General features: G+C 36.1%; 3 protein-coding genes across 3 annotated transcripts; 2 read left to right on the top strand and 1 right to left on the bottom strand.

The window, feature by feature from the left end:
• Positions 1-1,312: 1,312 nt before the first annotated feature.
• Positions 1,313-17,985, bottom strand: LOC132554208 (choline/ethanolaminephosphotransferase 1-like). The gene is made up of 8 exons (XM_060218515.1): positions 17,734-17,985; positions 15,333-15,480; positions 9,716-9,857; positions 8,964-9,048; positions 7,427-7,558; positions 5,048-5,206; positions 2,888-3,013; positions 1,313-1,565 (listed from the first exon to the last, which is right to left on the bottom strand). Exons 1-8 carry the CDS (start codon positions 17,956-17,958, stop codon positions 1,419-1,421), a joined length of 1,164 nt encoding a protein of 387 aa, XP_060074498.1. The 5' UTR covers positions 17,959-17,985; the 3' UTR covers positions 1,313-1,418.
• Positions 17,986-20,452: 2,467 nt separating this feature from the next.
• Positions 20,453-39,109, top strand: LOC132554154 (uncharacterized). Its single transcript, XM_060218456.1, has 5 exons — positions 20,453-20,524; positions 25,957-26,095; positions 36,927-37,190; positions 38,306-38,476; positions 38,847-39,109. Exons 1-5 carry the CDS (start codon positions 20,453-20,455, stop codon positions 39,107-39,109), a joined length of 909 nt encoding a protein of 302 aa, XP_060074439.1.
• A 10,168-nt stretch (positions 39,110-49,277) lies between these two features.
• On the top strand, positions 49,278-53,931 carry LOC132554195 (DC-STAMP domain-containing protein 2-like). Its single transcript, XM_060218498.1, has 3 exons — positions 49,278-49,928; positions 50,752-51,017; positions 51,724-53,931. The coding sequence occupies exons 1-3, from the start codon at positions 49,287-49,289 to the stop codon at positions 53,030-53,032; spliced, it is 2,217 nt and encodes a 738-aa protein (XP_060074481.1). The 5' UTR covers positions 49,278-49,286; the 3' UTR covers positions 53,033-53,931.
• The last annotated feature ends 3,049 nt before the right edge of the window (positions 53,932-56,980 follow it).

Genomic DNA, 56,980 nt, shown 5'->3' with positions numbered 1-56,980 from the left:
TGGTTCAATGTATATTACAGTGACCAAAGTAATGGTATGGTGTATACTCTTGAATACATTTAAAAAGATTACAAAGCAAATATCTTTCTCATGCCGGTAACTGAGATACTTTCTTTCCGAGGTATGGTGGATATACTGGATTTCAAACAAAACTGAATTACTTGAGAAATAGTACCGGTCCTTTGATGGAAGAAACTGACCATTGGTCAAGAATTTCTTCTCAAAAAAATGTGTTGCGAATTCATGAAGGTATGGCAAGATGATGCTTATCAAATGTAAATATATATTTTTTTTCATCTTAACAAATGAAAGCTATCATTGTTTACAGAATCAAATATTTTTTTTCAATTTTATTTATATGTCATTTTTATGTCAAAGTTTGAGCTTTTGACCATTAAAACAATCTCAATGCTTCAGTCGAAACACAGGTTTTCACAAATCCTGTTGTTGTTTATGTGTTAACACATATTTCTTGACATATTGGGTATGTAAGTGGTAATCTTAGCATCTCACCTTGCCCAATGTACTGTTATATATAGGAATCTTCAAGAGTCATGAGATGTTCAGCTTGCAGGAATATATACTCTATAATTATCGATTTTCCTTTAAATGATTTTCCAGATATTATTTCCGTAATGTTAGACTATTATGTACCTGATTTTAGATATTTTATATTAGTTCCGTACCGATCACCAAGTTTTTAATCGCATCAACACAGCAAGACATGTGCTCTTTGATTTGTAATCAAGTAACGAAATTTCTTGTATTTTTCTCACATTGATTGAAAGATTTGTTTCATTAGTTGACTCTGTGAGTCAATCTCCACATCTGCCTGTTACTCATGGATGAGAAAGTTTTCAGTCCTCCATAACCATTGACCATTTTAAGTATCAAATGTGACATTTAGCCTCCATTTTTGTTTGTTTTTTATATTTCATCATAACATATACCATAAGAATCCATTTCAATGTGTTTAAAATACAGAAGTGTATCTATAGCAATGATACGGAAATTTCCAGTAGGCAATAAATTTCTATTTACTATCATCTCATCAATAATTAAAAAGGAAAAAAGAATTTTAAGTCTGTCATGACCCACTACAAATACAAAACATGCAGCATAAACATTTATTTCAAATACAACACGACAGATAGTATCATTTAAATCACATATTTCGACCATAATAAAAACTTTTAAACACCACATATATATTAGATAATTTTGCTGACAATGTGAACACAGCACTTCTTTGATAGCAAACATTTAATAAGTACAAATATATATGAAAATAAATATTACTTTAAATGGCGCAAAATCATGGTTTGCTGATTTTTATAATAAAATTTTTTCTTTAAATGTCTTTGGAATATTAAGCTCCTGAAACACAGCCTTTGGAGTGAGACATATAAAGAGAATGATTATTTCTTGGCCTTGGCACTTGCCCTATCTGTTTGTCGAACTTTCTGCGGTTTACTAGTGATGTTGAAGCAGTAGATCCCCAGGAAATCACAAATTTCTTGACAAACTCCTCTGGAGTACCACAATATATCTGCCGTACAGTAAAGCTGCCAAATACAAACAAGGTATACATGTAGTTTTTCTTTTGAGTCATGCCTCTTTTTATAAGATGTCTAGAATTGTTCTGGTTATGGCCTACACTGTCAGTCCACTGTGAATCAGTCTAGTGTGTATCTGATAGTGTGAATCAGTCCAGAGTGTATGTTTGCCAATAGTATCAATACAATGCCTAAGGATAAGCTACGGAAGAACATTATTTTTATACTGTGGTGTGCTATACTAATCTATATAGAGATCACCCTATATGCCATAATACAGTGTTGTCAACTTCTAGTCACTGATATCAGGTCATGACCTTCATTTTTGACCCCGCCCATCAGCCCCTGGTCAATATGTGCATCTCATCAAACTGTTAGATTATACTTATGATAACAAAAAATCAAAGTTTGATCTATTTCTAAAAGAAAATAAAACATTAAAACAAATTATGCTCAAAAATATCATCTTTCCTAAAAAATTAGAGTAAATTTTACCCCCCTCTCAAAGAGGAAATGAGAGACCCTGGAGTCATGAAATTTACAATTTTGGTAAAACATCCGAAGGCATTTCCATCCATGAAAAGTACTTGATTCCACTATAAAGTACCGTAAAACACTTCAATCCATGAAGGGAATTAGGTTCTATGTTATCTGGGTATTGAGGTGATTTTTGAAATTTCAGTCTATTTGACTCATTTTTTACCCTGCTCATCAGCACCTGGGGGTCAGCTGAGGTCAATACAAGCATCTCATTAAATTGTCATCATAAACTAATAATTCTAATCATGTTGGAATTACTTTCATTAGAAAATAAACAAATAATGATCACAAATTTAATTTTCCTTTATAAACTATCGTAAATTTTACACCCTCCCCAGGTAAAAAATGAGACCCTTGGGTCCTGAAATTAACAATTTTGGTAAAGCATCTGAAGGTCTTTCCATCCATGAAGAGTACTTAATTCTATCATACCTGGGATTTGAGAAGAAAATTTTTGAAGTTTTAATCAATTTGACCCTTTTTTGCACTGCCCCTCAGACCCCTTGGGGTTGGGGACTATACAATTAACATTTTGGTGCACTTTTTAGCAATGTAAAGTTTTTCATTGAAATCAGTTCAGGAGCTTTCCAGTGGAAGTTGAAAATGTTAAAAAGTTACAATGCAAGACAGTGGACAAAAGGGGATCGCAATAGGGTAACCCTCAAACTTTGTCTATGGTGGCATTAAAAACAAAGTGATAACTATTTCCAGTATTGGTATTGGCGATTTTAGTGAACTTTATCAAACATGTCTGTGAAAAAAACACTTTCTAGTTTATAAATCAAACTTACACAGCATAACCAAAGAAGCAAGTATTCCGGCACAAGCACGTTGAAATACTGGTTAAAAAACAACATGGCTGGCCCAAATAGACTGGAATCCAACATCGCCATCTCACTCTTTGTCATATGTGCTATCTGTAAACAAAGACGCCAATACTAAATGTCTTTACAGATAACTTATTCTATGTCATCTTTGTCCGTCTCCGACCTTTTGGGCATAAAAGGAACCCCAATTATAATGAAATAACATACATTCGAGCCAATATTGAATGATTTTCGGAGAACAGATTTCATTATATTTTTTCTTCATTAAGATTACTGAGGATTGACAGAATTTTTCGTGTCTGTGCAATGGCGACAGAGTTATCTTATCCAAAGGAAGTAAAAGTAAGCACAAGGCTTTACCGAGTGAGAAACCTTAACAACAAGAACAGAGATAACTGTGTTCCCATGACACAGAGGTAATCAGGGTTTTTCTCTAATGCTTCCTTGTCATTTAAAACAACTGTTGTTATTAAAGACATAATGCAAGATCAAATGAGTGCCAAAATAGTAGGCTTCTTCCTGTTGTGACATTTTACAAATACAATGTGATGACTTGACCATGTGGTGAGTGGTGAGCATGTGTTAGCTCTCTTCTCACTGAGAAATGACAGATTTATCTTTCCATAGCACATGTGGGAATGTGCCGGGTGCTTGCTGATTGTGGGAGAAATCATTCCCTTACAAATCTGTGGCAGAATCATCAAGGTAATTCTGAACAAGATTTGCTGCTCCTTAAATTAACATTCTTTAAAACTAGACTGGCATGCTGTCAGAGGCATCAAAAAGACATTAGATTTTGCAAAAACTCAATTCAAATTTAGACTTAAAGAATTGTATCAAAAGAATTACAAAACTATAAATTCCATCTTCTTAAGTACTTAATTTTTTTGTGGACTTTTGATTTTGAGGATAAATAGAGCTCCAAAAATATCTAACACTAAACATATCCCTTCACGGCCAAATGATTCTTTGGATTAAAAGAGTCAATCAACTCCAGGAAAATATATTTCCCACAAAAACTAATTATTTGTGCAATCTCACGACTGTAATGAGATAAAGACATGGATAAAATTATCCAACTGACTTACTACAAGTCTGGTGGTGACCTTTGCTGTCACCATACCAAAGCTAATGAGATATAGACATGGATGGTCTTGTATAATATCACACTGACTTACTACAAGTCTGGTGGTGACCTTTGCTGTCACCATACCAAAGCTAATGAGATATAGACACAGATGGTCTTGTATAATATCATACTGACTTACTACAAGTCTGTTGGTGACCTTTGCTGTCACCATACCAAAGCTAATGAGATATAGACATGGATGGTCTTGTATAATATCACACTGACTTACTACAAGTCTGGTGGTGACCTTTGCTGTCACCATACCAAAGCTAATGAGATATAGACACAGATGGTCTTGTATAATATCATACTGACTTACTACAAGTCTGTTGGTGACCTTTGCTGTCACCATACCAAAGCTAATGAGATATAGACATGGATGGTCTTGTATAATATCACACTGACTTACCACAAGTCTGTTGGTGACCTTTGCTGTCACCATACCAAAGCTAATGAGATATAGACATGGATGGTCTTGTATAATATCACACTGATTTACTACAAGTCTGGTGGTGACCTTTGCTGTCACCATACAAAGCTACACAGACTTACACACTGTTTGTTGGTGACCTTTGCTGTCACCATACAAAGTCTGTTGGTGACCTTTGCTGTCACCATACCAAAGCTAATGAGATATAGACACAGATGGTCTTGTATAATATCACACTGACTTACCACAAGTCTGTTGGTGACCTTTGCTGTCACCATACCAAAGCTAATGAGATATAGACACAGATTTACTACAAGTCTGGTGGTGACCTTGCTGTCACCATACCAAAGCTAATGATATACACACAGATGACATACTGACTTACTACAAGTCTGTTGGTTACCTTTGCTGTCACCATACCAAAGCTAATGAGATATAGACATGGATGGTCTTGTATAATATCACACTGACTTACCACAAGTCTGTTGGTGACCTTTGCTGTCACCATACCAAAGCTAATGAGATATAGACATGGATGGTCTTGTATAATATCACACGGACTTACCACAAGTCTGTTGGTGACCTTTGCTGTCACCATACCAAAGCTAATGAGATATAGACATGGATGGTCTTGGAATAAGTTTGATGTAGACTTGACCGCAATCATAACGGCTAATCCTAGTACGATGCCTATGGGCACCACCGGGAAAATGGTACTGGTATCCTGTTAACACATCCAATCAAAAATGTTCTAAATCAATCGGGGGAAAAAGTCACAAACATAAAACAATGCTTTAACCAAATACAAACTGATACAGGAACTTCTCCTTACAAAGACTATGACAAACATTACACATATATATGTACAGTAGAATCCACTTTTTATGATATTCTATTTTCCTGACTAAAATATCATAATAAGCAGTATATTATAGCAGCCAAGCAAGCTATTTTGGTATATTGCTATTAAAGGGATATTCCATCCAACTTGCAAAATTTCTGGCTGTTCTGTACCTTTAAGAACTCATTCTATTGACTTTTAAAAACTAGTGTTAGAATCAGAATATCTCTCCTGTGGTCAGTTTGGTGGGAATACTTCCAACCAAGCCATATAAATACAGCACATACGGAAATCTGGAACTGAAAGGTCACTGGATCCTAGCTTTTATGTAGAGTATATAGAGTAAATACACTAGTGTGTATCCTGTTCAGTAAAATTTCTGCTGGGGTTATAATTTCATTACTTCATTACTCATAAGCCTTATTTTCTATTGATTTCATGATTTTCACAAATATTTCATTTGGTTTGGCTTATAACAATGCAAACCTGTTATGATGAAATCAGGTTTGCACAAACGTTTGTACACCAATCTAGCTAGATCTATTCAAGAGCCAGACCCACTCCTTGACTGATATTATTTCATATAAAAAAAAGTATGATTTTCTATTTTTCTCGGGTAGCAAAAGTTCTGACTAACCCTGTAATACCGCAATTTTAAAGTAAATCGCTACCAATCTAACGTAATAAATAGTTTTGAAAAAGAATTCGAAATGACTCAGCACAAATTCATAATTATGCTGGAAGTCCTTCCCTCTGACGCTTATGCAAAGAACTGTAAATAAATCTGCCGTCTTCCAACATGGCAGAAAGCATGCGAGGGGAGCGGGGAAGAAAACATGTTTTGACGGACTCCGAGGCGAAAAGAAGGAAGATGGCTGGTTCATACTCTGTATCGCTCTCTGTTTGGCTCTCTCCTGGAGTATCACTCTAAAATCATATTCATAAATACTCTTATCATCAAATATTCGCTTTAGATAGATCCATTCCGCGAAGTTCTATATGTTCGTTACTGTATCGTAGCAGCCATTTGAGGGTCTCTTTGCAATTAATCAGTTTTTCTCGTAATCTGCACATTTTTGAGTCTAAGCATTGAAAGATGTGATCAATACATACGTTAGATGATTTCCAAGCAGGATATATAGAGTATTGATTGCATTTATCGGTAAAATCTCTTTACAAGCGATGTCACATGGACATACTACTCACCTCTTCCTCCATTTTTGTTTTGGTTCTAACCGCGTCTGAATGTATCACGTGACTTTTCCTCATCAATATTCATATCCTGGTGTTGATTAATGAGACTAATTCCGGCACCGATATCTCCGGTACCCTTTCAATTTCAAGTTCGAAACTTTATACAAGTCTTTATTTATATATTATCTATTAGTATACAACAACATTCCCAGTCAATAAAATATGAAAAAATATCTATAATGGAGTGGGTCTGGCTCTGTAAGAATTTCTGCAAATCAAATATCATGCTTATTTGAATGTTGAATTTAGGTGTAAAATTTCCATAAGAACATAAATAAATGTTTTTGTATAGTTTTCTTTAAAACCATCTTATGGAATCCCAACTTGTGTGGAATATCTCTTTAAGAATGCTTCTTCTGTTTATAAAATCTAAACTACCATGTTGTTTCAATGTTACCCAGCATGTCAAAATTGATAACAACAAAATCCTTTGATCATTGTCAACAATCAATTTTCTGAGAATAACTAATACCTTAGTCTAGTACGATGCAGATCTTTAAAATAAAATATTGACAGTAAATGCAAAATCTATCAAATCTTGTCGAATGCATCATCTATGTAATGTTAATGATACAAATGAATTTAAGTAAATTGCATTACACTTCAAGATTAAATCCATTACAATGTACATTGCTGACAAATTCTCATGTTTTCAATCCAAAATTAAAGAGTTTTTTAAAATAATTGTTATATCAAAACTGATTTTCATGTTAGGTGATGTGCATAACACTTCTGTGGTGAGTATTTAGATGATTTCAAAATTTTCAACATACATGCATGTAAGTGTCATGGATCAGTTCATAAAAAGTTATTGAAACAATACCTTATTCCTTAGAAAATTATACTCACAGCAATTGTTGATTTATTTTTCCCAATGCCTCCAGAGAGGATGATTTTCAGGTTATCTCTACAGTGAAAAATTGCTGGAACAAGCGAGGCAATCACTGCCAGTGCTCGTAAAGTCATACCAACCCCTGGTACCTGTAAATATAAAATACATACATTATACAGTACATCTGTTCATAAATAACACTTGTTGATAGGTTACCTGGGGTTTTTTGTCTTTGAACAGGCAGAGTCATGATGACGGTGGGGTCTCCTTGTAGTAGCTGACTAGCTGGTGGTTACCTCACTGAACAAGATACAGGAGGCCCATCCTGAGCTATTTGGGTAGTGTCTTGCCCAAGGAAACAACCATGACAAAAGGTCCATTTAAAACAAAAAATTTCTGACAAGTTCCATTAATTTCATATCAAATGAAAAAGAATTTAAGGTCCTATTTAAAATGTGATTGCTTATTCAGGAAATCATTGAAGAAAACAAGACTTTTCCATGAAAAACTTTAAGTCTAACAGATAAAGCATGACTATTAAATGCGACAGGCATAGAATAAGTTGAATCTTTTTTATTGGTAAATGGAATGGATTTGTCCCAACAGTAGACTTCATCAAGACAAAATTATCATATTTCTACTCATAAAGTACTATAAATGTAGGCACATAGGATTTTTTTGTCCTGAAGAAACCCATTATTTGGGCAAAAAACAATTGATATACCAAAAACTAAGAACCAACTTATTCCAATTATGTTGCGACTGACTGCTATTTTTTGTATGGATCATTACTCCAATCGCCCTACATACCGTGAGGTAACAAAGCAACAGATTTAAGGAACCAACCAAACCTTTTTTAAAGGTTAATGGCATTGACTCTTGTATTTAACAGATAAGCATTATCTGATGAATAAGATGTGTGTGAAGATGCACCATCACAACTTCACAGGAAATAATGGTACATACACGGGCCAAACGTAACTTATTTATTTACTTGCAAACCTTTGTGAGTGGCAAAAATTGCCAACTAGGAAAATGGAATTGTGGACCAGTAAAAATTTTTGCAGCGTTTTCATTAATCTTATCATAATGCAAACACAGGTTTTTATACGTGTCATACTTACATGCTTCAGAATGTTCAATTTCACTGTACATTATTGTCAACCTCAAGGATTTCCGCATATCCGAATGATCATTGTCAATAAAACTCTTATGACACGCTTACAACTGGTAAACATTTCTGACAACAGATATGCACCAATTGGCATATTACACTAGTAATTTTCAATCAAATGTTGAAAAACTCACAAAAACTTTCTAGTTCACATAATTTTAACTCGCAATTTCTTTACTTTTTTACTCATATTTTGTGGGTAACAAAGAGTAAATTTTGAGGTCGGATGTAATGTTATTTAAACTCTAGGTAGAGATATATATTTTTCATTTCATTAATTGTTGCTTTACATCCTATTGTGTAGATAGTAGATATATAGGATACAGAATACATACATAATAAGATTTGTTAGTGTTCTGTGTAGTGTTTAAATAACTTACAACTGTGTCCCATATTCCAGGTCCTATTATTGCACTCATGAAATAAACACCTATAATTCCAAACTGGCTCTCAGTCACATCAAATCTGAAAATATTTAAAAAGATACAAGTTTAAAACTTAATTACTTAAAATAGACTCTTTTTATAAGTTCTTAATAGACCAATATCTTAACGTTATGATATGTATTTACCGGGTACTTTCTATTATATATTAGAAAAATTCCAAAATTGACTTGATAGAAAAAAAAATGCAAAGTCCACATATATGTTTCAACTGATGGGGGAAAAGTAGGGTTCGCAATTGTAACTACCATAAATACATGTACATTCAATATTTTTAGGGTCTTAAATGCATATTTATTTCATATGAGAATTTATGAAACACAAAGACTTACAAAATAAAAATTTCTACGACTTGTTACATCAAAAAACTTACACAAAACAAAAACAAATGTAAGATACATAAAGTGAAGAACAAAATCAAGCCATTTTGGTGCACCATTTTCGATTCATGATATACCAGGTAACCTCATTGTCCATATTATTACATCATAAAGGATTCCTGACTGGGCAAGCCAATGAAAAATGTTCCTATGTATATCAAACTAGTGATATATATACAAAAATATAATCTCACAAATTCACTGAACCACATGCCAATTATCGGTATGTGATATATTTCCTGACTTTTGTTTGCAAGTGTCTGTAACATCATTAGTCTCAGGATTTCATTTTGTGGTATTTGCACTTACTTATTAAAGATTAGAGTTCCAGTGACATAAGTCTGCCAATGAGCTTGGTAAAATAAATACAACCCTGCCAATACCTCAAACATCATATAGGATGGCTCTTCACCCATTTTCATCGCTGTAGTTAACCCCACTGCCACAAAAACTGAAACAAAAACAAAAGTGATGAAGTGATAAAACTGAAATTTATATCAAATTTATTTCATGTCCTTATTTATAAGTTTTTTCATCCATTATTATGACCTTTCAGTCCTTCAGCAGAGGGTAGGTAAATAAAATTAAAGTATATATGACATTTATTCAATTTATTTATTTGGTTATTTATTGAACATGTTTTACACCAACTATTTGACAATCTTAAAGCCTTTCAGAAGAGGATCTGCCAGCTACACACAGGTGTCAATCAATTTATGGGTGTATGCTATCTTGTTGTTTTAAGCATCTTCTTTTCAAAAGAGTTCAAAACTTTGAATCTATGCGTTACAGTTGCTTTTGGTTTGGTTTTTATATAGTTAAACAATCTATCAACTGCTGCAATTATTTAAGGACGCCTCCTCAAACATGTGAGGTGAGTGCCTGTTTTTTAGAAGCTGTAATATTGTAAACCTTCCTTATGATAGTGCCAAATTGATTCCCTCTGTTATGATACAAACTCAAATACACTTAGATTCAGGGCACCCCATTCAATCACATTACAATGATAACAGGTAAACTAGGTGTATTACAACCACCAGACTCTGGTAAATGAATGTTCTGCCAGGGAACAGAATCCCAAAGTTTAGATCTTTCTCAAAGAGTTAAGTGCTCAATTAAAAGCCAAAAGCGAGGCTGTGACAAGGGAGACATTAACTAGGGAGAAGTAGCCTTTTAGAAAGAAACTTTAGAAACAAAATGTGTTTATGAAACAGTATACCCCCGGTTGCAACAAAATTCTGAAGTAGGACATGAAAACTGTATAAGGCATGCGTTATTTGCATACATACTTGTGAAACACTTATGTCTACATTGTGTGATAGTTTAGACCAATGTTTAAGTTTTTTTCAAAATGTAGGTTAAAGGTCACAGTCAAGCTCACATGGACAAAAATTTTGGTATCACCAGAAAGATCTTGTCACACATGCCAAATATGAAAGCCCTGTCTCTTACAATGCAACAGTTATATATGGGCAAGTCAACTAGAGACATCAGAAAAACAATACATACAGCCCGATCTTTTGATCCATGGGCACAAAAAATATCACATCCCAAATCTTTTTTGCTTTTTACCAACAGTAAAACATGAGATATATTTCACCAGCAACACGTAATTGTAAGAATGTTATCATAAAGCTAAGTTCTGAGTTTAAAGGAGATAATTTAAACTAAGAATTAAATGAACAAATTTTTAAGCACAGAGTTTAAGAAGAAAACAATAAAGTTTAGAATTTTGCAAAAAACATTCAAACATGTTTTAAAGGGGCTATTTAGTCAAGTTTGATTTTTTTTTTTTCTAGTTACAAATTCATCCATAAAAAAGTAGTTCTATAATCCTTATGAATTATCCTCGCTGTCATATTGATACAAGCGCGTGTTTTCCATCGATTTACTAATTAATTATATGGGAAATCCTAATCGTCTGTACAGCACGATAAAATGCAAATGAGCATGCCGCCTATGCACACTTTGACCTGTGAGCATGCCCAATCGCGTCTGAAAAAAATGAACAAAAATGGCTTTCCAGCCAATGCGTGCCCATGGCAAACGGGCCACGTCATCACACACAAAACGTAGAAAAGGAAAGTGACAGAAAGCTCGCCCTTGAATAACAATAGGAGAGCAGTACGAGAGGTGGGACAAGTTCAAGAAAGAAAACTTTTTCCAAAGTAATGACGAAGTTATGAAGAAATCATCATCGCTGGTAATATTTTTTGTATGTCAGACCGTGTTTGGCAGATTTAAACCATCAAATAACAATTCACCATGAATTTTAGTAACTTTTATATGTTTTACAAAGGTTTACCACGCAATTTCATTCGTGATTTCCTTACGAAAGGAGTTAACGTGAAATCAGACTCATCGTTTCCTCACTTGATGCCTTCATATCGCTCGCATTTGTTAAATTGCTAATTTTGGTGGGGGCTTACCCAGATTTTAAACTGACCACACTGGACATTCGCTACATAGGAGAAAACTATTATGTACAGATTTGTTAGTCTGGACACATATATTTTCGTTTCCAGCTGAATAGAAAAAACGTTGCTTGACTAAATAGCCCCTTTAAAAATTTGGCCTAATATCTACCTGGAAATATAATCATATTAATTTATCTCAAATAGATGAGATCAATTCAACCAATCAATGAAAATTAATCAATAAAATACATTGGTAATTGAAATATGAATTCCCCTGACCTGGGAAAAGTATGATACTTGTAGATCCCTATACTTTACTTAAGGATTGAGGTCACAATTTTCTTGTAAGTGGTTATATACCATGACTAACTACGGCTGATACATCTCTATATACTTCACAACTTCAGTAAACTCTGTACCCAGTATCATTCACACAGCTTCAATTGAACAGGAAATTCATACTACACATCACTGTAAACAAAACTGTAAACAATTTTATATACTGTAACATGACACAATAACAGATGTTGTAAATATACGCTACAGTAGTAATATTCTAAAAGAACACATAATTGATTTTTTCTGGCAACAGCTGGTGTCTTAAAATAAACCTACAAATCGTGTATGATAGTTACTCAAACAGGGCAATTCAGGTTTCTATAAAGTATCATAAATGATATATGACTAGGTCAAGGGTTAACATATACAAGAGGTCCATGGTCCTTAATGGTCATCTGACTATCAACAAATGGTTGGACAAACCACAGAATTCGCTGATGGTGGTCTGACAAATCTGATGAATTCAAATTTTGAACATTCCTTGAAAGTATCAGAAACTCATAAATGGTAGGTTCTGTGCATGAAAAAAAACCATTTTCACAATCATGTTGTTACCATGTTGAAGTTTTGATCAGACTGAAAAATAACAACAAATCAGCTCTTTCTTTTCTTTGACAAAACAAACTCCAAATATTTTTCTCACTGGTGTAAAGGAAACTTGTGTAGAAGTTCAGACTATTTGAGATGAGTTGTGTTGGATTTTGGAACAAAGCAGAAAAATAAGTTTTGGTCAGGACAATCTCAGGATAATTTCATTCATGTTTGATATCATTGCCACTCCCTGATAATGTTTAGGCCAAATCTGGTAGAAATCTACTCAGGAATTAAGAAGGAGTAGCATTTTGAAGCAAAATATTGTTTTATTTCCCCTTTTCAGACCTCATCCCAAAGTCCCTGTCCCTAGGCCAAATTAGGGGTCAAATCTATTTTCTGAATTTGAGAATTATTTGCCAATCCCTTCTGATGTTACAGACAAAATTTGAATGAAATTCATTCAAGCATTACGGAAAAGTAGCACTTTGAAGCAAAGAATTGTCTAGCTACTCTTTTGGGGCCCCATCCCCAGGTCTCTAATTGTCAAATCTACTTTCTGAGTTTTAGAAATAATCACCCATCACTACATCCTCCAATGATGTAACTGACCAAATTTGGTTGAAATCTGCTAAGGAGTTAAGCAAGAGGCAGTATTTCAAAGGAAAAAGTTACAGACGACAGACGGCACATAACACTGACAATGCACAATAGCAATAGGTAATCTTGACCTTTCAGGTCAGATGACCCAACCCAAAATAAATATCAACAGATTAAAATCTTGGTTTCAATATTATGGGACTTGATGTTCTCTAACACCAATTTGGTCTGTTTTGAGAGATGGAGAAACTTTGGACAGTCCCTTTGTTCAGACCTCGAAAGTGGGATATACGTTAAAAATATGAGACATACATAATGAAAATGAATGAAATATGACAATGTTGAGGTTAACATCTTTTTGAGGATGGCATGACTTCCAAAAATATCAAGTAAAATATACAGTACTAATAAGCTATCTTTTGTGGAAAACTTTCCCATTTTGGGAGAAATTTCTCTGTGTTTTCAGGATATTTTCTTAATAGGGAATTTGCTTAGATTCAGAGGGGAAAGCGTAACACTTGGAAAATACTATCCTTTTCCGATAGTAAACTTTTAGATTAATCTCTGCCTTGCTACCATTTTATAGTCTGATCTCACTATTAACTATCTTTACTGGATTAATTGGTTATTGAAACATTCTCACAAGCTCAAATAAATCTGTGATGCTAATACATGCAGATTGGCACATGTACAACTTCATATTGTTATAAGTGTTTTTCAAAAGTTTGTAGATTTTTTCAAGGCAACTCCTGAATATGATTTTCAAAATATCAATGATTTCCATTTATAAAAGATTTGTGTTCTTAAATTTTTTAAGGAAAAACATTTTGGTTATAACTAAAAATATGACATTTTTATACACCTCTGTCACTTTAGGAATCAGAGGGTCATACCATCCCTATTTTTGGTATTTTCAGCAGGAAGCATATCCCAGTATGCCATGAGAAAGATGAGAGTGTCACTATCTTACATATATATGCATAATGAACCCACAAAATCTACAGGTATTGAATTCACTAATTTTACACCTATATTTCTTTCTTGAAGGCAGTATCCTCTGGACCCAAACCAATCTTGCACTAGACATCAGTCAGTAAACATGGTTGCCACCCTATTGAACACCATTTGGGAGACTCATTACATGATATCAAGAGAAATGATGGTAAAGTGTCTTGTGCAAGGACACAACCACATCGGTACAGATTGATCTGTTTCTCAGCTTCCAAAGAACACAGATTTCCACCTGAGTTGCATCAGCCATTACTCTGACACTCCAGATTTTAAGGGAAAGGTGTCAATTGTCAAATAAAAACCCTTCATTGTATTGTTTTTATGAATCTAAGCATAAAGTATGGTAAATAGAGAATATATGGTCAGTGACTTAAAATATAAGCTGCATTTCGGCTTGGGACAGAAAGACAAAAGTGGCAAGCCTCTTATATTTTAAGACACTGACCATGTATTCTATTCATCCTGCAACATTGATCAAAAGTCAGACTATTGAAACTTAAACAGTTTTGTTGTTCAATCTGTGTTTACCTGATGTTGATGTTACGCTGAATTATGCCTGATGACGACAACAAAATAATTGCTCAGCATGGAAGCATAGATGCAAACTTCAAGAAAATTCATTAAATCGCTGTTATATCTAATGAAGTGGAACTCATGAAGTGTTTTGATACACAAGGGTGTAAATCTCTCCACAACACTGATGGATATAGTATATGTTGTATGAGGCCAAAGGAAGATAATTTTTGGTTGTTAATGACATCATGTATGTCATGGCTTAGGGCAGAGCCTATATATAGCTTTCCTTACTTCAGCATATGCTCCAATCAAATTCTTTCTTTTTTTTTATGTGGCAGAGTCAAATGAGACTTATATAAGGAAGATTAAAAAAAGACCTTTCACAAAAAACAGAAAAAGAAGATCACAAGTTTAGTCACCCCTTATGATCATGCAATGAGGGAAGCTGGCATTTGTATAATCCTTATGCTTTACGTCAAAGTTTTGAAGTATGACTCCAGTAAGAGGCTTACCTGTGGAAACTGAGTCACAACCATGATCAAACAGCTCTCCAAGTGGTGTATTTGTTCCTGTCCTTCTGGCCTGTTTCCCATCTATTGCATCCAGAGACTGGTACAGAAACAGCCCAACTCCACACAGGAAATAACATAATCTTGGTGCCTGTAAAAATAAACATTAAAAGTGAGAATACTGAAATATGTACCAGCATGAACTTTGCAATGTAATTCACTTGGTTTACGAAAATAAAATGATGTTTGCATTTGTTTGAAAGAACATACACTTTTCTTGAATTACATTTATTGAATACTGTACTAAATGAATATCTTCTTTTTACAAATTTGATTGCAGAATCAGACCAAAGTCTTTGATGTGCTATATCAGGTGACGGCACTCAAAATACTATAAGGAGCAAGCCACTTTGTTGAATATAATCTCAGTCATTCATCAAAGAGTGCATGTTTCTTTGACCAGTGATGAGTCTTATGGATCATCATAGAGAAGATATGGGTTCGATTTCTGTTTGAACAGGAACATGCTCTCCCACCTTCTTTCACATTTTGCCGATTGTAGCCTCACAGGTTCCTGTTATCATTACAAAGTCTCAGATTAAGAAACCTCAAGAACGTAGAGAGTCTATCAGAGTTTATCAGTGTGGCAGCCACATGTACATAGTGTTAGATATGGTCGCTGTCTCCTATAAGAAACCTGAACTATGAGGGAAATAACAATATGTGACTTATAATTCTTCTATTGTTTGATAATTTATCCCTAGTTTCCTCTTTTTAAGTGCCTGCTACATCAGACACAACGTAAGTGTTGACAGACATTTAATAGGACGAGTTTGTGTTGCGAGCAAATCACACAGATCCTGAATTTAGTGTGTCCCGCATCGCCTGGTGTTGTCAACCCAGCAGGCATTGGGTCATTGTCATTATGTGATTGTAATTGATAGTAATTGTTTACAAATTCTTAAGAAATTAACCCAAATCATTAATTTAAAATCAATTTCATTTTGAAGTAATTGTGCTTATGTCTGCAACCCTGGTTCGGTAGGTTGCAACAAATGAAAACTGTCACCTACAGATACGATAATTGACTAAATATAAACCATTACACATGATTTATTGGTGAGGTGATAACATGTATACAAATAGGAGAACGCTTTCCCTCACACTCACATACCAGTCACCCTCAAACCTGTCCCTGGGTCTATATCCTACACAAGCTTAATGTTAGTTTATGTCATGGCTCCCTCCCCATGATATGTTCCGTACCTTAGCCTACTTGGCAAAGAGAAAAATATGACACACCTCCAGAAATAAATCTGTTCGACTGCCCAATGTTTCATATGGAACATACATATTTATACTCTGGACTAGGCTATCCATTACACATCAGATACACTTTAATTGCAAGTGCTCATGCAAAGCTAAATTCATCTTGACCTCGCAAGGACTGCCCAGTCAATACACTGCATGATAGGGTCATCCTCAGTCATCGATAAATGACTAGACAACATCACAGTTAAATCCACTTTCTAAAGAAGAATTGCAGGTATGTAAATTGTGTTTGCTCCAGATACTGGACACTAACGCCAAAGTTTAACACAAGTCACTGAGCTAACAGGCCACATATTGCTTGGAGATAAACCTGTAAGTAATATCCTGAAAGATTTCACTAAATGTTTATTGTACTATATCCACCCCTACAACAGACAGATGTCCGAAACAAATGAGATATTTGCATACATATGTCTGGACGTCCTCAGGTATTGGGATCATAGAAGTACAATGTAATATCAATATTAATACTCAGCCTCCTTCCACTTATTTTCGGGACACATAAATTTGTATACACACATATATATATATATATATACAAGTACTGGACTCCTGCTTTTCCTGTGGATTCAACTCAAAATTTCCACACTCCACTCATCTCGTTAGTATTGGAACTCATTAAAATTTCAGAATTAGTGATACCAGAACTCTGTGTAATGGACACAACTTAAAAAATTCTACAAAAATACTGCTTTTCAAAGTGATAAGGTTATCAGAGCTACAAGCATTCTGCTAGGACAAGAGGAAATTTGGGAAAGTATGAACCAATATATTTTGCAATATATTATTGAGTTCATAAAAGCATGGCTTGAATCGGAGCTTTAATGTACGACATAGTTGGTGAGTATTCAATGAATACTGGTACTGGCATTTGTAAATATCCAGAAGATATAATCAGGTCATGTTACGCGAAGGTCTCTGGTTGTATCTGCCTATTAGACATGTTAGGCGAAACTTTAAGCTTTGATCCCATCTTGTGGACCATCACCGGTAAGCGAGGGCCGAGATAGCGAACGTCTCGGTTCCTATTGACTTTTAGTCTAGATGCATATATAGCTCTAATGTATCGTACCTCTGTCTTTGCGTCGGACGAGAACAACAATAAAAATAGTGTTGTGGTGATATTGATGATGAGCCCCACACTAGTAATTGTGTTTGGGGCCCATGTTTCTGGAATCTGTTCGACCAACCATCGCCAGAACTTCTGCATCTGCGGTTCCAGAATCGACTGCCCCTGTGCACTGTACTTGTGTTCTTTCAGCTTCTTCAGCTGGGTTAAAGATAAAAAATCCGTCATTCTGCTGCTCCTTTCGACGATCTCAAGATTTTGAAGTTTGATAAATACAATGACGTTAAATGTGTATCTTTAGACATGTACACATGTCTTTCACTTGTACTCTGACCTCACTTCCCAAAACAAACCTACAACTTGGCAAGCGGACGAAACGCATGCGTGTCACTTTTGACATACTTCCGGGTCGTGGGGTCATTTGGTGCATTGCATGTACACATGTGACCATAGATTTACGCAAGTCCTAGATAAATTACATACGTGACAAACATCATATCAATTAAGTAATTTAAACAATCAAGAGTTAACAAAAAATTTAGTAAAAATATCTTAATAAATATTAATATCGTTTACTTTCATGTGACCGGATAACAAATAACAATTATATAATAAGTCAAAATTAGCATCGCAAATGTATTATGATTACATTCCGAAACTAAATGACATTTTAGTATACAAGAATGAGTGAAAATGTATATCTACATGTGGATATTTAAATTTGACAAAAAAAATTATCATAGGAGGCAGCTGTAAGGAAAATATATAACTAGTTTAATAGGAAATTTAATAGGAAAAATAATGGATGCAGGCTGTAAGCCTCTATATCCATATCAATGAATTGTACATATACAAAAATAATTTGTTTAATTAATTTTTAACATTTAACCAGTAATCAATCTTATTAATTAAATAAATAAATCAATTAGCAGAGAGTTTCAAATAATTGTCCAGTAATATTTCAAATTGTATAACATTATTTGCATCTATTATCATAATATTGTGGTAAACTATTCCATTTATCTACAACTCGAAAACTGAAAAAGTTTTTTCTGATATCCAAAAGGCATAGTGTTAGTTGATCAGTATAAAAAGCAGACACTTGAAACTTGTCAGAGACACTTGCATAAAAAGCGAAAGAAGAAAAAAATCAAATTAATTTTGAGAATTATAAAAATGTAACATTAGATGCATCAATAATTAGCGGAGAATTCTCTTATATAGCATATAAGATATCTGATATATAGCAACTGGTATAATTTTTCAATAAGAAATCTTATATATTATGCAGCATATCTTATATAAACATCTTCTTTATCTATCTAATATATGATCGATGAAGTAATAGCGACGGTATGGACGAGCGAAATTTCAAATTTTCGAGGCAACCTGCCCCTTTATCAAGACACAAATATTACAGAAATTACATCACATACATAGAACATAAAACAAATACAAAGTTATAAATCTTTTGTATATCTAATTAAGATACATTGTATAATGGAAATGAAATATGGAAGCTACTTGAATAATGATAAGCTTGCCCTATCATACTCTAACATTATACTTAGACATAGTTACACTTAAACAATATCAATATGAGGACATTTTAACTACCACTTCTAAAAGTAGTAGTTAGGCTTGTGTTAATGTCTCAGTCATTGAAAAACACCAAACGCTTTTCTCACAGGGGTGAAATGTCTAAAGACCAAAAAAGTTAAAAAGTGAAGCAGTGTCTAGTGAGACAGGAAAATAGTCTATAGACTTGTGTTAATGTCTCAGTCTTTGGAAAACACCACACGCTTTTCTCACAGGGTCGAAAGGTCTAAAGACCAGAAAGTGAAGCAGTGCCTAGGGAGACAGGAAAATAGTCTATAGGTTTGTGTTAATGTCTCAGTCATTGAAAAACACCAAACGCTTTTCTCACAGGGTGAAATGTCTAAAGACCAAAAAAGTTAAAAAGTGAAGCAGTGTCTAGTGAGACAGGAAAATAGTCTATAGACTTGTGTTAATGTCTCAGTCTTTGGAAAACACCACACGCTTTTCTCACAGGGTCGAAAGGTCTAAAGACCAGAAAGTGAAGCAGTGCCTAGGGAGACAGGAAAATAGTCTATAGGTTTGTGTTAATGTCTCAGTCATTGGAAAACACCAAACGCTTTTCTCACAGGGATGAAAAGTCTAAAGACCAGAAAGTGAGGCGGTGTCTGGAGAGACAGGAATAATAGCTGTTTAGAAAGAAGATCAGATCCCAAATTCAGTCGCCTCCTACAGTTATGTGATGGGACAACGGGTACAAATCTTATGCTTTACCCGCAAGGCAGAAATGTAACCTAAAGTCATCAACGCTATGTTTTCTCAGGATAAACTCCAAAAAATCTTGTGTCTTTCGAAAGGCCCTCAATGGAATGTCCTTTTCCTGTTTGGGATTCGAATTCAGTCCTAAATATTGTTTGAAAGTCATTTACGTATTGTCTACAAGTGTGTGAATCTTTCCTAAGACCTCTCTGGAATGCACTTTTTCTGTTTGATAACGGGATCCGCACCTAAACTCAGATGTAAAGAAAACTGGAACATGTATCTAACTGATACCATGCTAAAAATAGATTGTCGAATAAGTGTTCACCAGTCACAATACCTTTAACGATTTTCCTAAACTCGATTCTAACAAAATTCTGTCTATCTTAGAACCATTTTCAATCCCAAAAGAAATTTCAAGGACGATATGACGATGATAGCACAGGTCATCACAGACAAGTCTGTTACTCGGCTTCCTTTGAAGCACAAACCGCCACAGGTAAAGAACTTCATAACACAAACCTTGAATCTGAACTCGGGGTTACATTGGCACAACGCTCAAGCTTGCGGGGCTTCACTGCTGAGGTACTTTCTGTATGACTTTACTTAAATACTATTCTGTCAATTGACATTATCTATCCGGTCGTAATAATGAAGTTTGTTGTGAAAGAAAGGAATAAGATTGTACGAAAGGCACACAAGAGAATAGCGCAAGTGATCAAAGAGGTGAACGAGTGAGAAAGCGACAGGATATCTGCTGGTAAAGGAATGTCAGCATTTTCGGAGAATATGGTACTGAAAATGAGCACGTGGGAGATTCCTTGTATGATCCATGGAGAGAGCGAGAGCGTTACAATTACCATTCATAGAAGGAACAGAAAGAATGAAACTGGCAAGGACAGATGTAACATCAAAGTGGTTACAGAAGAAGGACGAAACACCAGACACAGTGATAGATACAGTGTAACAGACACCACTGAATTTCGATAAAAGCTTCTGAAGCTAACTGAAATAAAAACAAGCAGATACAACATTCCATAATTCCTTGATTGAACCTGATCAAATTCAACCAGCAAACATCTGCAGGACACTGTGGGAAAGTGATCCCCCTTACACTGAAACGTGTGATGTTAGATAAATCGTCTGAGGGCACTGAAAATCACTAAAGAAAGAGATTGGCATCCAATAAGTAAAAAGTGTATGTTGTCATAATCACTAAAACACGTAACGGAGGAGGTTGTTAGGACTTACCTGCAGTGGATTGCTCCAGTGTGTACAAGGTTGTTAGGACTTACCTGTAGTGGATTGCTCCAGTGTGTTATAGGTTGTTAGGACTTACCTGTAGTGGATTGCTCCAGTGTGTACAAGGTTGTTAGGACTTACCTGCAGTGGATTGCTCCAGTGTGTACAAGGTTGTTAGGACTTACCTGCAGTGGATTGCTCCAGTGTGTTATAGGTTGTTAGGACTTACCTGTAGTGGATTGCTCCAGTGTGTACAAGGTTGTTAGGACTTACCTGTAGTGGATTGCTCCAGTGTGTTATAGGTTGTTAGGACTTACCTGCAGTGGATTGCCCCAGTGTGTACAAGGTTGTTAGGACTTACCTGTAGTGGATTGCCCCAGTGTGTACAAGGTTGTTAGGACTTACCTGCAGTGGATTGCTCCAGTGTGTACAAGGTTGTTAGGACTTACCTGTAGTGGATTGCTCCAGTGTGTACAAGGTTGTTAGGACTTACCTGCAGTGGATTGTTCCAGTGTGTACAAGGTTGTTAGGACTTACCTGTAGTGGATTGCTCCAGTGTGTACAAGGTTGTTAGGACTTACCTGTAGTGGATTGCTCCAGTGTGTACAAGGTTGTTAGGACTTACCTTCATTGGATTGCTCCAGTGTGTACAAGGTTGTTAGGACTTACCTGCAGTGGATTGCTCCAGTGTGTACAAGGTTGTTAGGACTTACCTGCAGTGGATTGCTCCAGTGTGTACAAGGTTGTTAGGACTTACCTTCATTGGATTGCTCCAGTGTGTACAAGGTTGTTAGGACTTACCTTCAGTGGATTGCCCCAGTGTGTTCAAGGTTCTTAGGACTTACCTGCAGTGGATTGCTCCAGTGTCTTCAGGGTTGTTAGAACTTACTTGCAGTGGATTGCCCCAGTGTGTTAAAGGTTGTTAGGACTTACCTGCAGTGGATTGCTCCAGTGTGTACAAGGTTGTTAGGACTTACCTGCAGTGGATTGCTCCAGTGTGTACAAGGTTGTTAGGACTTACCTGCATTGGATTGCTCCAGTGTGTACAAGGTTGTTAGGACTTACATGCAGTGGATTGCTCCAGTGTGTACAAGGTTGTTAGGACTTACCTGTAGTGGATTGCTCCAGTGTGTACAAGGTTGTTAGGACTTACCTGCAGTGGATTGCTCCAGTGTGTACAAGGTTGTTAGGACTTACCTGCAGTGGATTGCTCCAGTGTGTACAAGGTTGTTAGGACTTACCTGCATTGGATTGCTCCAGTGTGTACAAGGTTGTTAGGACTTACCTGCATTGGATTGCTCCAGTGTGTTATAGGTTGTTAGGACTTACCTGCAGTGGATTGCTCCAGTGTGTACAAGGTTGTTAGGACTTACCTGCAGTGGATTGCTCCAGTGTGTTATAGGTTGTTAGGACTTACCTGCATTGGATTGCTCCAGTGTGTACAAGGTTGTTAGGACTTACCTGCAGTGGATTGCTCCAGTGTGTACAAGGTTGTTAGGACTTACCTGTAGTGGATTGCTCCAGTGTGTTATAGGTTGTTAGGACTTACCTGTAGTGGATTGCTCCAGTGTGTACAAGGTTGTTAGGACTTACATGCAGTGGATTGCTCCAGTGTGTACAAGGTTGTTAGGACTTACCTGTAGTGGATTGCTCCAGTGTGTACAAGGTTGTTAGGACTTACCTGTAGTGGATTGCTCCAGTGGGTACAAGGTTGTTAGGACTTACCTGTAGTGGATTGCTCCAGTGTGTACAAGGTTGTTAGGACTTACCTGCAGTGGATTGCTCCAGTGTGTACAAGGTTGTTAGGACTTACCTGCAGTGGATTGCTCCAGTGTGTACAAGGTTGTTAGGACTTACCTGTAGTGGATTGCTCCAGTGGGTACAAGGTTGTTAGGACTTACCTGTAGTGGATTGCTCCAGTGTGTACAAGGTTGTTAGGACTTACCTGCAGTGGATTGCTCCAGTGTGTACAAGGTTGTTAGGACTTACCTGTAGTGGATTGCTCCAGTGTGTTATAGGTTGTTAGTTACCTGCAGTGGATTGCTCCAGTGTGTACAAGGTTGTTAGGACTTACCTGTAGTGGATTGCTCCAGTGTGTACAAGGTTGTTAGGACTTACCTGTAGTGGATTGCTCCAGTGTGTACAAGGTTGTTAGGACTTACCTGTAGTGGATTGCTCCAGTGTGTACAAGGTTGTTAGGACTTACCTTCAACAAGGTTGTTAGGACTTACCTGCAGTGGATTGCTCCAGTGTGTACAAGGTTGTTAGGACTTACCTGCAGTGGATTGCTCCAGTGTGTACAAGGTTGTTAGGACTTACCTGCATTGGATTGCTCCAGTGTGTACAAGGTTGTTAGGACTTACCTGTAGTGGATTGCTCCAGTGTGTTATAGGTTGTTAGGACTTACCTGCAGTGGATTGCTCCAGTGTGTACAAGGTTGTTAGGACTTACCTGCATTGGATTGCTCCAGTGTGTACAAGGTTGTTAGGACTTACCTGTAGTGGATTGCTCCAGTGTGTTATAGGTTGTTAGGACTTACCTGTAGTGGATTGCTCCAGTGGGTACAAGGTTGTTAGGACTTACCTGTAGTGGATTGCTCCAGTGTGTACAAGGTTGTTAGGACTTACCTTCATTGGATTGCTCCAGTGTGTACAAGGTTGTTAGGACTTACCTGCAGTGGATTGCTCCAGTGTGTACAAGGTTGTTAGGACTTACCTGCAGTGGATTGCTCCAGTGTGTACAAGGTTGTTAGGACTTACCTGTAGTGGATTGCTCCAGTGTGTTATAGGTTGTTAGGACTTACCTGTAGTGGATTGCTCCAGTGGGTACAAGGTTGTTAGGACTTACCTGTAGTGGATTGCTCCAGTGTGTACAAGGTTGTTAGGACTTACCTGTAGTGGATTGCTCCAGTGTGTTAAAGGTTGTTAGGACTTACCTGCAGTGGATTGCTCCAGTGTGTACAAGGTTGTTAGGACTTACCTGCAGTGGATTGCTCCAGTGTGTACAAGGTTGTTAGGACTTACCTGTAGTGGATTGCTCCAGTGGGTACAAGGTTGTTAGGACTTACCTGTAGTGGATTGCTCCAGTGTGTACAAGGTTGTTAGGACTTACCTGCAGTGGATTGCTCCAGTGTGTACAAGGTTGTTAGGACTTACCTGTAGTGGATTGCTCCAGTGTGTTATAGGTTGTTAGGACTTACCTGTAGTGGATTGCTCCAGTGTGTACAAGGTTGTTAGGACTTACCTGTAGTGGATTGCTCCAGTGTGTACAAGGTTGTTAGGACTTACCTTCATTGGATTGCTCCAGTGTGTACAAGGTTGTTAGGACTTACCTGCAGTGGATTGCTCCAGTGTGTACAAGGTTGTTAGGACTTACCTGCAGTGGATTGCTCCAGTGTGTACAAGGTTGTTAGGACTTACCTGTAGTGGATTGCTCCAGTGTGTTATAGGTTGTTAGGACTTACCTGTAGTGGATTGCTCCAGTGGGTACAAGGTTGTTAGGACTTACCTGTAGTGGATTGCTCCAGTGTGTACAAGGTTGTTAGGACTTACCTGTAGTGGATTGCTCCAGTGTGTTAAAGGTTGTTAGGACTTACCTGCAGTGGATTGCTCCAGTGTGTACAAGGTTGTTAGGACTTACCTGCAGTGGATTGCTCCAGTGTGTACAAGGTTGTTAGGACTTACCTGTAGTGGATTGCTCCAGTGTGTACAAGGTTGTTAGGACTTACCTGTAGTGGATTGCTCCAGTGTGTACAAGGTTGTTAGGACTTACCTGCAGTGGATTGCTCCAGTGTGTACAAGGTTGTTAGGACTTACCTGTAGTGGATTGCTCCAGTGTGTTATAGGTTGTTAGGACTTACCTGCAGTGGATTGCTCCAGTGTGTACAAGGTTGTTAGGACTTACCTGTAGTGGATTGCTCCAGTGTGTTATAGGTTGTTAGGACTTACCTGTAGTGGATTGCTCCAGTGTGTACTAGGTTGTTAGGACTTACCTGCAGTGGATTGCTCCAGTGTGTACAAGGTTGTTAGGACTTACCTGTAGTGGATTGCTCCAGTGTGTACAAGGTTGTTAGGACTTACCTGTAGTGGATTGCTCCAGTGTGTACAAGGTTGTTAGGACTTACCTTCAGTGGATTGCCCCAGTGTGTTGAAGGTTGTTAGGACTTACCTGCAGTGGATTGCCCCAGTGTGTTGAAGGTTGTTAGGACTTACCTTCAGTGGATTGCTCCAGTGTGTTCAAGGTTGTTAGGACTTACCACAGTGGTTGCTGTGTGTACAAGGTTGTTAGGACTTACCTGCATTGGATTGCTCCAGTGTGTACAAGGTTGTTAAACACATGCAGTGGATTGCTCCAGTGTGTACAAGGTTGTTTTTACCTGTAGTGGATTGCTCCAGTGTGTACAAGGTTGAAAGACTTACCTGCAGTGGATTGTGTGTACAAGATTTTAGGACATTACCTGCATTATGATTGCTGATTGTGTAAAGGTTATAGGATTGCCACATTTCCTCAAGTGTGTTTTTGTTAGGACTTACTCTGCAGTGTGTGTACAAGGTTGTTAGGACTTACCTGCAGTGGATGCTCCAGTGGTCATCAATAATCCATTTTGATTAAATGGATTGCCAGTGTGTTACAAGTTGTGCCTGCAGTGAATTAGTGTGTTAAAGTTTTATGTTTTCTTTTGTTGTCCAGGTAAAGCAATTGTCAACTTTACCTGCAGTGGATTGCTCCAGTGTGGTCAAGGTTGTTAGGACTTACCTGCAGTGGATTGCTCAAGTGTGCTCAAGTTTGTTTGGACTTACCTGCAGTGGATTGCCCCAGTGTGTTGAAGGTATTTTTACGTTGGTATTCTGTTCATTAGTGGTAATGAGGTTCCACGCATTAGATGGAAATGAGAAAGTGAATATCTATTTAGCAATGCTGTATTAGGTTTAAGGGAATAAAAATGAATACACATAAATTACACGCACAATGAAAAATACCAACTGAATATATCATCGTTAAGCTTTATAGTGTAAGGTACAAGCATTAAGTTTTACAGTGTAACGTGCAATCTTTAAGCTTTACAGTGTAACGTATACGCTTTAAGCTTTACATTGTAACGTACAAGCTTTAAGCTTTACATTGTAACGTACAAGCATTAAGCTTTACATTGTAATGTACAACTTTAAGCTTTACAGTGTAACGTATACGCTTGAAGCTTTACAGTGTAACGTATACGCTTTAAGCTTTACAGTGTAACGTATACGCTTTAAGTTTTACATTGTAACGTACAAGCTTTAAGCTTTACATTGTAACGTACAAGCTTTAAGCTTTACATTGTAATGTACAAGCTTTAAGCTTTACATTGTAACGTACAAGCTTTAAGCTTTACATTGTAACGTACAAGCCTTTATCATAACTTTTGATTGTTGAGTCAAGGGGCGATATGGATCTGATATGTATATACGATAGACATGGCTCTTGATGTTTAAAGACAAGACGTCATCAATATATCTGAAAATGAAATTGTCGGACTTTGCAATGTTTGTTTTGATACATTCAGTCTCGTATTAAAACCAAGTAGTGGGTATAATTTGGTCCCATAGGTATGCCAACAGCCTGTTGGAGGAAGACCTTACCACCAAACTCGACGAAGATATTGTCAGCCAGAATATTGTACATTTTTATGATTTTGTCCTCCGTATATTTATTGATAACTGGGCTTGGTTTTTGTATTGAATCTTTATAATGATGCGGTTATCTACACCTATGGTAGACATTAATGGTAATCGGGACCTTTCACGAATTTTATACAGTTACTCAGAGTCTGCAAATCGTGTAAAAGCGAAGTGCAAATGTGTGGTCAATTTCAGTTGCATTCTTTTCACAAAACTTGTATTAGATGATTTACTTATGGTTATAGCCAAGTTAACCACATTTTGATTCCTATGAATAGTTGCAGAGTTATGAATATAACCATGTATTTTAATTATGTCCGAAATGATTACTTATGTATAATTTCCTCTGTTCTTTAAATATAAAACAATACAAAATTTACTAGTACACTAGAACTCTTCACACTGGTCTTTTGACGAATGAATGTGATAGTGTAGTCGTCATAGAAACGTCACGCTTAAATCAATTACAGATTGTGTTATAAAAACCCTTATTCAACTGATATTATCAACCTTTAAAATGTTCCTGAAAAAAGGGTTTTCGCTGTATCGACAGATAAATTTCAAAACCTCTTTTTTTACACACCTGCAAAACCAATACAGGTGTCAATGATACCCGTAGATAGGGTAACTCCTGTATCTTAACTAGTGTTGATATGTCTCTAATCAATTCATCAAAGTCTATAAACATTGATAATTATTTTACAATAATTTCAGTAAATGTTGTACATTTTAAATTGTATGTCCATGTTGATTATCAACATGTCACTTTTTTAAAGATGAACCTGTCATTTTTATCCTTTTTCAAACCTAAAATTTTCTGAAGAAATAAACCCTCGTCGTTGACGAGTATGGTTGTCAGTTGAACTTCTAAAATAGAAATTATTTAAACAATTGGCTTGAATTATCTCCTGTGACCGTGTTAACATGTTGATACTTGCTTGTGTGTTCGTAATTAATGTATGTTTTAATTATTCGTATAATATTCTGAGTACAACATCTATAGCTTCATTTTTTACCAGAAATTTGGTCTTCTAGACCTGTTGATCCGTATGGTTCAAGTAAGGCCATTTCGATTTTTTCCGCATATCTTCTACAACTTCATGAAGAAATATATAAGGACAGTGTACTATATAATCAATTGGCATTAGATATATATATTCAATGTTTACTTTTTAGAACTTTGGCACTCTACCTGAAATGTAGACCCAAATGGTCGTATATAAGAACAAAATATTACAAATTATGACGAACTTCGTGTCTAAATGCCGAACCAAAGACAATACAAAGACTAATTTTCTCGTGTTTAAACAAGAATACATATATAGTAGCTAGATTGATTTTTTTTATGAAACCAAAGTTCATCCCCTTTTCCCGGCATTAACCTGAACTTGAGGTGGTATCATGACGAACGACGTCAGGAACAGATAGAAATTGACTTTGGTGGCACAAGAGTGTTTCGGATTGTGCACAGATATGTGACGTTGTCTTTAAATTATCAAATATATGAAAATAATGAAATTTAGGCTTTTGATATCACTGATGAAACCTAGAAAGACAAGCAGCTGTATAATCCAGCTTAATTCATTGTTTGGCTCTACTGTGTCCAACTCTCAAGTTGCATCAAAATGTGCTATTCACTTGTGTGTCTTTTGTACAATCGTCATTTTAATTGCATATTATCTCATGTGCTGGTTTTACACCTTTGATACGTTTGTGCAATTGATAAATGTTTTGAAAATTAAATTTTCTTTGTATCTTATTTATTTCTATATCATCTATAGCTATTTTTTCATCAGAAATTAGGTTTTCGAGACAGATTGGTCAGCATGGGTTTCCAGAATTTTTCATGAGATCGGCTTATCTTACAAAAAAGACCATTTTGATCGGCGTTTTTCAAAGAAAAAATATTCGTATTTTGAGATTAACTTTTTTTCAAGTAAGGCATATTTTGAGGTCAGCTTATTTTGAAGTAAGGCGTATTTTGAGGTCAGTTTATTTTCAAGTAAGGCGTATTTTGAGATTAGCTTATTTTGAAGTGGTGCGTTTTTGAGATCGGTTAATTTTCAAGTGAGGTGTATTTTGAAATCAACTTCTTTTCAAGCAAGGCGTGTATTGAGATCAACTTATTTTCAAGTAAGGTGTATTTTGAGCTCGTCTTCTTTTGAAGTAAGGCTTTTTTGAGATCGGCTTGTTTTCAAGAAATGTTTTTTTTAATCGGATTTTGAAAGACATATTTTAAATTACAACAATCATTACTTGAAGCATATTTAACTCATTGCACTATCAAAGACTGTCTTTTTCTTTTTCTCATGTTCAAAGTGTTGATTGTTGAAACAAATATTATTGTTATTTGCAATTCTGATGCCTCGGTATGAAGTATTTCATTTTATTTTCTCAATTATCATAACAAATTAACGACATTGAATCTGATCACTGAGTGTCAAGTCTTAGTTTCAGTATATATCGATGCTGTATGAATTATGAAATATACTTATATCGTCTTTTTGCAGGATATTTTCGCGATTTAGAGGAACACCAACGTGATCGCGAAAACATGATTTGTGAAATACTAGTACAAATCTACATATTGTCCGAAATACCATAAAATACAGACTGCTGTCATATCGGTAATGTCACTTGCTGACTGTCCAGTATTGTTATCATTATTAATGACTGTTTGAACGGGTTTATACGATACAGAAGACGTTCAAAGTATGAGTTGATATCACTGTTATGAATTAACGTGGTAACCGATTGATCTATTACTAATGAGAAATTTGAAATTTGACACCAGGAACAATATTAGTTAAAATTAGATACCCTCTTAAACTTACGTCACGACCGCCGCAAAATTTTAATAGTTTGAAATCTTATTCTCTAGGTTTAAATGGAAAAAAATACTATACAACATTGCCGATCATAAATGCAAAACCCAGTAATTTTTTACTTAACGTAGTGCTAGCTAGTAAAAAGTCTATCACATAGGTGAGAGATCAATAAGGCTGTGTAACGTTCTAAAAGTGTTGATTTACACGAAATACATGCATTATGCATTGTTTTTGATAACGCTTGGTTAATAAAGTATTAAGTTAAGCTTTCATATCTTATCACAAGATCTTCCATTTTGTGCCTAGTCATTAGATGTTTTCTAACCCATCATCGTTACTTACAATGGTAGTGTTTTAACGACAAGGTCGTATTTTTCTTCAAACACGAGGATGGATACGTTACAATGCTGTCGATTAGTTTCAGCCGTTGTGTACAGTGGTAAGTATGCACATTCTCCTTATATATGTAATTTTCATAATATTTTTTTTTCAAAATGTTGCTGCAAACAAGATACATCATACATAATACGCTTAACATCGTATTTTAGGGTGCTGATCGCAACCATGAATTGACTCTCAGACTATGTTTAAAACTTAAACTTGAAATAAAAAAGTTACATGTTGACAAAATGAAAAAGCAATATAAGATATACAACATTTAATGAAGTTATTTGATGATAATCATCAATATTTTTAGACTTGGGGAATAGTTAAACTGTTTACCTGCTGATAATTGGAGTAAAAACAGTTTTCGACCTATTACACAATTATATGAAGTCGAGACAAAAGTCGGGATGTTATCGATTTTAACAAATTACTTTTATTATGAATGAATTGATTAGAGACATATCAACATAAGTTAAGAGACAGGAGTTACCCAACATGCAGGCATCATTGACACATGTAAAAAAGAGGAGGTTTTGATTTTTATCTGTGAAAACCCTTTTTTCAGGAACATCTTTAAGGTTGATAATATCAGTTGAATAAGGTTTTTATAACACAACGCGTTGTAGTGTGATGTTTCGATGACAACTAAACTATCACCTTCATTCGTCAAAAGCCCAGCGTGAAGAGTACCAGCGCTGACGCATGTAGTGATGTTGAGAAAACGACCAACTTTTTCTACTGTACTTTAATCCTATGTACACTAAGGTCGAAAATAGTGTGACGAGATGGTAAGGAATCGACCAACTTTTTTTTGCTGCACGTTAATCCTATGTACACCAAAGTAGAGGATAGTGTGACGAGATGGTAAGGAATCGGCCAACTTTTTTTTGCTGCACGTTAATCCTATGTACACCAAAGTAGAGGATAGTGTGACGAGATGGTAAGGAATCGACCAACTTTTTTTACTGTACGTTAATCCTATGTACACCAAAGTAGAGGATAGTGTTACGAGATGGTAAGGAATCGACCAACTTTTTTCGGCTGTACAATAATCCTATGTACACCAAGGTAGAGGATAGTGTGACGAGATGGTAAGGAATCGACCAACTTTTTCGGCTGTACAATAATCCTATGAACACCAAGGTAGAGGATAGTGTGACGAGATGGTAAATAGATTATAGACCAAAATATACACAAGAAGGTATCAGTGTACTGTAGACGTTTCGGCTTCTTCTATTCTGCAGCACCCGGTACCATATACGAAGCAAATACAACATAGATCTGTTAAAAGTCGGGTACAATTTTGGAGGTAAATTGAGTAGAAAAGTGGGGAAATTCCCAAACGAAAACAGTAGAATACACTATTAAAACAAGTGCTACTGCCTGAATAGATGTTCCACTAGTGTTGGTATTTCAAGAAATTATTCTGAAGGATTAAGGTTACTTTCTCTGTTTCAAGATGGCTACCATGGTAGTCATTTTAAACGAGTCTGGGACATCAATTTGTGTTACAGTAATTAAACTTCACAGTAACACCATATCTCAATACCGCTTTATTTCCAGGAGAAACGATAACAGTTCGATTGAGTAAGCCATTGTAGTCATCGTAAAAGTGGCCTGATGGCCAGGTACGACCGGTTTTCATTCCGCGAGCAGCAGTATTTTTTTTTTCAATGTGATTTTGAATTTAAATTGATTAAATAACCTCTTCTGAACCATACCCTACTAATTTACGGAAATCCTGTTTCTGCATATCGACCAATACATGATGTGTAATGGTGATAAGATAATGCATTATTGTAATAATTATAATATTTCAAGATGACCGGAAAAAAATACCGTATTGGATTACTCATGTTTCTGAATTCTGTTAAAGCCCAATTATTTGAACCAACTATATTCTATACTATGTTACAGGATTTGCCTCTGTGTACAACTGGGACGAGAGAGAACCAAAAATACGATTTTAATAAATATTAATTTTTATTGAGAATTTCTTGGATATCATATTTTGTAATTACGTAGCAACAACGATAAAAAGAGGTATATATATATATATATATATATATATAGAGAGAGAGAGAGAGAGAGAGAGAGAGAGAGAGAGAGAGAGAGAGAGAGAGAGAGAGAGAGAGAGAGAGAGAGAGAGATTTATCGAGTGAGATGGAAACTGCTTACTCGTAGAAAATACAACGAAGAATATTAATAATGTTTATTTTTATCTTTCATTAATTGTATATTTCAATTAACTACTCCATCTATTAACGTGTTCCACCATCATCAATTCAATATTATTAACTTAATTCTGCAAAGAATTTAATTTGTAATCCATGTTATACTATAACACTTGTTAGTTAGTAGCAATAAAATACTCTAAAATCTTCCCTATATTTATTTTTTTCATTTTTTTTTTTGCAATGACACGGGAAGTAAGTAAAATACCTTATAAGGATTTGAAGAACAGTCTATGCTATAAATAACACAGCTAAGTTTCCTTAAGCACGTATGACTGTATTAAAGAATACACTTAATTAGTCAGACATTGTGTGATTTAGCAAAGGATTCTTCTGTCCAAGAATTTTTTTAAAAAATCCATCAAAATGTTGATTGGCCATAAAATATTTTAAATAATCTGTTTCACGGTAGGCCTACATTAAATTTTGCCCACATCCCAATTTAGTAAAAGATTCTTGTGTCTAATTTTTTTCAATCTATCAAAATGGTGATTGGCCATAAAATACTTTCAAGGATCTTTTACACGGTACATTAGATTTTGCCCACATTCCAATTTGATATTTATTAAAGGTTATTTGTAGTGTCCCAATAAACACCTAACGACAAAATGTATAATTTATTAATAAAGAATCGATCGCGGTAGCGCTTTACTCGGCTGGTTAGGTTATCGATGTTTTCCACTAATACAAGCTTCTGAAACATATACATTTTACTGCCTCATTGATCTATTTTTAGGATTACACGATTCCATCGTGTTTCCTCCGTCGTCGTCCACCGTGCAAAGAAAGCGTTTAACATTTTAAAATATCAAAAGAGGAATTCAGCTCATATAGTTCTGGAATAACCGTTTGATGGTCAGATTGATCATAATTTCAATATGACCGCCATCTTAAAAATACACATTTTGAACTTCTCCAGTATATTGGTGCCACAGAGCTGAAACTTTTGGTGATGTTAGTGAAAAGAAAGCAAAAAATTAGTTGTAATTTGTCATTTTCTGTAATTTTTCGGCTTCATCAAAACTTCAACATGACAATTACGGCGGCCATTTTTAATACCATTAAACAATTATTGTCTTCCCTGGTATGAGGCCAATCTTATCATCATCTTTAACTGGAAACTGTTTTAAACACAGCATATTCCGAAGGGTGTTTAAGAGACTTCGATCGTTTAAGGATGTTTTTTTATTTTGCATTGAATTTATTAAATGAACTGACATCAACCGCAATGAGGACCAAAGCTACGTATAATCTCTATTGCCTCTTGTTTCATCTCTTTATCTGTATTCTTTATTTTTTTTCCCTCTCACTGACTACAAATCACATGCCGTTAACTGTATCATGAATTGTCATTAACATTTTGATTCTAAGCGTCACTGATTATACCTTTGTCTTGTCAGTAGTTTTATCTCTTAGTGCTAGTCTGATCAGAGACTGTACCAGAGACACACAAGTGAATGGCACCTTTTCATAACTTAGAGTGAGATACAGAAGAACCAAATAATGAGTTAAACTGCATCATACAGCTGCTTCTTCCTACTAGGACTCGTCAGTGATGTTACATCATACAGCTGCTTCTTCCTTCTAGGACTCGTCAGTGATGCTACATCATACAGCTTTTTCGTCCTTCTAGGACTTTTAGGTGATGCTACATCATAAAGCTGTTTCGTCCTTATAGGACTCGTCAGTGATGCTACATTATACAGCTGTTTCGTCCTTCTAGGACTGATCAGTGATGCTACATCATACAGCTGCTTCGTCCTTCTAGAACTCGTCAGTGATGTTACAGCATACAGCTGCTTCTTACTTCTAGGACTCGTTAGTGATGCTACATCATACAGCTGCTTCGTCCGTCTAGGACTTGTCAGTGATGCTACATCATACAGCTGCTTCGTCCGTCTAGGACTCGTCAGTGATGCTACATTATACAGCTGTTTCGTCCTTCTAGGACTCGTCAGTGATGCTACATCATACAGCTTTTTCGTACTTCTAGGACTTTTCAGTGATGCTACATCATAAAGCTGTTTCGTCCTTCTAGGACTCGTCAGTGATGTTACATCATACAGCTGCTTCGTCCTTCTAGAACTCGTCAGTGATGCTACATCATACAGCTGCTTCGTCCTTCTAGGACTCGTCAGTGATGCTACATCATACAGCTGTTTCGTCCTTCTAGGACTCGTCAGTGATGTTACATCATACAGCTGCTTCTTACTTCTAGGACTCGTCAGTGATGCTACATCATACAGCTGTTTCGTCCTTCTAGGACTCGTCAGTGATGTTACATCATACAGCTGCTTCTTACTTCTAGGACTCGTCAGTGATGCTACATCATACAGCTGCTTCGTCCGTCTAGGACTTGTCAGTGATGCTACATCATACAGCTGCTTCGTCCGTCTAGGACTTGTCAGTGATGCTACATCATACAGCTTTTTCGTCCGTCTAGGACTTGTCAGTGATGCTACATCATACAGCTGCTTCGTCCGTCTAGGACTCGTCAGTGATGTTACATCATACAGCTGCTTCTTACTTCTAGGACTCGTCAGTGATGCTACATCATAAAGCTGCTTCTTCCTTCTAGGACTCGTCAGTGATGCTACATCATAAAGCTGCTTCTTCCTTCTAGGACTCGTCAGTGATGCTACATCATAATGCTGCTTCTTCCTTCTAGGACTCGTCAGTGATGTTACATCATACAGCTGCTTCTTCCTTCTAGGACTCGTCAGTGATGCTACATCATAAAGCTGCTTCTTCCTTCTAGGACTTGTCAGTGATGCTACATAATACAGCTGTTTCGTCCTTCTAGGACTCGTCAGTGATGCTACATCATAAAGCTGCTTCTTCCTTCTAGGACTCGTCAGTGATGCTACATCATACGACTGTTTAGTCCTTCTAGGACTCGTCAGTGATGCTACATCATAAAGCTGCTTCTTCCTTCTAGCTGTCAGTTGCTACATCATACAGCTGTTTCCTTCTAGGACTCGTCAGTGATGCTACATCATAAAGCTGCTTCTTCCTTCTAGGACTCGTCAGTGATGCTACATCATACAGCTGTTTCTAGGACTCGTCAGTGATGCTACATCATACAGCTGTTTCGTCCTTCTAGGACTCGTCAGTGATGCTACATCATACAGCTGTTTCGTCCTTCTAGGACTCGTCAGTGATGCTACATCATACAGCTGTTTCGTCCTTCTAGGACTCGTCAGTGATGCTACATCATAAAGCTGCTTCTTCCTTCTAGGACTCGTCAGTGATGCTACATCATACAGCTGTTTCGTCCTTCTAGGACTCGTCAGTGATGCTACATCATACAGCTGTTTCGTCCTTCTAGGACTCGCAGTGATGCTACATCATAAAGCTGCTTCTTCCTTCTAGGACTCGTGAGTGCTGCTATAACTTACAGCTGTTTCGTCCTTCTAGGACTCGTCAGTGATGCTACATCATACAGCTGTTCTTCCTTCTAGGACTCGTCAGTGATGCTACATCATACAGCTGTTTCGTCCTTCTAGGACTCGTCAGTGATGCTACATCATACAGCTGTTTCGTCCTTCTAGGACTCGTCAGTGATGCTACATCATACAGCTGTTTCGTCCTTCTAGGACTCGTCAGTGATGCTACATCATAAAGCAGGACTCGTCAGTGATGCTACATCATACGACTGTTTAGTCCTTCTAGGACTCGTCAGTGATGCTACATCATAAAGCTGCTTCTTCCTTCTAGGACTCGTCAGTGATGCTACATCATACAGCTGTTTCGTCCTTCTAGGACTCGTCAGTGATGCTACATCATAAAGCTGCTTCTTCCTTCTAGGACTCGTCAGTGATGCTACATCATACAGCTGTTTCGTCCTTCTAGGACTCGTCAGTGATGCTACATCATACAGCTGTTTCGTCCTTCTAGGACTCGTCAGTGATGCTACATCATACAGCTGTTTCGTCCTTCTAGGACTCGTCAGTAATGCTACATCATACAGCTGTTTCGTCCTTCTAGGACTCGTCAGTGATGTTACATCATACAGCTGTTTCGTCCTTCTAGGACTCGTCAGTGATGTTACATCATACTGCTGTTTCGTCCTTCTAGGACTCGTCAGTGATGCTAAGGACCTAAATTTTGAAGCCTAAGAGGCGACTAAGGAAAGTCCAAATCTAGACAGGGAGGTGCAGCAACCCCATATTATAAAGTTCGCAATTTTTGTACATCAGATAAATTTAGAATAACGTCAAGTACATCTGTTTTTTATCTGAACACAAAGTGTACTTATCACAGAATGTACTCACCGAATCACAACAAATATATCTGTATGAAAGTTATTGAAAATTTGGGTTTACTACTTCCTAAATATGTTTTGAAATTTTTTTAAGACCAAGTTTTATTTTTCTCTGTTGCTTGTTAGATTCCAACAGTTGAGACTCTTAGAACGATTCCTCCAAGACAAAACAGCTGTGTGATGCAGTCTTATTCAGTCTGTTGTTCTGTGTCTATTTCTTCATTTGTATCTCTATTGCAATGTGTATCTTTATAATCTTAACCTAACACGTTTCTCATTTTTGTTCCAGCTCTGCTCTTTGCCGAAATAGAATCAAAGCTATGGACAAGATATATGATAAGTCATCCTTATGAGATTATTGGAAATATTTCACTTACGTCACCTGTTGTGTCGCGTGGACAATGTTCAATGTTCTGTGAAATGCACGAGATGTGCAACATGTTTGAATATGATGACGTCACCAAACTGTGTAACGTTTTCCATGGAATACAACCATCGATAGGCAATGATCCGTTCCCAATTGGTCAACGGTCAGTTTTCAAACACATTGAAGGTGGGCATAGATTAGATAAGAGTAAATATTTTTGAAAAAAAGAAAGATAATAGATATATTCACAGGTTAAGCACATCCATTTAGAGTTTTTAAATGTCATTTTATCATTGAGGAGTCGAAATCCTATACATCAAATCCACAGTAAATAAAACATTTTTTCGCTGTATTAGAAATTGGCTTTAATACATATTGATGACATAATGGAAACCATATAGATTATATAGGAAGAGGGGGAAAGCCTCCAATAAACTTCTTACAGATAGATCTTGAAATTAGTTTGTGAAATATATTATGTCTCTCGTAAGGTCTATGAACCTCTAAGGCGAAGAAAAATATTTGGCTATCCATTTTCGTGAAAACAGATTAGTTCTTAAAGCAATTCATTTTATTTTTAAGCTCACCTGGTCCAAAGGACTGGTGAGTTTATTGCATGGGGTGGCATCTTTCCTCCGGCATCTGTCAACGTTAACTTTCTACAATTCATGAACGGTTTTGTCCAAATGTGGTATGAGGCATCCGAAGGTAAAGAGTACTCAATTTTGTTAATACGATGGGTCTGACACCATGGCGGCAAAGAGGAAGGAACAAACATGGGAAATAGAGGAATCGCTTTGTTATTCTTCTGTTGGGATGAGGGTATTTTAACTATATTTGTTCAGAAGCATCCTAAGGTTAATGAGGAACCAATTATGTATTAACTGTGGGTCGTTATCCCCTGGTGCCTGAGATCCAATAAGGGAAATTTAGTAAATTTTTAGTTCTTTGACGAAGACAGCTCAATTTGAGACAGACAACTACAATCTTTGAAATCCACATTCTTTGGTTGCAATGTTAGTACTTGTACCTTTATAACATACCCTTGGGTAAGGACCCAGTTTCATGTAAATCAAGGGTTTGCATATAGATAGGGCCTCATGTTGGAAACAGAGGGAAGGGGTTTATAGTCATTCTGCTTTTCTGCTTTGACAGAGTTCAAAATTTAGTTTGAGGCTTTCAAATTCCTCATATATTTGGAGAAACATGACAGTATAATAGTGAATAGAAATGATATGAAGAAAAAACTGGAGAAGATCAGTTGAGCGATACAGGCCATATGAACCTTTTTTCGTTTAAAGGCTGTGCTGGAACTGGTTATACACTGTTGGGAGACGGCATGCTGTGTTTTAAAGTGTTTTGGATAAGACGTACATGGGCTGACGCATTTGCTGCCTGTGGGAATGACGGTGGAAGGCTGTTAGTCTTGAAGAATTCCGAACAACTGCACTATTTTCTTTCAAATGTTAAAGGTATGTTGGCAGAATTTTTAGTGAATCACAAAATGTATAGAACAATTTTTCTAAGGATTTAGCGTGAAATGATAAAAATATATGAAATAAAAGACAAACAAAAGCAAAGGGTCACAGGAATATTACAACATATATAAAACAGTTATATTTACAAAAATGAAGAGATACCAAAATTGACGAGACCAAATCAAGATATGAAAAGATGAAAATAAAACCCTAAAAGGGCACTTGTTAAAAACAAAACAAACACCGAATGTTAAAGAAAGTTTGAATGTGCACCCTTTTTTGTTGCAGGAGTGTCAAACTTACACTTATACATACGTGTCATTGATTTAAACACATTGTGGTATACGCGACTTTTGAATTTCAGAACTGGCTGGAAAAATGTATTTTTGGATCGGTTTAACAGACCGGTTGTTGGAAGGTGAATGGATATTTGTTGACGGCACCTACTTGAACCAGTCGATGTGGCCATCTCTGAAGTTTGACAACTACTGCAGTGGTTCTGATTATGATCCATATGACGCTGATTGTGCCATCTTGAAAACCAAGAATAGAGTTATAGCTGATTGTGATTGCAGTAGGAAAAGACATTACATTTGTGAACGTCCCTTGTTTGCTGGAGATCCTTGAACGTTGTCCACTGTGAACGCAATGTTATAGATCAAAGAAGCAGGTCAGATAAAGATGGTGTAAAGTCGAAGGAGTGTTGTATTTTGGTTTATATCTTTGCAAGGGCAATACAGATGTCATGAAGTATATGCAACTCAATGATACTTTATCAGGAGTTGGTACCCCCCTTCCCATCCTATGGGAGAATGAATGATTTTTCCCTGACTCATATGACCTTCTAATTAAATGTATATGTTTAAACTTTATGATATTATCTCATTATATGTCATAGTTGACAACACTGTTCTGATAAAGGAATTCCTCTGTCCATCCTATGATTACACTAATAGATTGTTTCATCTCGTTTAAGGTGAATTTGGGAGATCACAACCCCAGGAAATGATTTTGTTGGTAAACGCGAGGGTCGTCGAGTATTTAGCAACATAGGGTTGATAACTCCATCTCAATAAAGAGGATGTGCATGATAACTCTTCGCTTACCTTGCTGAAGTCTTAGATAAGTGTTTTTGTTATCCTAATGTTTCGCATTGTTGACGTCATAAAAAGGAGAATACCCCATTTTAACAGGTCTAAATAGTTAATAAATCGTTTAATTCTTTCCTGTGGTCGGTGCTGTAGTCGTTCCTATATCATTCCAACAGACATGACATCTCTGTTCCTGAAGTTTCGACAGGACTCTATGCCATGTAGGTAGTCAAGTTGGTTTCTGGAAATTATTTGCCGTCAAAAAATTTACATTGTCCGGATAAAGGATTTTGGTATCTAATTGACTCTATAGTACTCTTATTTCGGCGTTTTTTCACTCGCTTCAGTAATTTAATGGGAAGTAGGTGAAGACGAGTAAAAATAAACATTTTGGGACAAATTTTGATATCGCCATATACATAATAACTTTGACATTATTTTATGTCGTTCCTAACTGCATTTTTTTCTAGAAAGTGATATATTTTAACTTGACATTAGCGTCATATTAGTCCATTTATGGTTTCAAGCCACTTTGACTTTTTCCCTCTGACATTGACCTTTAGGTCATATTCACTATTTCATTTTAGAAAACTTTCATTTCTATAGTTAAGCAAATTATTTACCAATACAGAAATCTTAGATTATCATATATGGCGACATTTCCGCAGTTAAACTGCCTATGTCAATCCTTCAAATGACTTGTTGACTACCTAGGTCACTGTTACCACGATTCATCATTAAACGACTGCATAATCTTAATATTTTATAAAGCATAACATATAAGGCCTAAAAGTTTTTACTATTTCCAAGCAAACTATTTGACCTGTGACCTTGACCTTCAGAAATGTTACTCGCATTGCGGTTACAAGCATTATTCAATTATTTATGAATGAGTGGTGTAACGTTGATCTTATCATACAAGAAAATATTTCTCATTGAGATCATGTTGGCAACCACAAGACTTTCCCAGTCTTTATCATTCACCTTCGTGTTTGAGGTCCAGATATATCTGTAACGATGTTTAAATTCAGAAATAGTTGTACCCCACGATTTTTTTGGTCATTTGTCTATTGCTGTAAATTTATGGTCAAAGGGGAGATAACTCCATGAAATTTGGGAAATCCGGAATATTGGTCCGGCTTTTGGGGTCTGACGTTAGTTCGTCAGTATTCAATTCTGAAATCTACACGGCGTCGTCCCCTCTCCTTTCAGGGTCACTGGGTGTGGATGAGATCCGGATGTTACATTTCATATGTCTTAGAAGAACGATGGTATGGGACATCATACTAAATTCAAATGTATGCTTTTATTTGAAATTAACTACACAAAAGATACTAAATTTGGCATGAAACAAAAATTAAAGGAGATCTGCATCAGCTGTACACTGCAATTTATTTGCTGTATGTATTGTTATTCAAAGCAACAATGCAATTCAAAAAGTATTACTACGTAATTTGATACAAATGCTTGTGATCGAGAGAGAAAGCAGGACAATTTGTTTTAAATATGGGTATCAGACTTTGCTCATAGCTGCGAGAAGAAAGTGGTGAACATTTGGAATTGATGTGCTACAAATGGTTATCTACATGTATTTGCAAATTATTAACTCAGTTCAATAAAAGCATTCGGATTATGTTCAATGTCAACAAAAGAGTCCTTAAAAAGTCTCACAATATGCCAGCCTACTATATGGGTCAAATTACTTGCAATTTGGTTTTAAAGTCATCGCAAAGCATTTAATTAATTAATTTTACCTTTGGTAAGATTTCCTCAAGATGCGACTTGAAATCAATCCGGTAGAGCGATCTGTTCACAGATAGTCAGAGACTGACGGAATGACAACGTAATACCATAATACGACTCCTCGGGTGTAGAAATATTTTTTAAAACGAAGAAAGGTGCTAATTACAGACAATACATTACAAGAAAAAATATGGGAAAGGTTCAGAATGTTTCCATACAAGTAAATACATTAAAAAAAATGTAAATTGTTACAAATGAAAAAATTGTCAGCTGGTCTAAACTGAAAAAGCATTTTTTTGCATGATCTGTTACCTATTACATGATCTCTAAAAAGCATGTATCCGTAGGACAATCAGGAGACTGAAACACGCACCAACATTGGCAAAAACCACATCAAATTTCCGTTTTGAAAAAAAAAATTTGGACATTGTTTGGCCAGGTGACCTTGACCTTGGTTATGTTACTATGGCTACAAAACCATAAATCAATTCAAATTTAAATGGAGAGTTTTCATAATAAAATAAGGGTATAAACAATACATAATCAACACATATTAGATGCTCTCTGACACAAAAGAAAGGGTGATAATAAACGAAAAGACCACTAATACATGGTTTCGTTTTTTTTTCTACTGAAAATTTTGATTTTTGTAGTTGTATGGTTTTGACTCCCGAACGACTCCATGATAAATTTATATTAAGTAGTAAATACACGTGCATGGAAAAAAAACAATTGTAAACTAAATTCATGGAAAATATGTGGGATTAATCCAAACAAGAAAATACATGCCAATAGGGCAATAGAAAAAAAGTCTTGGGAATCCGCAATAGTACTGGTCGAAGGTTGACAAAACAGTAGCCCAGTTAGATTTAATTTTGACATCTTTAGACATTTTAAAGGAACAGAAAGGACAAATATTTAAATAAAATTTTCATTAGAAATGTTCACTTGCTGGGCAGTTAGTCTTTCAAAAGCACTTGTCTACAGTTCAAATATAGTGCTTCTTTTCTTGCCCTAACGGGAACAGTTGTTCTATCGATATATACAAAGCAAGTACATGGTAAAATACAACTGCAAGACTCCGGAATGAAATTCCAAGCACTCCTCATTAGTGATCATCACCCGGGATCGTTTTATTTTCTTTTAATTTATAGCTGGTTAATTTCCAATTCAATATTCCTTCAGAGAAATGCCTTCATATGTTCATATATGGCTGTGACTATTCAATAATCTTTAAGCATAACTATGCAATTAATTTGTCAGACTTGTCAGTCTCTGGTATGGAGAGCCGTGAAGAGTTTTTTGCTGCAGTCGTAAATATATTCATCCTCCAAACCTGTACTTTAACTAACTTCATCTAAACTACACCATTCCATACAGATTATACATTATATGATGGATATATACAGGTAAAGTGTACTGTTCCATAAAAAAGATATATCATAAAAAGAGCAATTGTCACAGAGAGAAGTTTTCAAACTGCTACAGAAAATAATGAAAATCTTAAATGTGTATACAAGACGAATATATTACCTAAGCCAAGACAGTCCCATCTCTACACAGTTGAAAAACACATTCAGTGCCAACTATAAGCTACAGACAAGTCTTTTGCACATCTGCATAGAATATCTTACCTAAAACTGGTACCAACTCATTTCGAGCTTATTGAGAGAATACAAACGCACAAAATACTGCTACAATAACTTATCTACAGTGCTAGAGTTCAGGGCTGTCTGATAGTATTTTTATTTACACATTTTGATGAATTATTTCACCCGTTTTACACTGAAAAAAAAACACTTTTTGTTCTTTTAGAAAAAATAACTAAAATCACGTTATTCAACTGCCAAGGAATCCTGACTTGACCGTCGGAATTACCAGTCAGAAATGACTGTTGTTTATCGCTGTCTTTCAATATTGTACGAAGAACAATCTTCATCTTCCTTCACCAGTGCAACTTGGTTTTCAGATACATTAAACTGGAAGGCATTTCAACTGTATGAAAATATTATAGGCAAAACCTAAACTTATTAAAGTCATCATTTAGTGACCGGTTTCATGTTTACGACATCTATTTATATGTAACATATGAAATGGGAGCGTGGGTCATGGTATTGAACATAGGACGATTTCATGTGAGATTTCGCTCGTAATAAACAAAATGGAATGATTTCATGTGATTTCACTCGTAATAAACAAAATGGAATGATTTCATGGAAGATCACATATGCAAAAGTCAAAACATGATGTAACAGTCAAAACACGATGATGTAATAGTCAAAACACGATGATGTAATAGCCAAAACACGATGATGTAACAGCCAAAACACAATGATGTAATAGTCAAATCACGATGATGTAATATTCAAAACACGATGATGTAACAGTCAAAACACGATGATGCAATAGTCAAAACACGATTGTGTAACAGTCAAAACACGATTATGTAATAGCCAAAACACGATGATGTAATAGTCAAAACACGATGATGCAATAGTCAAAACACGATGATGTAACAGTCAAAACACGATGATGTAACAGTCAAAACACGATGATGTAATAGTCAAAACACGATGATGTAATAGTCAAAACACGATTATGTTACAGCCAAAACACGATGATGTAACAGTCAAAACACGATGATGTAACAGTCAAAACACGATGATGTAATAGCCAAAACACGATGATGTAATAGTCAAAACACGATGATGTAACAGTCAAAACACGATGATGTAATAGTCAAAACACGATGATGTAATAGCCAACACACGATGATGCAATATTCAAAACACGATGATGTAATGGTCAAATCACGATGATGTAATATTCAAAACACGATGATGCAATAGTCTGTGATTAGATGATTTCATTGAGGATCACATATGATAGCCAAGATAGGAAGAATTCACGGGAGATTTTTACATATAACAGCCATAATGGACTGGTGTTATTAGCATTTTCACATATGATAGTCAACATAGAATGATTTCATGTGGATTTCACATGTATTTCACCTGTAATAGACAAAATGTGATAATGTCACGGGAGATTTTACAGGTAATGCACGTAGGATGATTTTACATGGGATTTCACACATAATAGCCAAAAATGGGATGATTTGATATATAATGGATGATTGAGATACCTGATATAAAAAGGGCGACCTCAGCTTTATTTATGAAACTAGACTGTTGTTACCACTAGTTTATACACCAATAATGATATAAGGAAACTTTGGCATTCAAGTGTCCCTACAGCCAATTTAAAACTCATGCCCTTATTAGGACTAATATGACATCCAGTTTACCAAATCTTTGTTTGTAACAAAAAGTCATTAATTCCAAACAAACGTAGGGTCTATCACAGGTTAAAAAAGCATTAAGATCAAATACATTTTAAGATCCTTGCTATGTAGTTATCCCTGTGTGAAAGATGAAGACTGTGGGTATAGAATAGCCCTCCCAAAGTGGCGGATGGTTAGTGTTTGGAAAATTATAATCAATTATCGCATAAACCGAAGTTAAAAAAAATGATCGATGATGTAATTGGTTTGTGAACGTTTCGTATCAAGATTTCCTTGCAATCTTTATTGAGAGGGTTGGCTATTTATTATTTATTATTATTTGTCATTTTTATTGTCATGATTGAACAATCATCATCAATTAATCAGCCTGTAAAGAAATGCTACCTGTGTTAATTCAGGACCAGTTGCAGCTGTGGTATGTGAAAAAAAAATAGTTCACAATAATCAATTAGGGATTTTCACAATCGATTTAATAATTACTGGCTTTCAACAGATAGATTATCGATTATAATTTTAAAAAAAAAACGTCCAAATACAACGGGTGACAGCGCCGGTTCGATCGGTAATACCGGGAACGTTGTCCAGTGTCATTCTTTGGCCTTTTTTGGGCTTCCATTGGCCCAATACAAATAAAATGAATCAAACAGAGTAATGACAAGCAATTTTCCACAGACAAACAGACGGACATTGCCTTACCATAGTATGACCCTGGCATATAAAAAAAGGATGTATTTTTCCATTTTTAAACAAAAAATCATAATTTCAATGTATATCTCTCCAGTGCTCATTTACCATATACCTCACGTTTCCAATTAATAAGACCCTCTTACGCCTATGATAATCGAACCTGGATTGATGATTTCATAGAGGAAAAAGAGGGTCGCATGGAGGGGCGGTGGGAGGGAGGAAGGGGAGAGTCATTCATTCATTTCTTTAGCCAGTATATGATACATGAATTACGTTTTTCAACCTAAACGACAAGACGCTATAACTACACACAATTATCTTTCTCCTACCCCCTCCACGAAAGAGTAGGCAGTGTTGAGTAAAAGGTTAAATTTTAAATATAAGTTTTTTACTTATACTCATTAGAAAACCCACGGTATACAGACATGGATCTCTTCAATAGGGGAACAGACAGAAAAAATGGAACTGATGAATGGGGGTATGACTGAAGATGATAACATACTATAATAATTGTACATATTGCAGCTGCTTATATAAGTACTATCATAAAGGTCATACACTTTAAAATGTACTATTTTCTGGCGAAGTGTGTACATCGGGAAGTAATTCATTTGCTTTTGGTGTGACGGATATGGACGTGAGTTATGAGGATGTGGTACTTAACCTTATGGATCTCTGTCCAATGTACCACATTGTCCTCCGAAGCGCAAGCCATTTGCAGACAACCCACTGAGAACAAACACGGAAGGTAAAGTTTTCAATATTTTCTTTTACTTTTTCTAGTTAACTGTTAAGTTTAAGAGAAAAGATATGATGCTTTGATATAATGAATATATGAATTGAATGCAAAAATCAACATACTTGAAATCAATATTTTTATTCAGAATTCTGATTTTACAATCCGAGTTAAAGACCATTTAAATACACTCATGGCTTGGTTCTGATTATGGACATTAACTAACATCCATGGTCCTTATTTAAGATATTTACTACTTTTACGTCAAGTTGAAATTTCGAAAAGAAAGAACGCACGTGCATGTTTGACTGTTGGGCATTAAATACTCATTTTCTAGTTCTCCGGCATCGAGAAAGGTCGGATGCAAGAATTTTCAAACTTATACACAACTTGTGTTTACTTAAATCTATCAGATAGCGAGTAGAAAGAATAGATTGTAGACTCTGACACCCGCTTAGGAAAAAATGTGTCCCTGAAGTGAAAGATATTCACAGTGAGAGAAATATGTATATATTTTTTTTTTTACATTTTTGCCAGTGAAATATAGAGAAATATCTCATTGATCAAAAGTGTTATTTTTCCCTAATGCAGACTTACGGCAATGCAAAGAGAGCACACAAATCATCTGATAAAACTGACAAATCATAAAGCCCGTTACAAAACATACAAATCAAACATCTGAAGGGATTGTTTACTTGTGATACGACCTTCAATTCCACGGAAAATGTTTATTTCCATGAAATCCGAAAACAATGCAACACAAATTGCCTTATCAGATATCAAACCCAATCCCCAACCAAACGTCTTGAATATGGAGCTAACACGTTAGACATTTCAAGGGGATTCGCGTCATTACCAGCGACATATTTTCAATCGCATAGTAACCTGTCTCAGATTAAATTCTCTTTGAACTCTAAGATCTTCCAACAGACGATTGGCATACCTATGGGAACCAACTGCACCCCTCTGTTGGCTGAATTGTTTTTGTTTTCATACGAGGCGTAATTTATTGAAGAGCTTATCAAAGATACGACAGACTCTTCTTCATCAGTTGCTTATCTCAATCTTTGCCTACAACGAAAACAGCATAGACAGATTTCCAACAATCTATATGATAAACGTGATGATTTCAATTTCCCTACTGTGGATTTCCCATTTCTGGATAGCATTATACCTGCATCTCCAATCCAACGTATTTGCACGTCACAGTTGATTCGATATTCATGGGCCTGTACCCATTATCACGATTTTCATGCAAGAAGTTGTCAATTGACTGACAAACCCGTAACACAAGGGTTCAAAAGACGCAGGTTGATGGAAATTATGGTTTTATTGTCGCCCTAGTGATCTCACTGAGAAATATTCTATTCATTTGAATCTGGACGTATTTAATACTCGTTTGTTTGCCTGTTGGTTCCGTTGTTGTAAACCTTGTTCTCATTTGAGAACGTGACATTACTTACTTGGATTGACCACGGCATATATGCCGGGTGTCGTCGATGGAGCATGAGACGCTTACTCTTTCGGAACACCTGATCTTCTTTTCCTTGTACTTTTTCAGGAATTTCCAAGTAAATCTTTCTTTTGTTCATATGTTGCCCTATTGTTATGGAATATGAGTTTAAATTATGATGATGTTGCCATGTTTTACAGTAAATTTTGCCTCTTAGTGACATGAATAAGTAATATTTGCTATGTGAATATAAAAATCAATTTACAATGAATTTTATTTTTGTGTTTACGTATTTTAAAGGATTTTTTTAAAAAGGACTATATTTTGTTGTGTACCGCGAAGATATCATGAGTGAGTTGTGTTCACGAAAAGCCTAGTCAACTTCTGTTCTAAAATTTCTAGTAATGTGACTATTTAGCTTGTGAATATGTCATAAATAGCTGTGCGCACTCGTGAAATATACTTAAAGTAGGTATTGCCTTGATCTGGAGCTAAAGCTGGAGTCACGGAATCCACAAAGTCTGGTATAACTAGAGAACTCCTATTTTGAATATTCCAATATTTTGTCCTTACTCAGCTGAAGTGAAAGGTTGCAATCCAGACAGATCTTCAATGCTGGACAAAGAGTTACGCCATCTGTGGGTCGGAGCTTGTTGAGCTGAGATGATTGTACAAAATACACAAAAGTGAATAACACCTTTTAATACAAAATACCATGAAGTTAACTACATCATACACCTGATGGGGCTATTAATGCCAATACCTTTCTAACACACAGGTGTTACTCACTAAAATGAAAGGTCACTTAATGGTGATGAGTTGAGATAGTGGTCATAATAGGGTACAAAAGTCTTTTGTACTGTCCATGAAATAAGCACGCCTGTGATTGTAATGTGGTACATGTACACGTTATACGTGTCCTGCATCCGTTTCTGTTTACATTGCATCCCCGGTCATGTCGGAAGTAGTATAAATTATCAAGTGGGTGAGACATTTACCCAAAATTTAGCAAAACCCAGCACAATCGGAAGATGTTGGTAAGGCTGTCTTTGCTCGGAATTCACACTTCCTATGATTAATATGATAAAACCAAATTCGTACCACAAATTGTTTGTTTGGTCTTATTGTAAAAATGCATGTCAAACATTATAAAAGAAATAAAGAAATATTAAATACTTTTAATGTTAATCATTCCACGGTTATTAAGCATCGAATGATATTAGTTTTTCTTAATAATATCTCTCTCTCTCTCTCTCTCTCTCTCTCTCTCTCTCTCTCTCTCTCTCTCTCTCTCTCTCTCTCACACACACACACACACACACACACACACACACACACACACACACACACCCTCACACACACACACACACACCCACACACACACACACACACACACACACACACACACACTTGTTTTTGGCTTCAGATTGTGTCAGATCGATATTTTTGAATATCGATTTTAGTAATGGCTTTTGATCGTAATACAGCTAGATTATCATAACTAATGGGCGCATTGAAGGATTCATACTCTAGCCTTCAAAGGATGTTCATTCGAGTCAACATTTAAAGCATGGCATGGTTCCTTTTTTACAATCGAGATATCATCAGCTTTTTCGTGTCTGATATTGAGTATAATAATTTGGCAAGTTTTTTGAGACAAATAATTTCATTTTGGGTGTGTAATCTATAATGGTGATGTGATTTTGGTCTTTGATGTTGTTTTAAGCCAGGTCTTATATATAACAAGTTCTCTTACTTTCATTTTAGTGCTATGGAACACTAAATTCATCATGAAGAAAAATAAATCTACTACGGATGTGGATAAGCCACCCTCACGATGGAAAAGAATAAAAGAAAATCCAGAAAGCTTTCTACATAAACTATTCCTTAGTAGAACCAAGAATCATCGCTGTCTGAAAGGAATTTTCGGCATATTATGGGGCCTGCTTTGTGCGGGCATATTTTACGTTCTCATCACATTTAGCTTTGGTTACAGCTATATTGTGTCTGGTTGGATTACAATAGGAATCACCCTGGTAATGTGCATAGGTCTGGCGGTCTCCACTCACTTCCGATGTGTCGTGATTTTAATGGTTCCAACGTTATGCACTGGACGGGGAAGGGTAGCCATAATGGCTACCATTTTCGGCATCATGCTGTCTGGTCCAGTGATGAACATCTCGCACAACGCCAACCAAGTGTCTATCAGTATGGCGTGTACGTCCGAACTGATTTATAACCAAAGTCAGCTTCTCCGAGGGCAGTTAGAGGAACCAATCATACAAATTGCTAGACAAATTAAGAATTCATTAGAAAACTTGCAAGAAGCAGGTCAGGGTTTACAAAAGGTTATCGACCCTATTAGAGATCGAGTCGAAGAGTTCAACGGCAAGGTGAAACAGGCGGCAGCTCGTCTAAAAGAGGCTGCAAAGGTATGTATATGTAGAAAGTGCTTTTTGTACATGCAGTAAGTACAATGTTCTGCAAGCAAACAAATATCTGGGAGTGATTTATTTTAGCGATGTTCGTGTATCGGAACAGTCGCGAAAATCAATCGCCGCGATAATGTATACTTTCTAACATCATGATCAAAGAGTTAAGATCTGTTCAACTCTATTTTGCTACTTAACATAACGTCTATGGGAGTAAAATCGCGAAAACCAATAACCGTGAAAAGAATTTGGTTAACAGTATGGTGGGATATAGGATACGACGGGGGTTGGTAGGGTGGGAGGACGGAGGAGTTGGTAGCGAATCGCCCAGATAATCGATAGCTGCTGAAGTCTTCATTTTAAGTCCCGTCAATATTTTAGATATTTTTGAAAACGACTGAATTTCTTTGATGATGTAGACAAAACGTTTGTACATTACATAAAGTGGAATATTTTACACGAAGCTAACTTTGATTTCCCGAAGTTGGAAATATATTGTACCAATCCGCTCTATTATCAAACGGGACTATATATTGCTTTATATTCTGAGTGTTTCGGGCCATGTTTGATTCTGCACCTATATAAAGCATGCATTAATTTTTACATCAGAAATATGTCAAAACTTTTATTCATCGATGCACATTATCAACTGCATTTTCAGGAATATATGCATGTAGCAGTAGGAAGGGGGGATTATTCTTGTTCATTGTGTGCACTGTAAAATTCATGACGATGATAATGTATTTGAATACATGTACATATATCAAAACATCAGCATAATAATGATATAATTGCAAAAGAATACTCTTTTTCATTTTGACAGGAATGCAGCGAAGGTGTTAATGAAGTCTATCAAAAATGTGTTGACGGAATAAATAAAGCCAGAAGTGATTGTGAAAATGAGTTAGGCGTTATCGACGATTTCGGTAACGACGTCAAGGACACTTTTGACACGATAGGAGGCGTGGTCAAAGGCGGTATTGGTGCCATTGGAGACGTGTTTGGAAAGAGACGCAGAAAGAGGGCATGTGATTGGTCAGTGCCATGGCAACATATTTACCGTCCGATGACGTGCTCCCAGAAAAGAAGGTGAAGTTTATTGTCATTGTCTTGTAATTAGATAGTGAGAAAAACTCGCCTCGAGGTGGGACCTCGGGTATGAGGGTCAGTTTCTAGGTTATAGATATAGCTTAATGCCTTGTCTCCAGTATCTCCGGCTCCCCTCCACCAACCAATCACGGCACGTCCCTAAATGACCTTTGCTGTTGATAGGACGTAAATCAATGATAAACCAAAATCAAATCGCCACTAGATTAAAATACTTTCAATCCATAGCATTTTGCTAACCAACTCTGGAACGACGAATGATAAACGAGCTCTGCTTCTATTTCTGAAGTTTTTATGCAAATACTAGTGCTTTGGTATAACCATTTATGAAAAGTGTTATTTACTGTTGAATGTATGTATTTTTCTAACACTGTAGTTTCTTCAATTTTTTCGCCTTGGATTTATTTTCGGTGATTTCGTGGGTGCTCGTTATTGAAATATGAATTTGCACGTTCACGATCTATCATCATTGGTTTAATCACACTGATATATTTGTATTTATTCAAGTTATCAAATGTACACGAAATGGTGTTTTTTGTTTTTTTTTGAAAAAGCACTCAAATTGCGCACCGCGAAATTATATGATTTTACAGTTATCAGCATTTCATTAAGTAAAATGTTTCCTCCGCAGATAAGAAAATTTCTTTCTGATATTCGTAACTGCATTTCCTGTAATTTTATTTTGCAGGCATAAACGGTTTGCTACCGCCGTGTGCAAAATACTTGATGTATCCGATGTATGTGATGTCGTCAAACCAGGGCAACTTTTCTGCAATGTCTTGACCAACTTGCAAGGTGTCACGGATGTAGCATTGGAGGAAATACGTGATATCATATTTACACTTACTGACTTTTTCGAATTTGGTGTAAGTTCAAATGCCGATCTGGATGGAAAGATCAACTCCTCCCAAAATGCAGCACACATCATAGCGAATGTTCGCGCCGACATCGAGGCAAGGACCCAGTTCATCAACGACATAATCACAGTTATAAAATACATTCTAGCATTCCCTCTATTGTTCCTTTTCATTCGATCGGCGTTATACGTCAAGAAATATCGTAAAAAGGACCACTTTGACAACAAATACATATCCACGCAGTTTAAAAAGTATGACGATAGACGAAAACAACAAGGGAAGAAGTCAGTTTTACCTCTGAAAAAGGTAGAAAAGAGAAAGTACATTGACACGAGGTCAATTCTTCTCTCCTCTGCAGAATTGCAGTTGGTAAGATCGGGTGCTATCTCTGTTACTCTTCAATTGCTGATAACAATTGTGACTGTTATAGCTGACTATGTTCTCTATTATATTCTCAGCATCATGCAAAGATTTGGCAAGATCAACGTTAGCATTTCAGGGGACAGCAACGTTTCCCTGAATGTCATGGGGAGTGGATTTATTGCAAAAATGATAGAAAGTGTGTTAGCGGTTCTTGAAATCGAAACTGTATTTGACGTTGATTTTAACATTACTCAATGCTTACCTGACCCGAACATTCCAGACGTGCAGACCAACTTTGTGCTTTCTGGTTTATATTTAGTTGCATTTGTCTTTATTTTCACACAAGCATATGGATTGCGCATGCGTAGCAAGATTGCTGCCTATTTTTATCCACAACAGGAAAAAGAACGTATCAAATACCTGCATGAAAAAATTACTCTTAAACGTGCATCCAAACTTATGTGGTGTGCTAAAAACCTGAAATCTCGACGAAAGGGCAACTCTCTCTTGTCTCAAGTTCCCTTTATGTTATGTGTCTTAGATCACATCCCAGGGACATGCAGTTGTAAGCCAAAAGGGGAGACCACATGTCTAGTTTGTCAGGAGGAATTCAACGGAGTGTCAGAATTCCATATCTGTTCCACCCCTGGATGCGATGGTGTTTACTGCCTCGAATGCTTCCTGGAAATGAATAAAAAATGTGCTGTATGTACCCGCACAGCCAAAAGTGTGACGCGTGGAGCGGTCAGTATTTTCAGAAGGCCGCGGAAATATTGACGCGAATAAAGTGTTTCATTTTGTCAAATCTCACGTGTTTCTTTACCAAGCTGTGCTTTGCACATTAATTGACGATTGTATTGTCGCACATATTCAGATTTAAAGTATTACATCCGGTATCGTACCACCGGTTCGTGATATCCGCGGATAATTCACACGAGGTGACGAGGTATGTCGCGCGGTGTGATGAAATATATAGGTGTATGTGTACAACGGCGGAATATTGGACTTCTATGTACGCTAAATATCATGTATATTTTTGTGTATGTTTTGAATCGTCAAACTTTTCAAAGGAAATAACAAAGTTTTAACTCAACTCTACCATCCTCGCATAGTATCTTTACTTGTATAGAAAATATAAATATTGAAATAGATTTGTATATCTTGTATTGTGTGAATAATCTAACTTCATATAAACTGTAGATTAAATTTCACAAAGATCTAGATGAAATTCAAAATCTAAAAACTGATACATTTTCGCAAAGTAATAATTGTTTGTATGGGGTACCGTTATACATTGGATGGGACTTGTACTGTAATATGATAAAGAAATATATATTGTACAAATTTTAAAGCAATCGTATATCATCTGATAATATCTTATGTGTTTTACATCTTAAATGGAGTTAATATGAGGTATGTTTTGATCAAATATCTTATTTGTCAAAATATCTCAAAAATGATACAAGATACTGTCGAAACTCGTTATCTCGAAATTCAAGGGGCCGTTGAAAAAATTTCGACTTATCCGTATTTCGACTCAAACAAAGTGTATAAATAAGATTGACGATATCAGTTTCCTGGTGTTGATTATGGTTGAACGAAGTAGGGCTACGATAGCACGCAAACAGCGTAGTTCAGTCTGATATTGGCAGTAAATAAATAAATCATTTATCCTACTTTCTCCTTTTGTTGTTTATTCATCCAAATAACAAAACATGTTAAAACAACTCCAATGAAGTGTACTCACGTCGTTCCGTCCCGCATACTTGTACAAATGCCAATACCCTTACTGACCACAGTACAGAACTTTACCGTAGCATATCTCGTGAAATATCATATAGAATGATCGAGTTTCTGGTTGACAAGATATTCTTCGAGTTTGGCGGTAAGATCCAACATACTATTGGCATACCAATCGAAACTAACTGTGCTTCTCTGTTGGCTGACTTGTTCTGTTTTCATGCGAAGCTGTATTTATCTAAGACCATATCAAAATAAGTTACACAGACCTTGAAAAGTCCCCAATTTTACCTTCAGATATAATGATGACGTCTTGCCTTCAAATAACGAGTTTATTGACCAGAAATTAAAGACTAACAGAATCTTTTACTCCCATCAGAGTAATATAGGGGGGCCTCGACCCGAAGGAGAAGATTATTAAGTTTCCAAACATGAGGCTTGCTTAATAATCTTTCCCCGAAGGTTGAATCTTTTCTAGAGAGCTAGAGAGATTCCCCCGAGGGTTCATTGAGAAATATTCTATTTCTTTGTGCGATTAAAAAATAAAGGAAAGGCCCAATGTCGTAATATTGTACCATGAGTATGCTAAGATGAAGACAAGAGGCCCAGTGGGCCTGTATCGCTCACCTGGATCTTTATGACCAACATTACTATATCTGTGCAAATGTTCCATGTTTAACACATTTGACCCCTGTGACCTTGACTTTGGGTCAAGGTCATTTCTTTTACTTTCTTGGACTTCATAAAAGGAACATACTGGCCAAATATGATTCTAGGCTTTTCGATATTTCAGAAGAATTTGTTTAAATGCTTTAACACATTTGAGTCCTGTGACCTTGAAGATTGGTAAAGGTCATTTCTTTTAGCAATTTTTTTAGGACACCATAAGAGGAACATAGTAGCCTGATATAATGATTCTATGCCTTCCAGTATTTTAAAAGAAGTCGCTTAAAAATTTTTAACACATTTGACCTCTGTGACCTTGAATATGGGTCAAGGTCATTTCTTTTTGCAAACTTTGTTGGGCTTCATCAAAGGAACCTTCCAGCCATGATATAATGATTCTAGGCCTTCCAGTATTTTGGAAGAAGTCGTTTAAATGTTTTAACACATTTGACCTCTATGACCTTGAATATGGGTCAAGGTTATTTTTTTTGCAAACTTTGTTGGGTTTCATCAAAGGAACCTTCCTGCCAAATATGATAACTATACGCCTTTTGGTATTTCAGAAGAAGTCGTTTAAATGAAAAGTTGACGAATGCCGGCCGGCCGTATGACTGACGGAAGACTGACGCCGCGCTATGGCATAAGCTCACTTGGTCCTTTGGGCCAGGTGAGCTAACAATCAAAAGATCTGCTTTGGTCCCTTATCTAGGTCAAGGCAGAATGAGTTCCACATCAAAAGGTACAGAATATTTAAAGGATATTAAAATCAGTGGCCTGCTTGGTTGAACTTGTGAAGGGCTAAATTTCCTTATACGTGACTTTGGCGCAAGCTGTGTATCTTTTGAGAGTCAACAACTTTAAATCTTTTTTTACATTAATAACCTTTAAGCTTCTTAAGTTTTGTTGACTTTCTCTAGGAAATCCAGATGTTACGAAAGTAATTATTTAAAATTCATTGAAGTTTATATGGTTTTCTTTACGTTCTTTCTAAAATGAATACAGTAACATTTATACTTTGTATTGCTGTTTTTTATTCACTGTAATAACAATGCATATGCTTAACCAATAACCACATCACTTATCACATGACCTATCACATGGTCTGTCACATGATATTCACTCACATCAGCAAATATGTCAAGCTTGTTAAGACAACTCTAAGTTCCAACACAGAAGCTGTCAAACACACAAACATATTTAACATAAGCATGTTTCTCTGCTTTAATTGTACAATTAAGAAAAAGACTATACCTTGTCAAGTATTCTGTAATGTTCAAATATTAATTTAACATAAGCACGTTTCTCTGCTTTAATTGTACAATTAAGAAAAAGACTATACCTTGTCAAGTATTCTGTAATGTTCAAATATTAATTTAACATAAGCATGTTTCTCTGCTTTAATTGTACAATTAAGAAAAAGACTATACCTTATCAAGTATTTTGTAATGTTCAAATATAGCAGAAAATACACTACACATCATTTATATCCTTTACTTTCAATAGATAATATTATGTAAAATATTCAAAATTTCACATCCACAAATAAAAAAATCAACTTACGTACTTAAATCCTAAGTTATGTCTTGAAAAAGAGTGACAAGAAGTTCATAAAACAATACTTGTAAGCTGTAAAGTTGAATGATTTCCAACACTGTCATACCAAATGTTTTTCTGTGTTAGGTAAGTACAAAAACTCACAGAAACCTTACTGATGTACTTCCAGGGAATTAGACATAAAGAGAAACTCAAATAATGATCTAAAGGTCACAGAGAAAATGAATTTTATTTTCCATATAATGCGTCCTCGATTCTCAAAGGAATTTGATCACTTTCGCTGTCTGCAATAATGGAAATGGTCTGGCAAAATTGAATACATAAACGAAGTAATCTGATTGGTTCTAGGGGAAAAAATGACCAATCATAGGCTGATAGCTCCTTTTGAAGATAATTAAGGGACACACTGTAAAATCATTAATTCTTGTGAGGACTTTATTTTCATTGATTTTGTTTGTATTCCACATACTTGCATGTCCACAAACTATTAAATCAATATAAGTAGATTTATCAAGTTATAATTATACACAAAATCATGTGTTCAAGACAATGTTATTTTTTGAAAAGGCACAACAACTAAGTCCAACAAAAATTAATTTATTTTGCAGTATGTCTTGTCCCAGGAACACTTTGATATTGGGAATCATTATCAGTGCGTTTCCGTGAAATCATAGGTTTTTCCTTCCATATCTGGTCCAGGATAATGTAAAATCTAAGCCATATTTCAACTAAAAAACCCATTACACATAGAAAAATTCAATTTTT

Source organism: Ylistrum balloti, unplaced genomic scaffold, assembly GCF_031769215.1.
Source record: "Ylistrum balloti isolate Yb309-2 unplaced genomic scaffold, AGI_CSIRO_Ybal_v1 Utg370386, whole genome shotgun sequence".
NCBI classification, from domain to species: Eukaryota; Metazoa; Mollusca; class Bivalvia; order Pectinida; family Pectinidae; genus Ylistrum; species Ylistrum balloti.
The sequence above is the reverse complement of the archived record's forward strand: the minus strand, read 5'-3'. Positions and strand labels throughout refer to the sequence as shown.

Coding starts and splice junctions, on each gene's coding strand:
- LOC132554154 (XM_060218456.1), top strand. CDS start 20,453: ATGACGATGATAGCACAGGTCATCACAGACAAGTCTGTTACTCGGCTT. Junction 20,525..25,956: donor TGAAGCACAAACCGCCACAG/GTAAAGAACTTC, acceptor TTTGTTGTCCAG/GTAAAGCAATTGTCAACTTT. Junction 26,096..36,926: donor ATTGCCCCAGTGTGTTGAAG/GTATTTTTACGT, acceptor TTTTTGTTCCAG/CTCTGCTCTTTGCCGAAATA.
- LOC132554195 (XM_060218498.1), top strand. CDS start 49,287: ATGAAGAAAAATAAATCTACTACGGATGTGGATAAGCCACCCTCACGA. Junction 49,929..50,751: donor GTCTAAAAGAGGCTGCAAAG/GTATGTATATGT, acceptor TCATTTTGACAG/GAATGCAGCGAAGGTGTTAA. Junction 51,018..51,723: donor ACGTGCTCCCAGAAAAGAAG/GTGAAGTTTATT, acceptor TTTATTTTGCAG/GCATAAACGGTTTGCTACCG.
- LOC132554208 (XM_060218515.1), bottom strand. CDS start 17,958: ATGACGGATTTTTTATCTTTAACCCAGCTGAAGAAGCTGAAAGAACAC. Junction 15,481..17,733: donor CGTCCGACGCAAAGACAGAG/GTACGATACATT, acceptor TTATTTTTACAG/GCACCAAGATTATGTTATTT. Junction 9,049..9,715: donor GGAACTCTAATCTTTAATAA/GTAAGTGCAAAT, acceptor AAATATTTTCAG/ATTTGATGTGACTGAGAGCC.